The sequence below is a fragment of the Sitophilus oryzae genome, unplaced genomic scaffold (assembly GCF_002938485.1).
Source record: "Sitophilus oryzae breed Bouriz unplaced genomic scaffold, Soryzae_2.0 scaffold_165_pilon_pilon, whole genome shotgun sequence".
NCBI classification, from domain to species: domain Eukaryota; kingdom Metazoa; phylum Arthropoda; class Insecta; order Coleoptera; family Curculionidae; genus Sitophilus; species Sitophilus oryzae.
In genome coordinates, this window is record NW_022146347.1 from 1277596 (window position 1) to 1346754 (window position 69159).

Consider the following 69159-nt stretch of genomic DNA (forward strand, 5'->3'; position numbering starts at 1 on the left):
ACATTTGAATTTGATTTGAAATTTTGTGGATTTGTCAGTCTTTACGGAGCTTATTTTATGTTATTTATTATTTATTCTACTACTGATAGTTGTATAAAGGTAGTAAATCTAGATGAAAATTGTGGCAGAACTTAAATTAACAGTGACACTATCGCGATTTATCGAAAAAGACTCTAAAATAGTTGGTTGTGTAGCGTGCGGTAGATCTCGGCAAAAATCGACTGAAATAATGGAACTTTTCGGTAGTAAGTAACTATATAATATACATACGTGTAGTAAACCGATCATTTATAAAATTCACTTAAATTAACTAATTATATATTTTTTCTTGCATTTTTGCTTTTATTTACTACTTGTCACAGATTAGATGTCAAAGAATTTAGATACGTCAATTTGACTTACCTGTTTCAGTAGCGTATCGGATATTTGTGTTAATAAATAATTATTAAAACTTACCTATTTTTATTATAATAATATGTTTTTATAACAATTTTAATAACTACCAACATTTATTCACAACGTAAAATAAAAAACAAAAATTATTGCGTCTACCCTACGTCTACTCTACATCATAGTTTTACATTTTTTAAATAAAATTAGAACGGCACTGATAAACCGGAATTTAAGTCGGTCATATTTGAGTTCCATCGCGGTGGACCTAAGATTTTTGATATGCTCCTTCCTTAGTCTTCTTATTCAAAGCATTGAACAGATGTACTTTAGTCCATCCAACGAGTTAGAGAATATTTCAACAGACGACATACAAAAACTAACAGACAGCAACTGTCACTGTCATGTGTCCTCTCGTTTGACAGACTGTATACATCCTATTTAATAGGATACAGCAAACTCTAATTGACCTCGTAAGTTGGATAACCCTGTATACTGACTTTTTACCCAGTGAAATATTGCTTTATAAACCTTTAACACTTCTTACATATTCTAAATTTTTAATCTTAAAAATAACAAAAACGAAAACGTTAGACGTTTCGAACTTTCCTAGACAAATAGAATCAATAATCAAACCTGTTTTATGAAAAACTTAACACTGAAACACTGATTCGCTTTAAGTAAAGTTTGTACATTATATTTTTATAAACAACTTGTATTTATTGTTTATACGTGTTACTATTTAAGAAAACTGTATATTTTGTATGGCGTTTATTTATTTTGAACTTGAAAGTTTTGAATTTCATATGAGAGTTTACTGTTTGTTTTTACTTTTTTTCACCCTGTACTTGATGAAACAGTATTTTTTTAATTAATTATAGCGGTTTTGTGTATATGACTTTCAAATCTTTCATTGTCGTTGTTTAATTTGTTTTCTGTAGCATCACAATAAAATTAATGCTTTTAATTTTATCTGTATTTGACGTATTCAAATTTATGAGAAAATTGGTTATAAATTTAGATTACACAGTGTGTACCAAAAAGTTTATAACTGAACAGAATTAATTCAGAATACTCGATGTCAAAAATATATTTCAAAGTAATATGTCAGTGTCAACTGTCATAATAATAATATACACAAATGCCATTTAAATATTTAAAAAGTGGGGTTCGATTTTTTATCCATGTACCTATTTCCATAAATATAAAATTCAGTGATTTTTTTTAAAGTGTTATTTTTTATATGAATGATATAACACACTACAAAGCGCGAATAAAAACAGTTCACAGTAAGTTTCTTTAGTCTCCCAGTAAATTATAAAGACACTAAAAGCGTTATTGTTCAGAATATAGACTTGTTGCAAGGTTCTATAGATTTTTTTTAAATTAAATAATGTATTAGATAAAAGTTTTTCATTTCTATAAATTGATATTTTTAATTTTTCACGAATATTTAGGTGAAAGAAAAAATATTTTATTATGAATAATTTTTATTAGATTTGTTTTTGATAATAATTCCAGTCAAAGAAATGTAATTTTTTGATTTCAGAAAAATTTAAAGAAACTTATTTTTGAAAGTCTATGAAAATTGGTATATACATACAGGGTCTTTCAAAAAACGTGCCATCAATCGTGGGGAGATTCCTCACGTAAAAATAAGATTTATTTTTCATATCAACATAGGTCCGATTCTGCTTTGTTTCGTAGCTACAGGGTGTTAAAGGCTTAATTTTTTTTGATTTATTATAATTTTCTTCCAAGTACTTTTAGCGTTTCTTACTTCCAAGCACATTTTAAAGCTAAAAAAGTGTCAACATATTCACCAGGGACGTGCATATGGGTTATCACTGAAATATTTTTCTAAAAATAGCATGTACGCCACTGACTTTTTTTTCTCTTGTTAGCAAAATAGCGTAAGCAGTTTAAGCCGATTAAAAGTTGTCTCTCGATAGTTTGTCGATTTCTTACTTGGAAGAACATTATAATAAATCGAAAGATCATTAAGACTTTAACACCCTGTAGCTATGAAAGAAAGCAGAATCGGACCTATGTTGATATAAAAAATAAATCTTTCTTTACGTTCTACCCACGAGAGATGGCACATGTTTTTGAAACACCCTGTAGATGAAAAAAAAACAACTTCTTGATATTCTCCGATGTTTTTTCATCTATCCACACTCTTTACTTGTTTGAAGAACATTCTTGTAAATTGCCTCCATGAGAGTTGTCATATATGACAAATGTCAAAACATATATTTTACTGTGGGTGTTCTAAATTGATTCTCCAGAAACTTTTCAACGAAAAAAAATTTTTTTTTTCAGTAACTCAACAACAAACATTTTTTCCATTTGTTGTTAACTTTTTGGTACACTGTATAATATATTTGCGATATTCTTTGTTTTTTTAAATATCTTATACGTACATAATGTTTTTACAAAGTCTTAACTATAAATATAATTAATCTTAAGTAATAAAAAATATAACACTAATAAATTATTATATTATTTGTTTAGGTATAACATAATGCATTTGTAGATAAGTTTGTGGTTGCATTACTTTATATTTTAAAAAAAATTAAACCAGTTTTCTTATTTTATTTTAATTAACGTGTAAAATATTACCAAGCTTTATGTATTTATAATTTATTATGTATATATTTTTATAAGTACCTGTTTCTGTGTCACAGATATAAGTTGTATTCCGGTGTATTTTTATGTGATCAATAGGTTTTGTACTATCGGTCTGATGATGTATATCAAAGTCTGTCAGTTAATTAACTTTTATGTTGTTTTATTGTAATTTCCGTCTCGTCTGAAAGAGTAACAGCGAAGTTAATGCTTAGGTTGTCTATATTAGTTTCTTTTATTTGGAATAACACCAAATAGATTTAGGTATTTAACTAGAAGCGTAGTTTTAAATAGCGATAAACGGAAAATGTAGTTTTTTAATTGTCAGATTTTTTATACAGTTCTTTAATCCAGTGTTAAAGCTACTCGTCACATTATGGAGCGTGTGCAGTAGCTAAAAATATACCTGTTTCTGTAAATATATTTGTAATATTATAATTGGTTGGTATGATGCTATGTTGTGGTCGAACATTCTCCAGCCCAATAAATACTGGATTAGTAAGTTTGTGTTTTATTTTCATTTTGCCCGCCCAAATCCTACCTAAAACATTAAAGTTAGTTAATTTGTATTACCTGAAACAAGATAATAATTCATTTGGTTAAATGTATAGTACCATACGATCGAAAAAAAGACGGCGTCAGAATTGGCTTGTATAATGTAGAGTGGGAGGGGGGTTATTCACCGCAACCTTAAAGACCTATTGTGTCCCTCTTTCTTGAGTTATAACTCATCATACATGGGGATTTGGGTCAAGTTTCGTTTAGCCGAAATCTGTTAAAAATGAAAAATGAAAATTTTTTTGTCATTTAGGTACCTCAGGGAGTATATTACTAAAAAAAAATTGCCGCGGAAATGCGTCACCATTTTTTGAATGCGGTTTAAAAAGCAACGAAATGACATACATGAAAAATTAATGTTATTTCATATTTAAGACGTCTTTGTAAATACTAATACGAAAATGAAATTCCGTGGAAATGCGCTGTTGCCATTTTTTTGAATAGGGTTTAGAAGTAACGAAAAAGAGATATATAAAAAGTTAATATTATTTTATATTGTAGATTTATTTTTAAGCACCGATACAAAAATGAAAATCCGCGGAAATGCCTTGTTTCACCACTATGCAGTGACCTTCTTCCCGACCTTTGACACATATCAATTAATAATATCTATTCTTATCAACTTAATATCGCTATGGTCAATAAATGCGAAAATTTTAAAAAATTGTCAATAAAGCATAAAACGACAACTATACCAAACCAAACCCTAAAAACAACCAAATCAAACTAAACCCGCTACAACCAAACCCAATAAAAACAACCAAACCAAACCAACTAAAACCAAACCGAAAGTATGCAAAAAGTTGAGAATACTATGAAAAACTTCGAAATATTGAAGATTTTCCATTACACCACCCTTATGATAAATTTCCGCGGAAATAGTTATATTAGAAAAGTTATAGCAAATTATTAATCAAACAAACATATGTAGTTTTTATTTTCCAATCACATTGCGGCACTTCTAAACCCGGAAAAATCAATGAAAATTATTGTGATAAAAATATATTTTCGAATAAAAATTAGTTCACATGGTTATATTAAATGTTTTTACGCCATTCTGTAAAAAAAACTATTAAAAACACCGTAACGTTTTAAATTTTAGTTAATAATAGAAAAATTAAAAATTCGAGTTTTCTCAAAACAAAGAATTTCCGCGGCAAAATCAAATTATGTAGTGCTAGTTTTCTTGTATAGAATCATCCTATAAACCGATATTCTATGTAACTGATTTCGGCTAAACGAAACTTGAGCCGGGGATTTTCCTGTCGTAGGTGGGACAGGGTATTTCCCATCACCCTGTGACAACAGATGTTCTTCCTCCGGGGAGTGGATATTTACCTCCTACGAGGGTATACACCTTTCCTGGTTGGGGTTTGGTCCTCCCTGTTCTTCACAGTTGAGGCTCTTGTATCTGGCTGAGGTACACGGTTGGAGTTATAGCCATATTATAAAATATTAGCCTCTACAGATGCCCGAGCAATACATTTATTTATATTAGGCTGTATTTTAATACTATAAATATAAACCAATATATGCCTGAGCAATACATTTATTTATATTAGACTGTATTAAAAAAGTCACTTAATTTTTTGTTCTTTATGATTTTAATAAACTAACATAAGTAAAAACTAAAAACAAATAAAAAATATTTATATACAGAAAGTTTGAGGCTTTTTGGTTTTACCTCATTAATTGTTATCAGGTAATAACTGTTAATTTTGAAGTTTAACTTGATTTAATATCATTTAAACAGAACGTCAACAGTTTTTATAGACGCATCTGCTAAAAAAAAACTAAAGTGTTTTGAATAGCTCTAGTGATACATTTTAAATAGTTTTTTCTTTGTTCTTTGTGTTTTTTGCTTCCGACGAGGGGAAGAGATTTACTTCCCGAAACGTTAAGTATTTTTTTTTGTCCGTTAGGCAAATTTGTTTTATTTGTAAACCACAGCTGACAGGTTGGTCTCCGTTGCGTTGGATTTACGCAGCGGTGTTTACAAAAAAAAATATTTTGTAGATTTTCTTACAGTGCAAGTAGAGAAATTCTATTCACGGTTATCTTTTATGCGACTCACGAGCCGCCACTGCTCTTAAAACCGTCTAGAAATGTTCTAAGCCACTGAAGTTTTACAACCCATTGACCAATAAGTGAAGACTTGTAGTAAATAATGTTTTAAGTGCCAACATTATTATTTCGAGGAAAACAATATTTTTTGTTACTATATTAGTAGAACTCTGTTGCGATTTTTTTCAATACAATTTAATAGCCGTGGCACTTAGCGCTTGATATATGTTGTTGGTTATGGAATTTAGGACATTTTACAAATAAAACATTTTTACAGACAAACCGATTTTTTGGCACTTAAAACATTATTTACTTCAAGTCTTCAAATATATTCATAATTTTTGAATCTATGATTGACATTAATTTGATTTCGATACGCACGTATTTTTAAACATACTATATTGTCCTTTCGGTGCCAATCGAAAAAAATCGCAAAGTTGACTTGAAAATTACGATCGATGACTTCGTAATATAATTTTAAATATAAAATGACAGTGATCGTCATATGGCACCATTGCCAAAGGATAATATAGATATACTTAGAATATATTGTACCATTGCGATAAAAAAAGGTAGTACAACAAAATATGATTTAATCTGCTGGTCTATAATAACCCTAGATAATAACATATTTTCATCATATTTTCTTTCAAATTGATAACTCAGTGTCATCAGAATTTTTATACTTTTATTTCGCCACGTATACTTACCAATTATTACGAAATCCATGGTAACGCCTAAAAAGTTAGGTGGCATAATTATATCATATCATATATCGGTGGCATACCTATATCCTTATAGACCAAGAGTTCTATCTGGGACTACTAATTCTTGTACTACTTTTTTTATCGCAATGGTACATATAGTCTTTGACAAATAGATGGTTGTTTTCTATTATCTATGTATGGTACTTGTTATATGCATCATCAATTTTGTGCTGTTCTATTCAAATGCATACAAGGTTATTTCTCTATACACAGATAGAAATAAAATCTGAGTATATACCTGTACACAGCCTGCACATTTAAATCAACATCCAAATTTTATAAAAGGAGTTTCCGACTATACACTGAACCAAAAGTCGACATAAATATAATGAAAAAGTTCATTAATATAATGAATTAAATCATTAATTTTGAACCGATGAACGATTTCATTGGCCCAATGAAAAGTAATTCATTAACTCTATGAACTTTAAGTTCATTAAATCAATGAACAGTGTTCATTGATTTGAAGTATGCCAGCAGATTTTAAAATAGTGAAATTGTTCTGATATAAATGTTGGACCATTGTCGGTACAAACCTCTATAGGTAATCCAAAACGAGCAAATAGTCCTAAAAACTTTATAGTAGTTTTTATACTGTTATATTATTTACTTCGAAACATTCAAGCTATTTTTGAGTAGCGTCTTGTATAATAAAATTTTTATTTCAACATATAGAAAAGGAAATAATGCAGCGTAACCGCGTCCATGGTTCTTTAGGCCACTTCCAACAGGAAATTGAATTTTTTGTTGGATTTGGAGCGTGTATACAACAAGATTTACAACTGTTTATGTATAATTCAATGTCCTTATCCATATTAGGCCACCACACGTAAGATCGTGCTAATGATTTCATTTTTACTATACCCATATGACTACTGTGTAATTCCTTCAAAATATTTGACTGAAACTTTTTAGGTATTATCAATCTATAACCCCACATGATACATCCCTGTTCAATTGTCAATTCATTTTCCTTACAAAAAATGGTTTAAATTCTTCTGAAGGACTTTTTAAAGGAAAACCATGTTTAACGTAAAAATAAATTTTACTTAATAATATTTCTCTAGCTGTTTCGTTCTTAATTTGTTTATAGTTTATTGGTAAACATTTATCGTCTAAAAATTTTAAATAAGAAATATTAGAAATAGCAGTTAAATTGTAAAATGTACTATTTTTAACATTGCAAGAATCCGGTTTTTCGTCGCTGTCCGGTGCGCGCCAAAAAAAATCAGCAGTGTTTTTTTCCGAATTAACAAAATGAATTTCATAGTTAAATCCAGATAATATATGAGCCCATCGTTGTAGACGATTAGCTGCAAAAATAGGTAATCCTTTTCGATCGCCAAAAATAGTAAGAAGTGGTTTATGATCCGTAAATAATACAAAATGTTGATAATATAAATACTGGAAAAACTTTCTTACACCAAAAATAATTGCGGCAGCTTCTTTTTCAATTTGTGAATATGCTAATTCGTTTTTAAGCAATAATCTCGAAGCAAATGACGAAATTGGTTTTCTATGCAGTATCAAATATGTGAGAATAGCTCCTAAACCCATACTGTGACGTATCTTTGTAAAATTTAATTTGCTTTTTGTGGATCAAAATGAACAAGTACAGAGGAAGATAACAACATTTCTTTAGCTTGTTTAAAAACTACTACTGCATTCTTCACTCCATAACCAGTTAGAATTTTTTAAGAAGATTATACAATGGTTTTAAATCATAGAAATATTTGGAATACACATTTACAATAAAAATTGGTCATTCCAAGAAATGATTTTAATTTGTTACATTGTTTAACTATTTACATTTAATATTGCTTTAACACGTTCATTAAATGTAAGCCTTCTTTATCAATTTTATGTCCTAAAATACTGTACAGAATCTTGAAAAAATGAGCACTTCTCTTTTTTACTTTTAAATTACACAATCCAGTAACTTCTTTAAAACAATTCTAGTCTCTGTTTAAATGTCTTCCGATCATTTTTCCCTGTTATCAAAAATGTCATCTAAGAAACAAACCACACCGGGTATATTAGAAAATAACTGATCCATAATATTTTTGAAAAATTGCTGGAGCGCATGACATTCCACGGGTAATCGCGTATAACTAAAAGACCTTTATGCGTAGAAATTGTAACTAGTTTTTCTTGAATTTCGTCTAACAAAATTTGTTGGATATGTCTCCGACAAATCAGAATTTTCGAAAATTTTTGTCCGCCAACGTAATTCAGAAAATAAATATTCTATCCGTGGCAAAGAAAACTGTTGACTTTTGGAATACGGATTTAACGTAATTTTAAAAATCGCCACATATTCCTAATACCGCCATTTTGTTTCAACACCGGAACGATAAGATTGTTGCCAATTCAGAAAAATCGTGGACACTAAGACTTTATTATCCACCAGCCTTGTAATTAATTTCATTTCTATTTTTGTTTTTTAAGTGCAAAGGCACCGGCCTCGGCTTGCAAAATTTAGGTGTTACGTCTTCTTTTAATTTTAATGTTACCTCAAATTTATTAAATGTTCCAATTTGGTTATCAAAAATATCTGAATATTTTCTAATTAAATTTGAAACCTCAGATTCTGGACTTATATAATTAAAATTTTCAGTTTCATTTTTACAACTAACTTTACTTATACCTAAACCTAACATACTTAAACAATTTCTACCAATTAGTGGAGGACCACCATTGCGTATAACATATGTTTTTAAAGAAATTTTTTTATTTTCAAAAACAATACTTAACAAAATATATCCTAAAGGTTTAAATTGAACTCCTACATAGTCAGAAAAACCTAAATCATTATTTTGTAACTTTTTACCTCTAAAATGTTTTTCAAATAATTTCTCAGAAATTGGAGCATGTGCAAAACCTGTGTCAATCTGAAAATTAATAGGAATATTTTCAACTAATAATTTTACATAACTAGGTTTAACATTTCCATTACATCTATATCAGTATCATCAAAATATTGTAATAAATTTATATCTTTTAACATAAAAATTGATTCTGAATCGCTATTATGAGTTTTATCCTCATATTCTTCGCATAAAAAATTACTTTTATGTAAACGCTTGCACTGCGGTGCTAAATGTCCCTTTTCTCCTCATTTAAAACATGTACAGTTTTTATAAGCACAGTTTTTTGAAAAATGGTTAGTTCTACCACAAACGAAACACTTACTTGTGGACGGTTGATTTCTTTTTTTATTAAAATCACTCTCACCTCTTCTTTGATGAGGGTTGTTGAAGATGAGGTGAATTACTTGTTGGGGTAGTTTTCTTAGAAACCGCACTTTCCGGGTCTCGACTTCTGATTTTGCTGATAAAAATTTAGTGGCTCCGACTTGATGAAAACCAGCCCTAAATTTTCTCGAACTTCATGCTCCCTCAAGACACATTCCTTGGACAAAGCAAGCTTAACCATCTTCTTGAAATCTGCTTTTGAAGCATCCTCTTCAACAGTCGATCCATGATCTTGGTATCGTTTATTCCAACCACAAAAATGTCACGCATCACTATATCTAATTCTTGTTGAAAACCACAATATTTAGCCATACTCTTAACACGGGCTTCCCAGTCTGCGACACTTTCATTTACTTTTCGTTTACTATTGTAAAATTTTAGTCTCCCAGCGAAATATGACTTAACCGGTGATAAATTTGCTATCAACAGATTTATTAAACTTTCGAAATCCAGTTCCTCTGGCAATTTTGGCACACATAAATTCCGAACAAGTACATATGTATTCTCAGAAAGGGCATTTAAAAAAATCGCCCTCATTCGGTCCTTGTCCGTAATTTTATTCGCGATAAAAAACTGCGAAATCCGTTCTTTAAACATCGTTATATTTGAAGAATTATGGTCAAATGTCTGTAAAGAACCAAGAATTCCTATTACTTCGGCCATTTTGTGAATATCAATTTGAATATCACACCAAAAAAAAACGTTAATGTTAATTTAAACACTCTCGATTTTTACTTATTATTATTACTCGATAACACTTTTCACTTATATCACTCGATATAAAAATACTCGATACAAAAATATCCTCGTCGCCAAATGTTCTGTCCAGTAAATTATTAATTTAAATAATTTAGGAAGAATCAAACACGATGTTGCTCTGAACGTTGTTTATTCTACACTGTACAACTATAAGAAATATTTAACATTCCTATCCTATATACAAAAAACATAAAAGTTTATTTGGCGATAATTTAAATATATCACAGGGACTTTCCTGTTGTAGGTGGGACAGGGACAGCAGTATACACCTTCCCACGGTTGGGGCTTGGTCTTCCCTGTTCTTCACAGTTGAGGCTCTTGTCTCCGGCTGAGGTACCCGGTTGGAGTTACAGACATATCATATTACTAGCCTCTACAGATGCCTGTGCAATACATTTATTTATATTAGACTGTATTAAAAAAGTCACTTAATTTTTTGTTCTTTATGATTTTAATAAACTAACATAAGTAAAAACTAAAAACAAATAAAAAATATTTATATACAGAAAGTTTGAGGCTTTTTGGTTTTACCTCATTAATTGTTATCAGGTAGTAACTGTTAATTTTGAAGTTTAACTTGATTTAATGCCATTTAAACAGAACGTCAACAGTTTTTATAGACGCATCTGCTGAAAAAAAACTAGTGTTTTGAATGGCTCTAGTGATACATTTTAAATAGTTTTTTCTTTGTTCTTTGTGTTTTTTGGAAGAGATATACTTCCCGAAACGTTAAGTATTTTTTTTGTCCGTTAGGTAAATTTGTTTTATTTGTAAACCACAGCTGACAGGTTGGTCTCCGTTGCGTTGGATTTACGCAGCGGTGTTTATAAAAAATATTTTGTAGATTTTCTTACAGTGCAAGTACAGAAGTTCTATTCAAGGTTATCTTTTATGCGACTCACGAACCGCCACTGCTCTTAAAACCATCTAGAAATGTTCTAAGCCACTGAAGTTTTACAACCCATTGACCAATAAGTGAAGACTTGTAGTAAATAATGTTTTAAGTGCCAAAATTATTATTTCGAGGAAAAGAATATTTTTTGTTACCATATTAGTAGAGCGGTGTCTCTGTTGGGATTTTTTTCAATACAATTTAATAGCCGTGGCACTTAGCGCTTGATATATGTTGTTGGTTATGGAATTTAGGACATTTTACAAATAAAACATGACAAACCGATTTTTTGGCACTTAAAACATTATTTACTTTAAGTCTTCAAATATATTCATAATTTTTGAATCTATGATTGACATTAATTTGATTTCGATACGCACGTATTTTTAAACATACTATTTTGTCCTTTCGGTGCCAATCGAAAAAAATCGCAAAGTTGACTTGAAAATTACGATCGATGACTTCGTAATATAATTTTAAATATAAAATGACAGTGATCGTCATATGGCACCATTGCCAAAGGATAATATCTTTGAATAAGAAGACTAAGGAAGGAGCATATCAAAAATCTTAGGTACACCGCGATGGGCCTCAAATATGGCCGACTTAAATTTCGGTTTATCAGTGTCGTTCTAATTTTCTTTAAAAAATGTAAAACTATGATGTAGGGTAGACGTGGTGTAGACTCAATAATTTGTTGTTTTATTTTACGTTGTGAATAAATGTTGGTAGTTATTAAAATTGTTATAAAAATATATAATTCTAATAAAAATAGATAAGTTATAATAAGTATTTATTAACACAAACGTCCGATACGCTACTGAAGCAGGTAAGTCAAATTAACGTATCTAAATTCTTTGACAAGTAATAAATACAAGCTAAAATACAAGAAAGATATATAATTTAGTTAATTTAAGTAAATTTCATAAATGATCGGTTTACTACACGTATGCATATTATATAGTCACTTACTAGCGAAAAGTTGTTCCATTATTTCACTCAATTTTTGCCGAGATCTACCGCACGCTACACAACCAACTATTTTAGAGACTTTTTCGATAAATCGCGATAGTGTCACTGTTAATTTAAATTCTGCCACAATTTCCATCTAGATTTACTACCTTTATACTTAGTATAGTAGAATAAATAATAAATAACATAAAATAAGCTCCGTAAAGACTGACAAATCCACAAAATTTCAAATCAAATTCAAATGTGTCAAATGAATCGTCAAACAGAACTGTCAAGGATCCCCACCCTAGAGAGCTTTTATGGTGGCTTTTCCGCCCACCATGCATGAATACATGGATAGCATTATGCTCCTTCCTTAGTCTTCTTATTCAAAGGATAATATAGATATACTTAGAATATATTGTACCATTGCGATCAAAAAAAAAAGTAGTACAACAAAATATGATTTAATCTGCTGGTCTATAATAACCCTAGATCTTTGAATAAGAAGACTAAGGAAGGAGCATAATACTATCCATGTATTCATGCATGGTGGGCGGAAAAGCCACCATAAAAGCTCTCTGGGATCCTTGACAGTTCTGTTTGACGATTCATTTGACACATTTGAACAGAGATAACTACTAAAAGAAATTGTCTCAAACTAAAAGTAGTTGTCTCTGATTTGAATTTGATTTGAAATTTTGTGGATTTGTCAGCCTTTACGGAGCTTATTTTATGTTATTTATTATTTATTCTACTACTGATAGTTAATATAAAGGTAGTAAATCTAGATGGAAATTGTGGCAGACTAACAGTGACACTATCGCGTTTTATCAAAAAGATAGTTGGCCATTACGTGCGTCTCCCTTCAGGTGAAATAATGGAACAACTTTCGCTAGTAAGTGGACTATAATATACATACGTTAGCTTAAAACCGATCATTATGAAATTCCATAAATTAACTAAATTATATATTTTTACTTGCATTTTTAGCTTTTATTTATTACTTGTCAGAGATTAGATGTCAAAGAATTTAGATACGTTAATTTGACTTACCTGCTTCAGTGTAGCGTATCGAATGTTTGTGTTAATAAATACTTGTATTATAACTTATTTTTTATTAGAATCTATGTTTTTAGCCTAACAATTTTAATAATACAGGCCATTATTCCACAACGTAAAATAAAACAACAAATTATTGAGTCTACCCCTCACCCACCCCATCGCTGTTTTACATTTTTTAAATAAAATTAGAACGACACTGATAAACCGGAATTTAAGTCAGCCATATTTGAGGCCCATCGCGGTGTACCTAAAGGTGCGTATTCATTATCCGAACGAACGAACGAACGAATGAAAGTGCGGTATATTTAGACGGGGACCGAACGCATGCGGCCGTTCGTTCGTTCGTTCGCTCGACCATCCGTTTCGAGTCGGTACATCAAAGGCGTTCGCCAACAAATGCCTCCGGTTTTCTCGTGCGATTCTATCGTATGGTCCCCGTCCATACCACTAGCGAACATTCGTTCGTTCGTTCGTTCGTTCGTTCGGATAATGAATACGCTTAGTCTTCTTATTCAAAGCCCTAGATAATAACATATTTTCATCATATTTTCTTTCAAACTGATAACTCAGTGTCATCAGAATTTTTATACTTTTATTTCGCCACGTATACCTACCAATTATTACCAAATCCATGGTAACGCCTAAAAAGTTAGGTGGCATAATTATATCATATCATATATCGATGGCATACCTATTATCCTTATAGACCAAGCGTTCTATCTGGGACTACTAATTCTTGTACTACTTTTTTTTATCGCAATGGTACATATAGTCTTTGACAAATAGATGGTTGTTTTCTATTATATATGTATGGTACTTGTTATCTGCGTCATCAATTTTGTGCTGTTTTATTCAAATGCATACAAGGTTATTTCTCTATACCCGCTGGGCAAATACCCAACGGGTATAGAAATAAAATTGGGTATATATACCTGTACACAGCCTGTATATTTAAATCAACATCCAAATTTTATAAAAGGAGTTTCCAACTATACACTGAACCAAAAGTCGACATAAATATAATGAAAAAGTTGATTAATATAGTGAATTAAATCATTAATTTTGAGCCGATGAACGATTTCATTGGCACAATGAAAAGTAATTCATTAACTCTATGAACTTTAAGTTCATTAAATCAATTAGGAAAAGTTCATTAGGAACAGTGTTCATTGATTTGAAGAACACGTTCATTGGTACAATGAACAGATATCATTAATATAATGTACCTAAATCCTTATCATTAATACAATGAAATAATTTCATACCTGTTTAGTTATACATTTAAAAGTCGACACTATTAGTAACTCTTGTTATACCGTATAATCGATGATGAAGATCGCTGTCATTGATATGAAAGCTTTGTTTCGGTTCTTGTTATTACCGATTCTGAACCGTCCTAGAACTCTGCAGCGCATGCGCAAATGAAATAATGTCTTCATATTTCCTTCTGCGCATACGCATCACAGTTCTAGGACGGTTCAGAATCGGTAATAACAAGAACCCGAACAAAGCTGGAATGTCATTGATAGTCATTTCCCAGCCAACTACCTAAAATAATTCTACTATAAATAGATTTCCATTTGAACAAGCTCTTAGCTACAAAAGTAACAAAATTACCAATAGTGCCGACTTACTTAGGAGCACAGTAAATTTTTCCATTAGAGCAATAAAAAACAAGTGCAATAAACTAATAATAATTTATTCAAACTTGATATAGCATATACAAGTTAAAAATTAAAAAAAAACGAATCGACGAAGAGAATAGTAATGTTTTTTTTATCACCTTTTCTGGGCTTTTGTAGCGTATGATCGGGCAGAATTAGTAATGTTATTATTAATTTTAGGGTAAATTATAATAAGAAAATTAAATTACCAGTCGATATCCTGAGGGATTTCTATAAAAAGACCATTTCTTCATTATATTAGCTGTATCGTTAGACTTGATAACCTCTAGACGAATTTGCACCAGGCCTTCCAAGTCGCATCAAGTGGGTCCGATGTTAAATTGTCGAATTTGAGGGCTTGAAGGCAGGTCTCAGCATCTTGTTCCGGTTCTAAAAGCGACGTATATCAAAATAATTATAATAATAATAGCTCCCGTATATAGCCTTTAACGCCTTGGGAGTAGCAAGGTACAGCTTGCCATACTAGAGCCGTTCGGTATACAAGGAAGGTAATGTGGCTACGCTTCAACCGCCTATTATTACCTCAGGATTGTGAATCCCAAGTACTCATTTAAGGCTGAGTCGACCTAGGTACCCAAACTATTTTTATTTTAATAAAAATAGTCGGCTGATGAAATGCCGGGTGTGGGAATCGAACCCACTACCTTCAAATTGGTAGACGAGAGCCTGTACAAATTCGACGCTTTTAAATGGAAACACCCTTTTCTATAGGAGATAGACGAAAACTAATATCGGTTTCTGGAGCTCAATTTTCATCAAAAACATGATGGTGAAAACCGCACATCAATATCTGTTACCGTTTCGGAATTACGGGGTGTTTTTCAAAAATGTGCATTTTTAACAAATCGCTGTAACTTTTTTCCTATGGAAAATTTTGTATTTCTATGAAAACATTTCCAAAGCACCTTTTTACGTAGAATTTAATGGTTTAAGTATAATTTTTTTAAAATTAATAATTTAAGAGTTATAAACAGAAAAAATGATTTTTTATTTGGGACACCCTCTATATTTTTAACTAACAAAAAAAATTAAAATTACCTTTCCAAAAATATAGCACACTTGATATTTTGTTATAATCCCCTTCGAAATACAGAATTTTTATAAGTTCGTCACTTTTAACTACTAGGCTTTGGACCCCGATATGCCCTTAATGGAATTCGAAAACCTATTTTTCCAGCAAAACAACGCACCGCCTCTGAACGCTGAAGTTATCAGCAAATTTTTGCAGCCAATTTTAAGAATAATTGGATAGCTAACCAAGACCCCAGCCGTTGGCCGTAGAGGCCGCCTGACTTAGTGCCCATGGATCTAATCCTATGGATATATTTGCGGAAAAATAAAGGTTCCTTATTCTTCCGTATAATCTAGACAAGAATTAGAAATACTAAGCAGTTATGAGAGGGTATCTTTCACTCCCACTTAGTTAATGAATTCCGCGAGAAATGTTCAAAAACTGCCCCGTCTGTCCATAACAGAAGACGGTCGATATGTCGAACACCTATAGCAAAATCTCATATCTTGGTTTGCTATTTATTTTTCTTGTTATTAGATATAGTTTAAGTGTGTTGATGTTGATTAAATATATTTTAAATAGTTATAAAATTCTGCATCTCTCATAGCAAATATTATTTTCGTTTTAATTGATGCTCACAGCTAGATTTTTTTTGCATTTTGTTGTTCAAAGTCTACTCATTTAAAGCGGGCGAATTTTATATACTCTATATCTCGAAGAGGAATCGAGCAAAATATCATGTATGTTTATCATTTTTGGAAAGGTAAATTTAAATTATTTTCAATTAATTAAAAATATATAAGATTAATCCCATCCTCATAAATCACATTTTCTGTTGATAATTCTTAAATTATTGGCCACAAAAACCATTAAATTCGTAAAATTAACTGAAATGTTTTCATAAACTTCGACATTTTCCATAACAAAAAGTTGCAAACTTGGACTATTCAAAAATTTTTGCTCGAAACGGTAACAGGTATCGATATAGGTTTTCACCATCATGTTTGGTAAAGTGAGCTCCGTCAGCAATTTTCGTCTATCTCGAAAAAGGGTGTTTTCAAAAAAGCGATCATTACACCCTATTGCCTCTACGCCACCGGGCACCTTATATCAAAATAATTAAAATGCCAAATATAAAAAAGAACACTGGAATTTACCATAATCAGTTTCATGCCTGGTTTCATGCCTTGGCTTGTTACTATGTTTTTCTTCTTTTTGTTTTTTATTTTCTGAAACATATTTGGAAACATATTGGAAAGAATAATTTTAATAGTTAGCACAACATTTTTTTGCCAATTTTATTAACATTATTTCAAATTTTCATAACACAATGTGATACCTAGTTCGGGTTATTTTTCACTTAATTTTTACTACCCGAAACAGCGTTACATCACACAAACCTCGTCTGAGTGTTTTATAGTTTCAATAACTGCACTTTTAAAAACTAAAATACTTAAATATTGACCAAGCCGCGATTTTAATATTATTTCAATGCGATCATCATTTGAGCTGCGTGAAATACAGAGCGATGGCTATGAAATGAAAATCTCTGTCATTTTATATGTACATTTATATGGGAAGTGCCATCGATCGTCATTTCCCAGCCAACTGGACGCCGTTTTTCTTTCGATCATACGGTACAATTCGACATTGACCAAATCATGAGATAACAACATTGCAAAATCAAGGTATGTTGGCATTTGCCTCATTTTACATTGTTACCTGTGCAGTTTTAATTTAAATAGATGCAGTTTTTCTTAAATTAATTAAAACCAACTTGTCCAAAATTGTTCAAAGTTGGCACGTGCATTCAGCATACGCAGAGCTTTAAAAAAACTATTTACAAATTTGCTGTAAAATCAACAGGGAAGCCAATATTTGGACAGACCCGGTATACAAAGTTTTATAACTTAACAATAAATGACAAACAATTAAAGACACTTGTTTATCATTTATTTCTTTTAATCAAAGCTTTATAAAAAAGCACTCTAACTGACAATGACTTGAGTCACATTTGACAACGTCAAAATGTCGACAAGGATTTCCCTCCATTCGAAAATATCCAGAGTACCATCCAATCTCAAATTGCGGCTGACAAAATCATCATTCAATCCAGAGGAGTTTGAGGGTGCCATAGTGGTAATACCTCCAGACGGAGGATGGGGATGGTGTATAGTTTTAGCCGGTTTAGTGTGTTTGTTCTGCGCAGACGGATCGGCGTACTGCTTCGGGATATTTTTGGACGATATCAGTAAAGAGTTCAAGTGCAAAGTCACCGATGTCGCCCTGGTCAGCTCTATATCTGGAGGCTTTTATTATATAACTGGTAAGATCTTTGCAATATTTAGAAAAAAAATCTTGTTATTGTCTAATTATTTATAATATTTTATGTAATTAATTTAATGGTTTTGTCATTCTAAGTGGATTTTATTGCTATTTTAAAAAAATATATTTTTTAAAATTGTATTAGGGCTTTGAAAAAATACCGATAACTATCTACAGAATGGTTCAGTGTTCCGAAAAACGTCCAAATTAGCTTTCTTATAATTTTTTGTAAAATAAACGGGCAACGGGCAATGTCATTGCACATTTTAAACATTCCAGGGGTATACATGTTTATTCAAATATATTTTTACAATTAAGCTGATGTTTTTTTTTTATTTTAAATATGTATTGTATTTTTTTCTCAGTGGATTTGTCATAAAATTTTCATTCCAAAATACTACAATTAATATGTGTCTACAGGGTGTTTCTCAAAAGTGGTTCACCCTTATAACTTTTTTATTTTTTTACGCAAAAACGAGATTTGCTGTGTTAGTATAAAGGGTGTTTCAAAAAACATGTACCGAGATTCCTCACGTAAATAAGATTTATTTTTTATATCATCATTGCCCCGATTCTGCTTTGTTTTGTATCTACAAGAGGTTAAACATAGTTAATTTTTAAAGATCTCAATAACATCATTAGCTTCGTTAAAATGTATTCCTTATAGAGAAAATGCGTCTCATAAGTTAGCAAATTATAAATCCTTAGACTTTGTTGTCTACAAGGAACAGCATTAGAAAAAGCGTGACTTTAACGATAGTATTATATTTTTATACCTAGCAATCTAGCAATAATAACATCTTTAGCCATCCAAGTTTTGAAATTTCTACAATATAGCAACCACATAAAGAAAGTTTCAATGCAGGTATTCTCAGTGGACAACTTCACGCTTGACTGCACCAAACTTTTAGACAAGTTTTGTTTTCAATGCTTTGCTCTAGGATAGGTACCATGCGATCGAAAAAAAAACGCCGTCGAAGACGGCTGGAAACGACAATTGATGACAGTTTTGACGAGGTCAAGCTCTAGACGTCATCAACCAGGAAGGTGGTAATAATTTATTTTTATATTGGGTAAAAATGAGTTTTAAATAGTAGTGGGAACTATCGAATGAATACTATCGAAACATTCGATAGTTGCAATTCATTCGAATAATTCGATAGTAAGAAAACATTCGTTGAAAACTATTCGAATAAAAATTATCGAATAGATCCGTCATCTGCCTTGAAATATTGTATTCTAGTAATTCGGCAGCAAAACCCATTCATTTATAAAATTCATTCATTTATGAAATTCATTTATTCGTCAGGATCGATTATAATAAAATATTAACTGAATTTTAGTTGTCGCCCGGCGACGTAGGTTTCTTTCCGAGAAACCCGACAGCGGTCGGTGGCAATGCTATAAAAGAAGCCGGCATCTTTGATTTTTTGCGGAGTCAGATATAGATAAGGACACATTATTTTTTTTTATTGAGGTGCTAGTATTTACACAGAAAATACATTATGAAGGGCGCTGTTGCCATATTTTGGTATTAGTTGATATTAGCAAAGAATATTATTGTTTGGCTTTAGTTAGTTAGGGATAGTAGTCTATATATTCTGCATTTTATTAATATTCTGTTGTTACACTGCAATAATACTTGTTATTTTGGATGTAAGAAAATGATTTTTAATGTTTTTAAGCAAAGACTGGTTTAATAAATAATAATAACAGCAATAATTTGTTATACCTATTAACAACAAAATTTAAAATGATTTAATATAAATATTTTTTTTTAGTAGTAGCAAAATATAAACAACAAATTAGATGTCAAAATTATTTATATTAGATCCTATTTAAAAATAATATAGTCTCTAAATTTTTGGCAACGTTGGTTTATTAAATAATAATAATTACAAAACTAATTTGTTATATTAACAACAAATTTTAAAATCATGAAATATAAACATTTATTAATTTTCTAAGCATGCAGTGTAATGGAACGAAAATATAAATAAAAAAATTAGAAATCAAAATTATTTATATTAGGTGCTTTATATTACTATTTAAAAATTATATTTACTTTTACTGGCATTTACTTTAAAAATAAATGAAATATTTCTTCGCAAAATACTACATGTAAGAGAATTAGCATAAACAAAATACAAACATCGTTAATTTTTTTAAATTGACACGTGTAAAACTTTCATTTTAATTTTCTCACCCCATAGTTTGAGTTCGATAACCATTTACTTAACCACATTACTTAAATATGATTATTAAGTTCAACTAAGTCATATTATTAAAACATCTAAAATACAAATATGTATTTTTATTCATTTTTAATTCAAAGTTCATATCATCTCTCTTAAAAATTGCTACTTCTCAAAATTTCCCATTAAAAAATAGACCATATACCATATAAAATTAAATAATTGAAAGATCGGACTACGGAAAACCATACAAATTTTCGGAAAAATTTTGACCACCTGCACATGCACACAATCGTCAATAAATAAAATTAAAAATAACTACTATTTTAGTATTTTAACTATTTTAATAAACGCAAAAATAGCACAGTATTTATACGGCGAAGTTATAAAAATTTGGAAGAACTAATAATGCACTGACGCATACAAAAATCAAACGAATACTAAATTTCATTTTTCATTTATCAAAAGCATTCGATAGTCGTGGCGCAACGATAACCATTTGGTCGCACGGCGAGGTTGTCACATATGCTTTAGTATACAAATGAATGAATGATTTTATTCGAATAAAACCATTCGATAGTTGAAATCATTCATTCATTAACCATTCGATAGTCTAATTCATTCGATAGTTCCCATCGCTAGTTTTAAATGATGTAGTTTAAAATTCGAGAAAAAATATTTTTTTGGAAATAGATTTGTGTGCCTGGAACTTTTGACAGTTTTATGTCAATTTTTAGTAAATGACTTCGTCAAAATCGTCAATGATTGTCATTCTTCAGCCGTCTTTAACTTATTTTTTTTGATCGTACGTTATGACAGTAGTTTTAGGATTTAGAATAGTTCACACTTGAATCAAATATGAACTACTCTAAATCCTAAACAATCAAAATGCAAAAACAATCAAATAAACCTATACCTATTGTTTAACAGGGGAAGAACAGCCGTACGCTGCGGTTTTTTAATTTTTTTTCATCTTTTTATAATTCTTGATTACCCTTTAAAAAGTCGCCGCAAGGGTAGTTTTACATCTCCGGTAGCAGTTGCACCAAAGTTCATGGCACGAATGGTTGTCATCTCGGCGCACTCAGTGATAAGGTGTTTTGTTGTTTCCCCAGTTTCTTCACAGAATCTGCATTCGTCGTTCCTTCTTAGCTCCAATCTACTGAGGAGATCTATTAGACGCGTACTAACCTGACGTGATAATCTTGAATGTAGGAAAGTGTCAGTTTATGCCTAGCTAATACCATATGATCGAGTAAAAACGGCGTCAGCAATGGCTATGAAATGAAGATCGCTGTCATTTTATATGTAAAATTATATGGGAAATGTCATCGATTGTCATTTCATAGCCATCTCTGACGCCGCTTTTATTCGATCATACGGTACTACCCTAGGGAAATGTATTAACATAATTTGCAAACTTATGAGACGCATTTCCTCTATAAGGAATATATTTTCTTTAAAACCAGCTTTAACAAAGGGATAATAATGTTATTAAGATCTTTAAAACTGCATCTATTTTTTAATTATTTTTGCCATTCATTTGCTATTCTCAATTATTAATATTAGTCTCGTGGTAGAATAAAATTGTTTAACCAAATTTTTATAAAAAATTGTAGGGTAAATCCGGTAGAGATGCCCCACTTTTCTTTTGGGGCTAATAATACATATTGGTAATTAATTGTAAATGAAACTAATGATGCAATCCTAAACTATCTTTAATAATAATTCATATTAGGACTAAGATAGTAATATAATAAGTAAGTATATATAATAGTAAGAGATGGCCTTCCAACATCGGAGAAATGCCCCGCAAAAAAATAGATCTACATATTGGTTAAATATCTAAGGTTATTTTTTATTTTTTTAACTAATATCCAAAAGTTGAGGATGGCCCTATGCTTGCTTTTTCTGTGTTGTTGTTTGCCTTCCTAAGTCTCAAAGTCCTTGCAGGGATTCGGAAAGCATGCATTATGCTTTTATGCCCATTTGGTCGGTATTAATGGCTTGCAAAGCAGCAGCCAATGATTTTTCAAACCACTGAGCGCTTTCGGGACATTTTATTTTATATTTAGTAGGCATGATTAAAAAAAGTTACTTTTTAGTAAATGAATTAGTAGGGCATCTTTACCAGCTTTCTATGTGGCATCTCTCCCAATACGATGGGAGAGATGCCCCATCGCAAGGTTTTAAAATGCAGCGACATATGATTAATTTTTTGAAGTTATGATACTTCACGAAGCATGTATTTTAATATAAAATGGCATGAAATACCAAAAATTTACATAATATTACGTTATTCCCACGCGACCTCTGACAGTAAAAAATATGTACTTATATAAAAACGGTTCTTTGTAAAAACTAGCCTATTTTTTTATTGACATTCAAATTATATCAGACCATAATAGCAGCAGGTAAACTACTGCCGTATCTAGCAGGAAGCGACTGATAAGTCACATGATTAGAAATTTACACGGTGTGGCCATCTCACCCGGTGGGGCATCTGTGTACCGGACTTACCCTAAGTATACACTTGATAATAAATTAATGAAATTGTTGATCTTTAAAGAACCTTTATATGTTTTTAGGTCCAATAACGTGTGCTGCAGTAAATAGATACGGATTTCGTGTTATAGGTGTGCTAGGAGGATTTTTGACGGCCATATCATTTTTTTCAGCCTCTTTTACAAACGACATCAAACCGTTCCTAGTACTGATTGGCATTGGCGCTGGAACTGGTTACAATTTCATTTACAGCGCATCCGTAATTGCGGTTAGTTTTTATTTTGAAAGGTGGAGAGCCATGGCTATGGCCGCTACGTGTTGCGGATCTTCTTTAGGTAAATATAGAAAGGGTTCGTTCAATAATATAAAACGTGATAATTTATAAAGGAGCAATCAGGCACATTTTTTAGACTAAAGAGTCATTCAGAACGTCGCAATTTGTGGAATAAATTAGTAGTTTCAATTAGCGTAGAAGTTTGTTCCTTTAATTATTATGTATGTGAACAGTCGATTATTAGGTAAAATATACATGGTACCGCAAAAAAATAAATACAAAAGTTAGAGGAGTTTTAAATATCTATTAGCTAGTAATATATTTAAGTATACAGGGTCGGTCATAAAGTTGTGACACATCAAAATTATTTTTTTTAACGCAATCCCCTATATGTTATTGCAGATTTCCTTCCTTTAATTTTAAGTAATAATCGTAATACACATAATGTACTTAAATTCAACCATTTCCGAATTATAAAGTTTTGATTTTGAAATGTCAAACGAATATTTTGTAATTTTCAGACCTGCTATAATCTCATTTTATACATCTACTAGCGTGTACCAGCGACTTCGTTCGCATCCAAATTAATCATTTGTAATGGTGATGATAAAGCAAAGCAAGAATTTCCATGAACATACAAACTGGATAACATTTTCTCACATTTATGTCAGTATGAGGAAAAACAATATGGCGATATTATTATATAACTTGGTAATATTGGAGGGGTAGTTTCATCTCGTTGGAATTTGACTTTCGAAAAACCCGTTTGCCAAAAATAAGCTTTATACGTCAAGCAGTTTAAGCAGAATCGTGGTTAAGAAATTACCCAACTTTTTGGAACACACTGTATGATTTTTAAAAATTCAAAATACTAAAAACCCAAATAAAATTATGCTTGTCAAGCGTTTTCCCAGACTAACCGTTTTCTAAACCTAACAAATATTGTAATATTTGAGAGGCGTTTTCACCCCCTTGGAGATTTGAGATTAGAGAAACCCCTCTTATCAACCTCTACACCCCAGTCCAATCTGTTTTGCCAATAATCAGCTTTAAACGTCAAGCAGTTTTAAGCAGAATCGTGATTACTCAAAGGTCATATTGTATAAATTTATAAAAGCCAAAATATATAAAAACAACAAAAATACAATATACGTGTTTAAGAGTTTTCCGAAAAACTCACCAGTTTTTAAATAAAATTATTTTTAATATTTGAGGGATAGTTTTACCCCCTTAGAATTCCAGTTTCGAAAAATCCTTTCTTATCGAACGTCTACACTCTAAAGTCAATCTGTTTCAGAAATCAGCTCTTTACGTCAAGCGCTAGCTTAGGATCGTGATTAATCAGCCAGATTTTTCAAAAACACCCTGTATATTTTAAAAATCTTAAAATATGTAAAAAAAAACAAAATAAAATATAAATTTTTCGGAAACTTGACCAATTTTTAAATAAAAAATATTGTAATATTTGAGGGGTGGTTTCACCCTCTTGGAACTGGAGATTTCGATAAATCCCTTCTTATCGAACCTCTACACCCCTAGAATCAACCTATTTGCCAAAATTGACCATTTCCGAATTAAAAAGTTTTGATTTTGAAATGTCAAACGAATATTTTGTAATTTTCAGACCTGCTATAATCTCATTTTATATATCTATAAATACTAACTTGAAAACTAATGTCAAATATTATTAAGTATCATAGTTTCCGCAGAATGGCACCGTTAAATGAAGCCGAACACATCGAAATGAATTAAATCGAATTGTTTAAAGCTTGATTTTCATGCATCAGTTGTCCGACGATACGTTGATACGATATTAATATTATTGGTTGAAGTTAAAGACTTCGATTGGTTAACCGTTTCTAACCAATTGAAGTCTTTAAAGTCAACCAATAAAATTAATATCGTATCATCGTATCGTCGGATAACGGATGCACTAATTAATTAATTAGGATATTTTCAAAAGTTAATAACTCGGAAACGGTTGGTTTGAGGTACACTGTGTGTATCTCGATTTTTGCTTATAATTGAAGAAAAAATTCAAATATGCAATAATATACACGGGATTCCATTTAAAAAAATTGAAACTTTGATGTGCTACGATTTTATGACCTACCCTGTATACTTAAATTTATTACTCGCTAATGTATATTTAAAACCCCTATAACTTTTATATTTAATCTTTTGCGGTACTTTTACTTAATATTTCCATACATATCAGCGACCTTGTATATACATGATGTATATGTTACGGTTAAAGTCCGATGTCGGGTTAATGTCGACATTAACAGGTTAATGTTTGGGTTAGGTTATGTTTTTGGTTGTTTTGTTGTGTGTTATTCTCCAGATTAACCGGGTAATGTCGACATTAACCGGACATCGCATAATTAGGGAATAGTATATTGGGAATAGCTAATAATACCTTAACCGTAACATATTCACCTCAGATGAAAAGTTAAGCATTTTAATGTTTACCTCCAATCTCCGATAATTATTTTATATTTTCCTGAGTATTTTTTTTGAAAAATATTTTCCATCTCTACTTTTTTATTTTTGAAATAAAGTAAACCGCTATACGCCGACATTTTGAAAAATAATATCAACAACGTATTTAGCGAAAAGATATTTTTAAGGTCTATATATGCAAAAATATACAATAGTGGAGTGCCCAGAGACTTTTACCTCGGAATTCAATTACTGTGAATATATTAATGTGAAACCTCCTGTATTGTGTTTTATAGATAAAATACTAAAATGTTTACACATTTTTTTTCGTTGCTTTTAATTTTTTATTTTAGTAATTTTAGTAAATTCTTAATTATTATTTCCTTCTTAATTTTTTTATTTCTTTAATTCTTTTTCTAAGTAAATTTATTGAAATAAATGAATCTAATGCATAAGCTATACCTATTCTACTTATACTCTAATCATTGAAATTTTGATTGAAATCGAATTATACAGGGTGACGCGTTCTATACGACGCGGTTTTTGCAAGGAGAATAAAAGTTTATATTGAAGTGAAATTTTGTGAGCTTATGTAAGTCAATTTAACGCATTTTCTAAAATTATGTAGATTTTTACAGGGTGTCCCCAAAAAAAGTTACACATCAAAGTTATGTTTTTTTGTAATAGAACACCCTACACCATATATATTAATTGATTTTTGGATTCTAGTAAAAAAATGAAGGTTTGTTTCTTTAGAAAAGTAAATGACTAAAATGTATAGTTTTTGAAATACTATCACCGGCACGAAAAATGGGCACCTTAAAACTTTGATGTATCTTAATGGTTAATGTATTTTGTTTTAATGGGCCGATTTTGATGATTTTTAGGCAGTGTGTAGCCAAATTATTTGACTTTTTAGTGGCTTCGTCTAAATTAAAAATGAAACTCCCCATCCGTTAATTATACGAGGCGTTGAAAATGTTTTGGCGAAAGTTCGAAACAGACAGAGTGTTTCAAACAATGTGAATGAAATTAAAATGGAATGTGTGGAATGTGTTAAAACAGCAAGAAATATAAAAACCATTTTATCATCCTTACTTTAATACATCCTTTTTCGATGGTTTGTTTTTTGGTTCATCTTATTCGCTTTATTTTTGTTGGGTGTTTTTTTTTGCTTGGGTGCTTTTTTGTGCTTTTTTTTGCTTGCCTAGCCAACAAATCAAATAAGTTCTGGCCCCGAAGCAGGCCTTTTTGATATAAGATTTGCTTCATTTAGTCTTCTTCGTATAGTTCGTTAGTTAATATGTACGTGCCTTAAGTGCAATTCATTATCAATTTGAAAAGTTGGCAAACGGCGGTTTCTTAGGAATAAACTTTTAATAAGTCGATCGTCTCGATTAGAAGTTCTCATACGAAGGTTTCTGGACGTCTAGATTGACGTCCTCATGAAGGTGGTCATAATTCAAAAACCACTTAGCATATTCTATGTTACTAAGGTATTTTTAGAACCGGAATTTTATAGCAAATTCACTAAACTAAACAAATATAGATATATATTTGACTCACCCTGTATATCTATAAAAATATTTTTGAAATGGGAACTACCATTGAACACATATTTTGTAAAAGGTTTGGAGTGAAAATCTCAAACAGGAATCCTGAAACAGAGCTTTTCCTGAATATGGAGCCATCTTGTATGTATGCATTTGTAATATGTGTACTTATATAAATACTACAGCGAAAGCAACGTATTTAAAGGGGCGAACTTTGTAATATATCTTATTGATAATACAATGCAAAAAGTTTTATAAAAATTCATTCACAGTAAATGAATTCCGAGTTTTGTATCCCATAAGGGCCTAAAGCACTCCACTAGTAGCAGATAACTATTTAAAATACTTTGATTAAAAAGTAAAACGAAACATTTTTGTCGTTAAATATAGTGTTTTTAGGGCTAGTTGGTTTTCCTCCAATAATGACTCTACTGCTCAAGCAATACAGCTGGAGGTTAAAATTTCAAGTTATATCGGCGAGTTTTGTAGTTTGCGGTGTACTCAGCTTCCTTTACAGGCCGATAAAATCAACTAGATATGAAACTGACTCTACCAGAGTGCCTTCCGTGGGTAAGTACATCAGATTTAATTTTGTATACCGGGTGCGTCTCAAAAGTGGCTCACCCCTATAACTTTTTTTATTTTTTCAGATAAACAAAAACGAGATTTGGTACATATGACATAAATTTCGGTCACTTCCTGTATCACCGGAAATTACTACAACTTTTGGTTTATAAATGGCACACTCGGTATTTTTTTACTTTATTCAATTGAAAATGACACTCTGAATCGAATGACATATCATATGTCAACTTTTCACGTATTCGCTCAAAAACAAATTGTATTTTAAATTTCAATCTAGAGTGCAATGACTGTGTTAAAAACACTAATTTTTAATCAAGGAGCCTTGGAAAAATAGATTTGAGCGTCTAATGTTTTTACTATCTTGTCCTGGCCGGTTAAAAGATTCCCAAATCGTATTTTTAATCATATCTATTTTTTTTTCAAATGGAACGAGGGTAGCATTTTTCATTAGCATATTTTGAAAAATAATTTTTTTACGAATAATTTGATACCACACACTTGGTATTTCGAGTCAAATTGTCTTTATGAACCGCATGTTACAATTTGAAATAAACCATATGCGAAAATGTCAAAAGTTGACATATGATATGTCATTCTATTCAGAGTGTCATTTTCTATCGAAAAAAAAAATAAGTTTCTTTTATCGAGATCTACCAGCTCTGAAAATATTTGCACTTATTCAAGATTCACCCTGTAGAGTGATATCGCGCTTTTTATAACTGTCTACCGCTGATTGAGTCACGGTTTTTTTGTCTGTTCTTTTGCATACGGCTTTTTAAATAAATAAACATGATATTCCACCAATCGACATACATGTATGCGATGATTTTTTTGTCAAATTCCATTCAGAGTGTCATTTTCTATCGAAAAAAGTAAAAAATATCGAGGGTGCCATTTAAAAATCAAAAGTTGTAGTCATTTCCGGTAAAACCGGAAGTCCAATCCCAATTTATGTCATATTCTAACATACCAAATCTCCTTGTTTTATCTAAAAAAATAAAAAAGTTATAGCGGTGAACCACTTTTGAGACGCATCCGGTATAGGCCTGGTGCATTTCAGTTGATTTCCAAAAATTCCGATCGTAGCGCTCGAACGGCAGAAATCAGAAGTTATCGCTCTGTATTTCACGCCATCCCTGTTGCAGTTCATGATTAAAATAATATTGAAATCGTGATAATATTTGAGTATAATATTTTAGTTTTTTACTAGTTTGCTAGATAATAATAATAATAATACATTTATTGAAGTTTGTATATATACAATGCAATAAAATTTATACAGATGAGTTTACAAACAAACATTATCATACAAAAAACAACAATATAATCTTACAAACTACAAAAAGGCTGGAAAAACAACGGTTGCCGATCAAGTTCCAGCCTCAAAGTTTAAAAAAAAAGTAATATAAAATAATAATTCAAATATAATAAAAAACAAAACAACCAAAGGCAATCTAAAATTTGCCACAAAAATCAGACAGAAAACAGCACCTACACGCAACATGCCACCTAATCAATATTCAGAAAGTATTTTTCTTGCTTTTGTCTTAAATTCACCCAAAGAGCAGTTCTTAAACATCTAGATTGTTGTACGTACTATAAATATTAAATGTAAAGGATCGTTCAAACAATGCAGATCGGTGCGGAGTGGGTGAAATGAGACCCCTGTGCCTCAAATTCAAATTGTGAATATCAGTACAAAACTGTATTTTTTCATAAAGGTAAGGTGGACTTTTATTTATTAAAATTGAATGGAACAGAGTCAGAGAGTGCAGTCTACGCCTAGTTGCCATATTTATCCACTTTGCCTCCTTAAGTTTATGAGATATTCATCATATCATATTTCCGAATACCATATATATAACGCAAACAAGATTTCTGAACTTTTTCTATTCTGGCGGTATCCCTAACGTCTAAACAAGGCCCATACAATACATCACAATAATTAAAATGACTAAAAATTAATGTATCGGTAATTTTTATTTTAGTTGGTATATCAAGTATTTTACGATGGGGGTAAAGCATATGCCCTCTGAAGTAGCTTTGCAGTATGTTTTTTAAATCTAAGATCCACATCCAGTTCAACTCCCAGATTCTTAGCATACGACACAGCACTTAATTCTTTATTGTCAACCATTATCTTTAATTTACTTTGTACTTCTTGGCGTTTATAACCAAAAATTAACACTGAAGATTTATTAGGATTAATAATTAAGTCATGTTTACTGGAAGCTTTAACCAATTTATCTATATCATTATTTAAAACTTTATTAGCATTATCTATGTCATTAGGATAGAATGAATAACTTAACTGTGTGTCGTCCGCGTAAAAGTATGTTTTAGATGTAACTACTTCCGAAGAAACTTGTGCTGCATAAATATTAAAAAGTAATGGGCCCAATATGGTTCCTTGAGGCACACCTCTCAGAATTTTATTTTTAGTAGATTGACTCTTTTCCGTATGAACAATTTGATATCTATTAGACAAATAGCTATGAATCATTGCAACCACATCCGCGGAAAAACCTGTATAGGATAATAAGACTGTGCTCTTTCCAATATCTGTCATTCTAAGAACATCATCCACAACATCAAGTAAAGAAGTTGTGCAACTATATCCCTGTCTGAAACCAGATTGCCTCTTCGGAAGTAAAACATTTCTATCTAGATATACTTTAATTTGGGCATTCATTATTTTTTCCAAGCACTTAGAAAGCGTTGGTAAAATGCTTATCGGACGCAAATCGCTAAGCTCTAAGGGAGGTGACTTCTTTGGCATTGGTAGAACTATACTTATTTTCCATTCATCTGGAAATGTGTTAGATAAAAGACAGCTATTGATAATATTTGTTATTATTGGCAATATATGCGGAAAACAAAGCAAAATCATTTTTATGGACACGTCGTCAGTGCCAATTGCTTCCGATTTAATATCCAGTAAATACTTATATATAATGTCTTTGTCCATCAAACTAAACTCAAAAAGTGCATTGAAATTTTTAACTGTGTGGTTTTTATAAAAATGTATTAATTCCAAGTTTGACGACGTCTCTATTCCACTATGCTGCAAAAAATAATCATTGATAAGTTGAGCATTATTCATTGACTTTGGTATTATAGTTTTTTTATTCCTCGAATATATCTCTAAGTCGCGAAATTTTTGCCATAATTCTTTTTGAGATCTATTATTATTTATGGTTTCCTGGAGATATGCCCTCTTTTCGTTTCTAATTGCTATATTTATCTGATTTCTAAGTGTTTTATAGTAATTCCAGTCTTGTAAATTTTTTGAGTTTTTATATTTCTTAAAAGATTTGTCTCGTAAGGTTATCATTAGAATTATTGTGTCTGTAATCCAAGGTGGTTTTTTCTTCTTAAATGTAATAGTTTTATATGGACAAACAGTATCAAATAAATCAATCAGCAAACCGCTGAATGCCGCAACTTTCTCATCTATGTTCTCAATATACAGAATTAGGTCAAAAGGTGTTACCAAAAGCAATTCCATTAACCAATCCTTATCGAGTCTTTTAAAATTCCGAAAAGTAAATTTTAAACTATTAGCATCACTTTTTGGTTGCTTAAATCTACAAAAAACTAATAAATGATCCGTAACATCAGGATATTTTACACCAAAATCAATTGGTTCCAAGTCCGATGATATTATCAAAGCATCCAGCAGTGTTGCAGACTGACGATCAACACGTGTCGCAGAATTTATAATTTGCTTTAAACCGAAGGAATCTAATGCATCTAAAAACTGAATAGTATATTTATTTTCCGTATTTAACAAATCTATGTTTATATCTCCACCACATATAAATTTATTACAAGATATTACGAAATTAGATACACTATCTTCAAAAAAGTTAAAAAAATTTGAATAATTTTCTTTTAGGGTACGCGGAGGTCTATAAAGGGTACCAATTATACAAGTACATTTTGAGAGGTATACTTTTAGCCATAATTGTTCAAGATCATCAGCACAAGAACCGCCCAAATTTATATACTTTAACTTATTACTTACGTAAGCTGCAACACCTCCTCCTCGACAGTTACGATCCATTCTTACAAGATCATAACCTGATATATTCAAATTAACAGAAAGCATTCGAGCATCCAGTCTAGTTTCAACCACACCGACCACATCATAACGCTCTGCATCTAATATGTCCTTAAATTTTATAAAGTTGCTGGTAAGCGATCTCACATTAAAAAAGCCAACAGAAATATTTAACATATTAATTTGGTAGAGAAAAAAAGTAAACAAAAAATTAGGTATAAAATAAAAAAACAAAAGAACAATAAACAGTAATTAAATAAATTTAATGGGATTGAAGACTTTAATCTAAACTTGATATAAAAGAGATATTTACTAGGAGAGTCAATAAAAAGTTGTACTTGCTAGATCCTATCTGGCTTTGGGCCAAGTCTCGTTAAAGCATCTGTATATGCTGAACATTTGATTTTTTCCCATATAGCATGATCCACAGGCACATTTTCATCATTAAGTTTTAAGCAATTCGAAGTTCGAATTGCTTAAAACTTAAAACGAATTTCGAACATTTTTTAGTATTTGACTTGCAGTCTCCTTTAGCTCGTGATTTTCAGCACAGATAGGACATGACCGCTTGTTAGTACACTTATTAGCAGAATGACCAAACCTATTACATTTGAAACACCTGAAAATGTCAAATGCATCATACACACTACAGCTATCATATGCGACAAACAGGTTGCCAGTTTCCAATGCCCGCCTGTATACTGATCTGTCTATACTTGAATTATGGTTTGAAATATATTTGGATTTTTCTTGGTCGGATCTTGGTTTTTAATATTTTACATTGAGATTCTTCATGAAATATATTTGTGTTACAGGCAAAGAGATAATTATAGAGATCATCTGACGAGTAGCTGGCAGATAAACCAACTATTCGTATTCTTTGGAGAATACCACCAATTTCTTTCACGTTATACCCGCCTGACATTTTCCTTCTTTCAAGGGCTTTCAGTTTCTCATTATCATCCTTATTTTTACATGCGATAATTACTCCACCATCCTTAGCATCCAAGCTGAACATTTTCTTCGCAAGGATTAATATTAGTCAATATATCAGCTTTCATTTGACTGTGTAGTTGTTTGTTGTCCTTTGGAATCAGAATAACTGGTTGTGACTTGTCGTTTAACACGTCAGAATATTTTAGAGGGTGTGTAGGTCCCTCCAATTCAGTAGATCGACCTACATCCAACTTTATCAAACTTATTTCGGTTTTTAAAGAAGACACCGCATCGTTCAACTTAGACTCCATCATATTTTGGAGATTGGCTGAATTAAGCGAAATACAGTTCTTCGTACAATCCGAGTACTTCCGAGATAGCCCCGGTATAGTGTTTAATAGCTGAATAATATCGGCAGTTTTTGTGATACACACAGCGTGGAATCCGTTTTTGCAGCCATCGCAAAAAACGCCAGGCCTGCTCCGGCTTATCTGATTTACACATAGCGTACAATTAACCATTGTAACCACTTATTAGAATATCCACTCTAAATAGTCACATTTCGATGTAAAACACCTTATTTAGATACACATTAATCACAGGAAGCACTAGTGAAATTTTCTGATTTTTCCGTACCAACGTATCACACAAAAACATCGAAAAACTGCGACCCGATGTTTAACGTGGCAGAGCGACGATAAAATATGATGCATCACATGAAAACACATTTATTCTAACATGTTTTTGACTAAATCTGTTTAGCTCTTTCTGTCTGCTTCGGGGCTTAATTTATAAATTAACAACTTCGGAGGCAACGATTCACTCAACGACATGTGGTGGTAATTTTGGTTCTTTACCCAATACCCTGGTGTGACCCTGGTATATCGGGTGCCCCTCAAAAGTGGCTCAGGCGTATAACTTTTTTATTTTTTCAGATAAAATATGAGATTTGGTATGTTAGTATATAACGTAAATTAGGATTGATTGACGTATTCAATTGTTTTTTGTCACTCCCTATTTCACCGGAAATCACTACAACTTTTGATTTTTAAATGGCACCATTATTCGATAGAAAATGACGCTCTGAATAGAATGACATATCATATGTCAACTTTTGACATTTTTGCTTAAAATTGTATTTTAAATTTTAATCTAGAGTGCCATGTCTGTGTTAAAAACACTAATTTTTAATCAAGGAGCCGTGGAAAAATAAATTTGATTGTCTAATGTTTTTAGTGTCTTATCCTGGCCGGTTAAAAGATGCCCAAATCGTATTTTAATCATATTTTAATTTTTTCAAATGTAATAAGGGTGGGTCATTAGCATATTTGGAAAAAGCATTTTTTTACGAATAATTTGGTATCACACACTTGGAATTTCGAGTCAAATTGTCGTTATGAACCGCATGTCACAATTTCAAATAAACCCTTTGAATAAGAAGACTAAGGAAGGAGCATAATGCTATCCATGTATTCATGCATGGTGGGCGGAAAAGCCACCATAAAAGCTCTCTAGGGTGGGGATCCTTGACAGTTCTGTTTGACGATTCATTTGACACATTTGAATTTGATTTGAAATTTTGTGGATTTGTCAGTCTTTACGGAGCTTATTTTATGTTATTTATTATTTATTCTACTACTGATAGTTGTATAAAGGTAGTAAATCTAGATGGAAATTGTGGCAGAACTTAAATTAACAGTGACACTATCGCGATTTATCGAAAAAGTCTCTAAAATAGTTGGTTGTGTAGCGTGCGGTAGATCTCGGCAAAAGTTGAGTGAAATAATGGAACAACTTTTCGCTAGTAAGTGACTATATAATATACATACGTGTAGTAAACCGATCATTTATGAAATTCACTTAAATTAACTAAATTATATATTTTTCTTGCATTTTAGCTTTTATTTATTACTTGTCAAAGATTAGATGTCAAAGAATTTAGATACGTTAATTTGACTTACCTGCTTCAGTAGCGTATCGGATGTTTGTGTTAATAAATACTTATTATAACTTATCTATTTTTATTAGAATTATATATTTTTACAATTTTAATAACTACCAATTTTAATAACTACCAACATTTATTCACAACGTAAAATAAAACAACAAATTATTGAGTCTACCCCACGTCTATCCTACATCATAGTTTTACATTTTTTAAATAATATTAGAACGACACTGATAAACTAAAAATAAGATTTTTGATATGCTCCTTCCTTAGTCTTCTTATTCAAAGAATAAACCATATCCGAAAATGTCAAAAGTTGACATATGAGATGTTATCGTATTCAGAGTGTTATTTTCTATGAATAAAGTAAAAAAATACCGATGGTGCCATTTAAAAATCAAAAGTTGTAGTCATTTCCGGTGAAACAGGAAGTGACAAAAAACCTCGCGAAAAACAATTGAGTATGTCAATCAATTCTAATTTATGTCATATACTAACATACCAAATCTCGTTTTTTTATCTGAAAAAATAAAAAAAACTTATAGGGGTGAGCCACTTTTAAGACGCACCCGGTATAACATTCCGGTTTATAACAAATCGTCCCATTGCTGCCAAAAGTCACTAACTTACTTTTTATTACTTCCGAGAAAAATGCGTCTAAAAATGAATTGCATTGCATAAAGATGTTATAGTTAGTAACTATGCGGTATTAAAATAAAACATAAATAGCCAGAAATCGTAGTTAATGACTTTTGCAATCGATTCTCCGCTTCAAAACATAGTTAGTGATTGAATTTGGTTGTTAGGAAAAATGTTAGTTAGTGACTTTTGGCAGCAATAGCAGAGGATGAAATAAACTTTTAGTCACGTGATTAAGCTTGACCGGCACAGCGTTGCCCACATTTATATATTTTCTTTTAATCAACATATTTTAGGAAACAAAATTAAATTAATTATAAATATATAAACAATTATTATTTACATCAACAATACTCACCTTCTTAACAACACTTAAGGGACATAAATGGCAATTACTACCGCTTTCCTGTTTAAAATATTGTAATAAAGTTGAGATGAGTTTTTAATGCTATTAAGCTATTTTGTACCACTTCGCACTAAAAGAAGTTCTAAAAAGAACAATGTTCGACTGCAAGGTCTGCTAGTAAAAAACGTTTAAGCTTAAAATCTCACAACACAATTCATTTAAAATAAAAACTCGTAATAGAAAACTAAAGTGTCAAAACGAATGACAATGTCAGGAAATAAGTAAATAAATGTAGCAACTTGACATTTCTTACAGCAGAGCTACCAGCTGAATCAGCGGGAAATTTAAATTCCAGTTAGTCAGCCTGGTGCCAAATATATCCATGGTTGGTAACAATGAATTTAAAAATTGCGCTCTCGAGTGCGTAACTGAAACTTTAATTTGTATCAAATATATTTGATATTCCTGATAGTATCTCAAATTGTCATTCTGTATTATTTTAGCTACTCTGGAACGCATGGGCGATCTGAAAAGTAAAGGTTTCGCTGGCTTCTTTCAACGATTCAAAAACACATACTTCCCAGCTATATCAGAGACAGATACCAGTATGCAATCAAATTATGAAGGATATCTAGTTCCACAGTAAGTTCTTGGTATATTTATATATATATATAAATTGTTGAAGGTTTAAGAAATTCTTTCAATTTACTAAAAGTAACTTGCTTTTAGTAAATTAAAATTTTTGTGGAAAGAAAAATATTGAAATTTTAAACATGGATTTGCTCTAACTTATTCGATCAATTTTGAATAGCTTATTATTGCCTTTGACTAAAAATATTAAGGAAGGAGTATATAAAAAATTTTAGATCGAACTTCACGGGGTCCTAGAATGGCCGACTTAAATTTCGGTTAAACAGTGCCGTTCTAATTTTATTCAAAACGTGTAAAAATATGACTCAGTAATTTGTTGTTTTATTTTACGTTGTCAATAAATGTTGGTAGTTATTAAATTTGTCATAAAAATATATAATTCTAATAAAAATAGATTGTTATAATAATTTATTAACACAAACATCCGATACGCTGCTGAAGCAGGTAAGTCAAATTGACGTATATTTATATTCTTTGACATCTAATCTTTGACAAGTAAATCATAGATAAAGGAAATAAATTTAGATTGGAATGCCCGTCAAAATTTTGGGTCGCGAAATTGTTTTGGGTCACGACCGTTGTACGCGATCTAGCGCTGCTATAGCGGTTGCTAAGAACAACCGCAAACAAAAACATAAATAATTTTCTCTTATCCATATCTCTTGTCAAAATCAGAATCTTCAAAAATTTTTAAATCTTTCAAAATCTAAACCGCTCTTATTGAAAAAATTCCGAAAAATGTTTAAAGCCTCAACGACGGCATTTTCAAAGTAATTATTGCTATTTTGTGAGTTTAATTTAAGTTTTATTTACCCAAAAGCTTCATTCAGAACCTTGCAATTAGTGGAATAAATTAGTGGTTTCAATTACACTTTATACTTTTTAGTTTACGATCATTCACAATGTTTAAAAAACACAATTAAAATTAGTAGAATATCCTAGCAACAGCTTGCGTTAGTCAGTTGTGTCCATATAGAAACCTTAATATTTAGCTTAAAAAACAATCAACTTTTGATTTCTAACCACAGTTTCACTTGACGGAAAATAATCAAAGGCCAAAATTACATTTCTCGCAAAATTTGAAGTAATTAGTGGAAAAGTTAAAGTTTGGTATCTTTTTCTACTAATTGAAGATGCACTAATTTTGACGTTCTGAATACTTACATTGAAATTAAAGGAACAAACTTCTATTCTAATTGAAACCACTAATTTATTCCACTAATTGCGAGGTTCTGAATGAAGCTAAACCCGTGATAATTGTGAAAAAGTGGCATTAATAACTTAAAAAGCTGTGTGAACTATGAACTGCAAAAACCATCGTGGATAGTGGCATAACGTTTGTTTCCAATGTTTCATAGTTATTTCATAAATGTCCTTATATAAAATAAGGTTTCTTATACAGGTTGTTAACTGAACAGTTACTTATAGGGGAACAGAATGGCAACACTGCCTATTGAGAATGCATGCACTTATAGGGTTTTCTGCCGACTCGTCCCGTCGCGTCGCGTCGTCTATCGACGAGTGGGCCGAGGTTGCCACATTTCAACCATAAAGTTCTTGCCGCGAGTAATAAACAAATTAACAACCTATATACAACACACTGTATTTTATTTAAAAAATTAAAAGAAAACAATAATACATTTTAATAAATAATATTTGGCGACATAATTCGGGAAAAAGCCGAACCGCTCCGAAATTATCAAAAGTTTTGGAGAGCGAGCGTTGTAAGAATAGCTCCAAATAGTATTTACATTGTCCTTATGGGCACTTTCCAATCTAAACTTATTTCTTCTATCTATGTAATCAACGTTCAAACTCAATAAATTCACTGAATTCTCTATGCCATCCGTTACCCGTTACACAATTATTATTCTCGTATACCCTCCAAAACTCATCAGAATTATTTTCCCACTACCAGAAAAATTTTCTGTTTATTCCTCAGAGTTTCAAATACTCGTTTAAATAATATTTCTGCTAATGAACTATAAAATTATTTAAACTAAAATAGTTTTGTCCATGCGTCCAACGACTCAGGGTCAAGATTTCGACAGACAACATCAAAAGAATGACAGAAAATAAAATTTGCCTGTGAATTAAAATGACAGACACAACTGTCACTACCACCATTAGAGATCCCCGCCTCCCCTTGGACAGATTACACACATATAATATTGTTATAAGTTAAAAATACCTTTTTTTGTATGTTAAAGAAATGAAGAAATATTATCAACGTATTTAAGTGTAGGACCTGGAAGAGGAGAAGAAACTGATAATGATTCTGTTAGACATAAGAAACGAAAATGTTGCGGGTAAGACGTAATTTTTGTTACTAAAAATATATACTGTATGATCGAAAAAAAAACAGTCTCAACTTGGGGTTGGTAGAGCTCGATAAAAGAAACATATTTTAATATAAATAAATTAATAAAAATAACCGACTTTGCTTTGAAATTTAAAAAAAATATTTTTTTTTGAGAACCACTGGACATTTTTCTAGGTTTTCGCACTTCTAAATTTAGTTTACTACTTACGAAGCGATATTATCAAGATATTATGATTATAACGAAAAATTCAAAAAAAATCGCGAAAAAACCTTCTTTTTTTTTAAGACATATTTCTGGGGTAGAAATATACCACCCCTAAAATTCATCATCATCATTTTCAGCTTATTCAACTATTTCCAATTATGGTGTAGCCTCCCTCACATATTTAGATCCTCTAATATCATAGTCCCATCTCAGGTTTGGTCTTCTTCTAGGTCTTTTATTTCCTCGTGGGTACCATGTTGTAATTTTTGTGGTCTATCTGTTGTTCGTCCTTCTTGCCAGGTGTCCTGCCCATTCCCACTTGAGAGAATTGATTCTGTGAATCACATCTATTATCTGGGTCTTTTTTTGTATATACTCTAATTTTTACGGTCTTTTTTGGTTATTCCCAGTATAATTTCGTTCCATTGAGTGTTGTGCGACCTGCAGTTTCCTTATAATGTAAATGTAAGTGTCCAGGTTTCGCATGCCTAGATCATACAGGTAGTACACATTGTTCGAATATTTTTTTCTTTAAATAAAGTGGCATTCATTTCATTTGTAATCGCAAAACATTTTCTGATGCACGTCATCAATCATATCGACATTTACATTAAAGTCTATAAACCTGAAATTTTGGCAAAAATGTTTAAATTTGTTGTATAATTTAAGATACCGAGCAGCTCCTCATTTTACTTTATAAAGCAAATGATTGTAACAGATATTTTATTTAGATTAAAGCTGCAAACATTAGTTGAAACCGAATTTTATTATCGCTATGTTGGCCAAATTGCGCAGTGTTCAGCAATATTGTCCTTTATTATTTGACAATTATCCTAATGTCAGTCATTATTTTGTATAATATCGTGTTGTTGTTGAATCTTTGTGAGCAATTCTCGTTTTTTTGCCTATTTTGTAGTCTTTTTTTAAAAATTGCACTTTTAAGCACAAACAGTTCTTTTAAGAACTAAATTTTCGAGTTGTTGACAAACTATTTTCAACGAGAACCTGACATTAAAGGCTGGCGCTCACTAGAGAGGAGCGCGCCGGAGCGCAAGGCAGCGCGGCGAAAAGGAATTTTTATAATATATATAGTAAATTCAACCCCAAGGTGCACCTAATATAAACAGGGGCATGAGGCAAGCACGTGAACAGGAACGCTGTAGTAATATAACCAGGACCGCACTAAGGTCGGATATTTCAAATCATAAAATTATTATGTATATTTTTATGATTTTTTTTACTATTGCTTATGTTTTATGATGGAAATTTATATTATTTAATTGGGTAATTATTGGGAAAACTGGAAATCGTCCGATTTTCACCAAAATTGGTATATACTCTATTTTGATGTCGTAGATTGTTTGTTGTCGAATCTGAATGAACCAACCAGCGATCTCTTACCCTTTTTCAGAAAAACGGAAAATAATTTCAACATTGAATTCTTCTTTATTTAGCTCTATAAAGTAATAATTTCATTATATTTTCATTATATCATAGTTTATCTAAAAGCCACACTTGATTGAGGATAGAAAAATGTCCAAAATTTTATTGAAAAACACTTTTCTTAACAAAATAACAAAGAAAAAAATTGAGACCAGATGGAAGTTTGACATTTCATATATTCTTCTTTCTCTCTCGTATGTAATGAGAGAGACAAATATATTGTAGACCTAATCTAGAAATTTGAAAATTTACAACGTTGCCATATCTTGTATTTTTTCGGGTGATTAGAGATTTTAAATAAATTACCTATTATGAGATCTGACACTAGTTAAATATACCTATATCCACAAAGTTACGCGAAAGAGTTTTGATTGCATTGCTTTCAACTTCTATGCGGAGCATATAATATATCTATGATGCATAGAATTGGTTAAAAAAGTAACAGAAAATAGCAAAAACCTCATTGTTTATGGAATACCTAACAAAATATGTGCTAGAAAACCTTAAAAATATGAGAAATTAAGAAAAATTCTATGTAGAGACTATTTTCCGTTTTTCTGAAAAACGGTAAGAGACCGCCAGGAAAAAAGTTCAAATTCGTAATCTACGACTTCAAAATAGGGTATATACCAATTTTGGTGAAAATCGGACGATTTACAGTTTTCCCAATAATTACCTTTAATTGTTATCAAACTACATAAAATTTGTGAAATAAAGTGAGGGGAAGGGGGCGAGGATATTAAAATATTACATTATTCTTTGGCACGACCGATTTTAACAAATTTGGTGTTTTTTAAAAGGGCTTAATTTGTCCTTTAAAATAATTATCTTTTTATTTGGTACTACTGATTTTTTTTATTGCCATTATTGACAGCAATATCTGAATATCGGTATAAATAGGTATCTGTTTCTATAATACTATTTAGCAACGGCTTAACTACGTTGAAACACCGGTTCCCATTAGAACACCGAAGTTAAGCGACGTAAGGCGATACCGGTGGATGGACGGGTAACCGGTTCGAAACTCTGTATCGTGTTGTTGTTCAAGGGAAAAGTGTAAAATCTATTGATATACACTGCTCATTCACGCCGGTTCGATGCCGGATGAGATCGGATATCTCGTGAGTAAGAGTTGATTTAGACACTTCCTAAGTCGGTAGGCCATTGACCATGATATGACCGAGGACCGCGGTTCGGATTCCGCGTAAACAAAGTAGGCCCCGTCCAGATTAGCCCTGGCAGCAAAAAGGAGACGTTAACTGAAAGCTCTACTTTACTTTATAATACTATTTGCAAAAAAATGCAATGATGTAAACGTTTTACATAATTTAATACATTTTTGTTTACTAAAAAAGCACTTAGATCTAACTTACTTTCGTAGCCTGCTGTATTATCCGTTTTAAAGTCTAACGACATATTTTTTTGAAAAGAAAAATATTTTATCAAATTTTTATTTTATCAAAGAGTATTCCTTAACGCGCTATGCAAGCCGACCCTGTAATAAATCTCAACCGCCTACCTCAACGGCTCTATGGCTGGCCGGCCAATCAGGGTAGATTTCGCCGCTGACCTGACACGTGCTGATCACGCACTGTGCATTTGTTTATACTGGTGCATTTTGAATTTGAATACGGTTTAGTTTTAAATCGTTTTGCTGTCGACCGCTTCGTTTCCGCCAAGTGAGCGCGCTCCCATTTAAAACTATGTATTCCTTTTCGCCGCGCTTCCTTCTAGTGAGCGTCAGCCTTAAGCGCGGCAAAAAGGAATTTTTATAATACATAGTTTTAAATGGGAGCGCGCTCACTTGGCGGAAAAGCAGCGGTCGGCAGCGAGACGATTTAAAACTATGTATTATAAAAATTCCTTTTCGCCGCGCTACCGTGCGCTCCGGCGCGCTTCCGTCTAATGAGCGTCAGCCTTTAAAGGTCCTTATTACCCTTGACTGCAGTCAGAGAAGTAAGTTTGATTGATAAGCACATTACACCACTTTGAAAGTTAGTTTATATTAAATTCTGTGATTATTAGTTTGTGTATTAATAGCACCTTCTTACTTGTTATTACCACTTATGGCGTTGTAAGATGTACAGGGTGGTCGAAATTGGTCTGTTTTAACAGAGAAAACCTATTTCCTGACTAGATAGAGCAAAACCGACATAGATGTCATGGGCTCGATTTCTGAGAAACATTTAATGGCGTAAACCGCCTGTTGATATTTTCAATGCCAACTGAGATACGGGGTGTTTTTGAATTTTTGACCATTTTGAAAATTAGATACCCATAACTTTTTTATTTTGCGGAATAATAAAATTCTGTAAAAACGGTACTAAGGCACTTTGTTAGGCACAATCCAGTGGCGTAATCAGTTTTTTTCTATGCTTGCTCTTTTTGTCAGAAATAATAAAAAATATAATTTTTTAAATGGAAATCATAGTTGGCTATGAACTTAAAAAAATGCTGGCGTTTTACCCTTTCCAATGATCTAAAGTTATGGACATCTATTTCTAAGAATGAGAGAAATATTAGGTTTTTGATCTTTATATCGAAGCGGGCTTTGATTTTGTGTTGACCTATTTGCCTAATTATTTTTTATCACAATTTAATATTCTATATTATTATTTATCTGCATAATTAAAGACTTTTGAAAAGGTAAATTAACATTATATATTAGTATTAGTAATTACAATTGAAATCGATACAATAAACAAAGCATAAAACTAAAAAAAAGTATTTTTTGAGTGACGAATATAGTTTTCTAAAAAAATAATCATCAAAGATGTTCAAACTGAGCACCCCCTTGTTGAATACACAATAAACATCTTTTGCGCACAGAGTTACAACAATTTATTAGGCGAACTGTTGTAATAAGTCCAAAACCTTGCCTAGTAGCCTTCTGTAATTCTTCTCTCGTCCCAATGGTTCTTCCCTTATATATAATGCCTTTTAATTTCCCCCATAAAAAAAGTCGAAAGGAGTTACATCACAGGACCCAAGCAGGCGAAGATTTGGGATCCCTTGTTCCAATCCAATTCTCGCTAAATTCCCCATTTAATAGATGCAGTTGTAACCCTGGCCAAAGAAATTTTCCAATGTAAAAAATTCAAAAAATTTCGTATCTCGGTTGGCAGTAAATATGAACGACGGTTTAGGCTTATTAACGTTTCTCAGAAATTGTAAATGGTAATACTAATATAGAATGTTGATTTACCTTTTCAAAAGTCTTTAATTATGCAGATAAATAATGATATAGAATATTAAATTGTGATAAAAAGTAATTAGGCAACTATATGTCAACACAAAATCAAGGCCCGCTTCGATACAAAGATAAAAAACGTAATATTTCTCTCATTCTTAGAAATAAATACACATAACTTTATATCGTTGGAAAGGGTTAAACATAAAATAATTAACTAGAAAGAAGTGTCAACTCTGTGTTAAATCGTGGAAACACGATACGCCACCGAAAGCCTTCGTTGTCGTCTGGAGAACTAACTTTCCAATTGACATTGAATAAAACCAAAAAATAATTTATTCACATATATTTATTTGAAATATGGAACAACGTGACTAAATAAATATAAAAATATAGAGGATTGTATTGTTTCAATACCAATTAGTTAATTATATGCACTTTTAACGTAAATTAGTTAAGGTATAAGCATGACTTAATAATTTGTAAATACTGTAATTCTTCTCTCGTCCCAATGGTTCTTCCCTTATATATAATGCCTTTTAATTTCCCCCATAAAAAAAGTCGAAAGGAGTTACATCACAGGACCCAGCAGGCAGAAAAACAATTTTTTTATACTAAAATTAACAATGTAAAAATATCAATAGGTATAAAATATAAATATACTGTTTAAAAAAAGCGTCCATTATTCCCAAAGAACCTGGCTTATAAATCAAAAAGATGCAAAAAGAGACTTTTAGTCGGATAACATAATCAGATTATCAGTAAGATTTATTGCATTATTGACAATAAATCGCACATATTGGAGATAACTAATGTTGGCTATAGTTAAAAAATGATCTTACCTTGCTGTAATTGTTTCCATTTTCAAAAAAATCGCCGATCAAAGAGATTATAACACCATTTTCTTGCATCTAAAAATGTAAAAACAGTGTTTATTTACTACCTATTTTTTCATATACATGGGACATACCTACTACTGCAGAAACGTCATTTTCTCCAGGATTCTTCATGTAATATATATTTTATATATTTATAAATTTCAGCCGAAATATTAAATTGAACTTCCAAAACAGAAACTAAACGGAATGAATTAAAATGGCGTCCAATATTTTCGAATTTGTTCTAGAACAAATCTGAAGTTGTCTCTGAAACTGAAATCTGTCAATTCTAAACTGTGAAGTTAGATAATAGTTAGACAAAAACAATGCTGTCCTTGTCTAGGCGGCCATACTTGTCGTGAGGAGAATGACAGGAATGACACTAATGACTGTTTCCAATTTTCCTATTTCACTGTCACCCCCCTGGGGTTAAACGCCAGCATTTTTTTAAGTTCATAGCCAACTATGATTTCCATTTAAAAAATTATATTTTTTATTATTTCTGACAAAAAAAGCAAGTATAGAAAAAAACTGACTACGCCACTGGATTGTGCTTAAAAAAGTGCCTTAAGAACGTTTTTACAGAATTTTATTATTCCGGGTAAATACAAAAGTTATAGGCAATTTTCCAAATGGTAAAAAATTCAAAAAGACTCCGTATCTCGGTTGGCCATGAAAATATGGAGAGGCGGTTTAGGCAATTAAACGTTTCTCAGAAATCGAGCCCATGACATCTATGTCGGTTTTGCTCTATCTAGTCAGGAAATAGGTTTTCTCTGTTAAAAGAGACCAATTCCGACCACCCTGTACATCAATAAATAAATAACCCATAATAACAGACGACACTAAAACCATAGATAAAAGAAAATAATCTTCTATTAAGATAGATATGAAACTTAGTAAAATTTTGGGTCAAAGCGCCCCTCCGTGTTCTTAGTAGAGACTACGTTTAACCCAGCGCCTTCGCCTTTTCTGCTGTAAATATTTTTTATGTTTATATTTGATTTCAGAGGATTTAGTTTTAAAGTTACACTGATATATTAGTATATCAGAGTAACTTTAATAAAACATAAGAATATATATATTTTACAGTTTATTAAATATAAATTTTGACTACAAGGTAGAAAGTAAATCACAATATTTGATAAAACTTATAAGTATACTATTTTTACAGTTAATAAATAATAAAACTATTTCTGACTATGATATTTAAAATTTAGATAGATAAAATATTAAAAAACATACCAGTATTTGCAGACGCAGGCCCAAATTAAATAAAAACCAAAATTTTTCCTGCGAAAATCAGGCTTCTTTCACAGAAAAGGTATTTTTTGATTTATCAACAATCATTGTCAAGTTGACAATATACAGGGTGTTTTTTAATTAGTCTAAAAAATTGTGGTGTGATTCCTCATGTGTTCTTAAAACAATTTTTATATAACCATTGGGTCTAAAGTACTTCCTTTCTGATCTACAGTTGCCGAGAAAAAAATAAATATACTTATTAAGAGCCCGCCTTAAGCCGTTTTCTAACGTTTTTTTATTTTTTAGATTAATTAGGAAACACCCTGTATATGCATATCACAGGCAACCAAATAAACTATTAACCTCTCAAAATTATTTTTCCTATCACTAACGACATACCGTGTTTTTAGTGAGTACTAAATTATTTTATCAAAATTTCACCATATAAGTTTCCAGGCAATGACTAAAACTCACCAAAACCTCGGAAGCATTCGGATCCTACACGGAGAGTTCGGTTGTGTTCGGCGAAAAGCGCTTTGCGGGAATTTTGAACATAATGAATAATAATAAATTGCTAACAGTAGTTGACTGTTTTGGTTGTTCATTTTGTTTTTTTATAGTTTTTAGACTATTTTTAGAAATACGGCTATATTTAAAAACTGATCTGCATTCATATATTTTTAAAACATACAAATATCATTAAAGTTACGAAATGTAATTTGTTATTATTTGCTCATTTTAAAGAAGGAAGGTGGTTAATGTATCTGGCTGATATTTGGTAATATGCCTATATTGCCTACATCAAGTGATTTTAGTCAAAGTTGCATTGATTATTGGTGTAGGTAAATTAAAAATTGTTTCATTTGCAGATTGCATGATCACTATCTAATTTGATGTATAAGTGAGAACCATAGCTTTACTTGGAGAGAGCTCATTATTCTCGAATTCTACTCTAGTTATTATCATTATGTCCTATATATGAATGAAGACCGGTTAGAAAAATTTGTAATACAGTACAGGGCAGAGAAATATTATGTTCCGAATCAAGTTGGAAGTCTTTTAAAATATCAGTTCTTGAATTAAATCACATTTTCATGGGGGAAATAAACGTTTTATTTGAAAATTTGTTGGCTTAATTACTGTAATATATTAGAAATAAAAAAAACAAATTTATAGAGTTCTAATTTTATTAGAATGTTGCAGTTTCGATTATGGCCTATAAGAAGAAACTGCAAGAAACTCATGGGTGTTCTATGTCAGAAAATATAATAATTACAACAATAAAATACAATAATTTTAACAATAAACAATACCACATTGTACAGGTAGTATGTAGTACAAAATAAATATAAAACCCTTAACCAACAGTCAATACATATTTACTTAACTAAGACCAAAAACAAAATAAATAAAGCCTTAAACCAATAACCTCTTTCACTTTGTTCGGAATAATTCTTGCTTATCCATTTTCCTTTTATGGCTCATTATATGGTCTTTTTATTGAACCACTGGCCTTCTCTGTTTATTTAGAACAATTGCTGATGTATCCTAAAAATAAAAAGAGACTATTTGGCATAGTGCTTTTTTTTTCATTTATATTTTACCTACCTGGCTGATTTACTATGATTACAATAATAATTGTAAGTTTTTTTTTCACATAGACATTATATTTTCTTGACTTGGCGAATGCATAATAATTTATCTTACCTAATCTTCTGTTTTTCGTACAACAGTTTATAACTTTCCTTTGTAGGCTTTGTAGCAAAGTCATAGGCAAAGTTATGCGTTTGCATTACCAATTTTACTTAATGGTGTTTACGTTCAAATGTTGTTGCAATATACTGCAACTTCCAGAAACTATACAGACTACCATATTTAGACTAAACAGAGGGCAAATAATACGTTTCTTCTTATTATAGTGTTTTTCACAAGATTAAGTGAAACAACACAAATTAAAAATAATCCAGTCTGTAATATTAATTATCAAAGTTCTACGAATCGCTGGATCCCCAAAACACATTCACAAATTGTAAATCTTCTTTAAAGTGCTTTTAGTATTTTTTGTATTATTTAAAAATACAGGAATGCTGATGAATTTTTAACTTTGTTTTTAAATAGGGCCATATTTACTCTGATATTTATAAAAGTGCCGTTGTTTACAAAGTCCATTCTAAAATTCACGAGTTTGACTTAAACCGCGGTTGCGCGTTTCAGCTTCCGAGTATTTTGTCCTTAGAGAAGGAAAGAGAGACTCTTTCCTTGTCTAGGGTATTGTGAGTTTTAGTGTCGTCTCATAATAACGCTTAGAATAATCTTCATAATGGACTAGTTTTTGCCAATATGTAATAAGTAAAATAAGCTATAAAACAAATAAATCAATTAATTACTAAAATATTAGTTATTAACTTAAAAATAAAACGTAAAACTCTTTAAAAAATTATATAATAAATATATTGTTTGTCAATTTTAAATTAAGATTCATCTCATAAATCCATCACAATCTGGCAGCGCTGTCGCCATCGCTGATTGAGGTTCTTCAATAAATATTTCATGCTAACTTAATTCTTTTGTTGATTTCTGGCAGTAGAGATCGCGAGCTGTGTTTATTAGTTGTTCCAAATATATATTTTCTTCTATTATTTCCAGAGTAGTGTTATACTAGAATGCCTTTTTTGTCTACTAATTCGTTGTACATTACTTTAGTTTTTGCTAAACTAATTTTGAGACCTACTTTATTGCAGTTTGTATTTAGTTCTTTAATTTGTGCTTTGGCTTCTTGGTATATATTGGCGAATGTTTCTATTATAGGCCTATCAATACCTTGTTTCGCCAGGGCTTATTACCCTTAAAATTATTTGCATATATTTTACTCTGTATAATGACAGCGTCCAGCGTCCATTTGCAAGCCAATTCCGACGACTTTTTTCGATCTTTATTGTAATTAGATAATCAACCAATTATTGCAGACAAGAATATAGAAAAAAATTGTTTTTCGTTGAAAAATTCAAAAACATTTATTATTGAGTAGTAGTATATAATAGTAGATAGGTATTCAAAATTAAATACTTTTTATTTTTATAGTAAGCCTTGCTCTACTTGTTGTAACTGGAATAAATGGAAAAAATTGAACTGTAATTTATATTGCTGCCACGATCAATATGATTCAAAAGAATCTTACCTCACTATAAACAGGCCGATGTACAGAGAAGATATTTTTTATCAGGGCTCTCTCTATCCGTTGTCCCAGTATTCGAGAAGAGGAAGTCAAATATCTGGAGCCACACAAAGGGTAATTCATTTCGTTTTTTTTTCTGTAGTTCTTCTCGTGTAACACGGCATGCCATCATGGCGGCTTTCGCATCACTTGCTACGAAATGAAGCTAATATGCTACACACAGATTTGTCCTATCCCTATTGGTTTCTGAAATACAGGGCGAAATTGAAAATAATGTTTTTCTTGACCTTCTTTGTATCTTGGTTATCTTATAACCGATCTTATAACTTATCGAAAAGGTAAAAACTGAGTCCCGTAGAGTAGTTTACGTAGAAACCAGTGGCGTAACTAGTTTTTTTGCTGGGAGCTGTCATTTTTGAAATATGACTCAAAGTTATGTTTTTGAATGGGACACCCTGTATATTATTTCTTAAATCAATTTTCCTTTGTCAGCAGCGTCTTATTCGACTGTTTTGACTACTTATTTTAAACTGGCCGTCTATGTTAAAAAGTTACAATGCAATAAATATGACCCAAACTTATATTTTTTAAATGGGATGCATTTAAAAAAGTTTGGATCATTTTTTTTTCGTTTCGAGCATCAATCAGTCCGGTCAATTTAGCTATAAAAATAAATTTTCAATGAAAATTGCTGAATTTTGGTAGAGACCTTGGTTTTACCATTATAAAGAAGAAGAAATAAGTCCATATAGATCCCACGTCTGCTAAGTAAGTTATTCAAGGTCAAATGCCAAAATAAAAAAAAAATTATTTTGAAGGTCGGATCTTTTACAATATGTTTAAATAAGAAAAATTCGACAAGGTTGCTCTATTCCATTCAAAAATTTTAAATAACCCATCATTTACAACTATTTACTTTTAGTGCATAGCAATTTTCAGCAATCGCGAACTTTTTTACTTATAAAGATTTTCACGTACTGTCTGCGAAGAAAATATAGCAGAAATATTAAGAACTGCAATCAATTATTACCAATAGATTTCAAGATATTGATTTTTGAATTCAGAGTTCTAATAGCGCAATTACTGTCGAACACTAACTCAATTCCACTTATTTTTACCAAAAATGTAAGTGTTTCTAACATGCACTTAAACATTTTTAAGCTATAGGGAAAATTAAACGACTCGTTAATAAATAAACAAGTAAAATATCACGAGACGTAATTAAATCATGAAGCTGAACGCATGATGTGCACCTTTTACTAGAACTTTAAGTACTCACAGAGGTACTGATTAGGACTAGTTGCAGCCTGACAGGTCACAGTTGTACCTGTTTTCAAAACTGTCAAAGAAAATTTAAGGTTAGGGTTATAATAGTGACCAATAGTGACAAAAACAAAAACACACACCCAGGCACTATGTCACCTGTCAGGCTGTAGCCGCAAAACTGATTGGGTCGACCCATGGTATAAAGAATACAAGGTATGATCGATAGCGGCTCCAATTTCGTTCAGTTCGCGCATACCACCTGTGACGTCACTAGGAAAATAATGAATAAATAAAAAACAAAGAAAGTTGACAGGAGATCTGCATTTTTGGGGTTATGGTTAAGCATTGTTTATTTTTAAGACTTTTTAGTTCCTTTAATTTAATAATTACTAAAACCAGCAGTTCCAAAAATATATTTAAAAATAATAATTATCTATTTACATGGATTTGGACGATAATAGGTAAAAATACTAAATTTATTTCTATATTCGGTATAAAATTGTTTATTAGGTTTTTAGTTTGCGATGTTTATGGTAAATAATTTTCATTTTTATTGCCTCTGAATTCACATGAGGACAGAGATGAGGATATCTATGGAAAAGTAACCACAAGAGGAATTGTTACATCATTTAAAAAATGTTGGGAAGTTTATTGTTTCCCATCGAAAAGTAGAAAATGCCAATACAGATGAACGTATTGTAATTGTGATAGAAGTAATTCCAAGGGTGAAGTTTATTATAATTAGTGGAAGTAATACCAAGGGTGAAGTTTATTATAATTAGTGACCTGTGCTTCTTTTTATATGTAGATGTTTCTGGTTTTGAGAATAAATCAGTTGAACGACACCCAAAATTTAAAGGAAGTATTTGCATACCCAGAATATGCCCATCAAGGGTTATATAGCTCAAATTTCCTTTAATGGTAGGCAATTATTCAATGCAAATTAACTTTTTAAGTGACTGAAATATTAAATAGTTTACAATATGGTATATCACTAAAAATATATTACTTTTAGGTACAATTAGGGCCCGATACATTTCAAAAAGTAGAATATTATTTTATATTAAATGAGGTATTGTACTAACAATCAATTTATATTAATAACGGAGATTAAAAAATAACAGAATAAATAGTTCTTTTTTTTATACTACAAAAATAAACTATAGAATACAACACAACAGTATTTAAAAAAATAAATAAAAAGTGATGTTCCGGCCGAGATTCGAACTCCGGTCTCTCGCTTCCTAGCCCGACTCCTTATGCACTGCTCCACAGTAACTTGCTTAGCGATAATTCAATGACGGTATATAAAAAAAAAAAACAGGTTTATAATAATATCTTGACGATTTGAACTGGCGCGCGGAGCGTGCTGACCAATAGCGCCTGTTATCACCTGTGACGTAGCGACCAACCTGCGCAATATCATACCTTGTATTCTTTGTACCATGGGGTCGACCCATGGTCGACCGGTCAACTGCGACAAATCTGCTATATCCCTTTCCACGTCTCTTAGCAATGTGTACAGTTTCTCGGTTTATTTCATACGTTTGGCAACGTGTTTACTGTTCTCTCTTTGTTCAGTACATTATAAACGCATTGTACTCTTCTTACATACGGAAATCTCGACCCAAGACTAACCTTTGCCAGTCCTTATTATTAATGTCCGATTATGTATATCTCTGACGGATGCATGCTTTGAATAAGAAGACTAAGGAAGGAGCATATCAAAAATCTTAGGTCCACCGCGATGGGCCTCAAATATAGCCGACTTAAATTCCGGTTTATCAGTGCCTTCTAATTTTATTTAAAAAATGTAAAACTATGATGTATGGTAGGCGTGGGGTAGACTCAATAATATGTTGTTTTATTTGACGTTGTGAATAAATGTTGGCAGTTATTAAAATTGTTACGAAAATATATAATTCTAATAAAAATAGATAAGTTATAATAATTATTTATTAACACAAACATCCGATACGCTACTGAAGCAGGTAAATCTGGCAAATCAAATTGACGGATCTAAATTCTTTGACATCTAATCTTTGACAAGTAGTAAATAAAAGCAAAAATGCAAGAAAAAATATATAATTAGTTAATTTAAGTGAATTTCATAAATGATCGGTTTACTACACGTATGTATATTATATAGTCACTTACTAGCGAAAAGTTGTTCCATTATTTCACTCGATTTTTGCCGAGATCTACCGCACGCTACACAACCAACTATCTTAGAGTCTTTTTCGATAAATCGCGATAGTGTCACTGTTAATTTAAGTTCTGCCACAATTTCCATCTAGAATTACTACCTTTATACAACTATCAGTAGTAGAATAAATAATAAATAACATAAAATAAGCTCCGTAAAGACTGACAAATCCATAAAATTTCAAATCAAATTCAAATGTGTCAAATGAATCGTCAAACAGAACTGTCAAGGATCCCCACCCTAGAGTGCTTTTTCCGCCCACCATGCATGAATACATGGATAGCTTTATGCTCCTTCCTTAGTCTTCTTATTCAAAGACCCAAACTTATAGGTATTTTTTAAATAGAATACCTGTTTATTTACAGGGTATCTTGTTTAAAAAAGTTTCAAGAATGACAGCTCAATTACTAGTTCGGCCAATTTAGCTATAAAAATAGTGATTAAATTACCAAAATTCCAGCAAAGCTGAATTTTGGTAGAGGCCTTGGTTTTACCATTATAAAGAAGAAATACACACAAAGCCAAAATTATTGCATATAACGATATTTTTATTTTATTTTGGACCTAATATGATTCTTTTTATATTTTTGGGCATATTGGCTTACTACACGACTAACTAATATAAAATTAAAAATCTAAATGCAACTATTATAATCAAAAAGTAACGAATTGAAAAACCTTTTCACTAGTGAAATAAAAAAAGTGGGTTTCCATTTGAAAAAAATGATTTATGACAATTTTTTAATCGCTCAATTCCATGACAGCTACGGCCAATATTATATTATCATATAATATTGGCCGACAATTTAATTTTTGAAATAGATAGCCACATGTCTTCTCTTTATACCACAGTGACTGTGGTAAGGCAGTTCTTTTTCTCCACAAATTTTTAATATTTTTTTCTCAAAAACGGTTAATGTTAGGTATAGAGTGTTTGATATCAAAATTCATAAAATTTTACAGAGAATTTAAGTAAGTAATAAAAAATGGGGATACCCATTAAAATAAGAAAGTTGCTTTCAACTTCCGGTGTTTCCGGAAGTGCCGCCATATTGAAAATATTTTTAATCGATAGATCTCGTTGTGAAACAGTGATGCGCAGAAAATCTCCGATCTAAATATTGTAGTCCTCTAGAAATTTCTAATGCACGCTCAGTCTGGGACACCCTGTATATCTGTGACGTATGCATGCATTTTTTATAGATCATAACTCGATCGACATTTTGAATCGCATCTCAGAAGTGGTAATTCTTGGGAAAAAAGTGTAAGGACTGTTACAGATAATTTTATAATCTACAATTTTGGTTTGAGCTATTTTTTGAAAAAACTTACCGTTTACCAGAAAAATCCAAAAAACCAAAAATTTAGACGTTTGACGTTGAATAACTTTTTTAGCAGACGTGGGGTCGATGGCGACTTTTTTCTTCCTTTTTTTCTTCCTCATTATGGATTTCTTCCATATTAAGAGAAGAAGGGGGTAGAAAAATGCAACATCTTCATTTTTGTCCTGTATTTCAGGAACTAAGAGGGCTAGGACAAATATATGTATTTTTTTAGTTTCATAAAAAGTAGTAAAGTGAGGTGAAAACTCCATCTTGGTAACTCTACTTATAAACGAAAAACAATACAAAACACACGAAAATGGGACATTCTGTACAGGTACTACCAGTAGATATAAACTGGTTCTATGTCGATCCTCGACTATCTACTGCGCATCATTCTACATTATTTGTCGAATTGTATATCAATTTGTCCTGCAAATGTGGAACTGGATCATTTAAGTGAACCGTCCGAATAACCGGATTTTCATCTATTTTTATAGGTTTTGCCACAAAACTTGCCTTCATTGGCCTATACGCTTTCAGTTTCAAGATTGGCGACTCGCAGTGACATGGCACAACAGAATCGGTGCCTGTGGTGTCCCGATGCCGTCCTCAGGACTTTGGCTACACTACTAAACTACGAAATGTTGAAGTCGCCAGCGTTCTTGATACTGATGGTGAGCGGCTCCTTAACTCTTATGGGTATATATGGATGTTTGATATACGCCCAAGGAAGAGGGGTGGAAATAGGAATTGAACAGGGAACGGCCGCCATGTTGTTGTCCGTGATAGGCATTGCTAATACGGTTGGCAGGATAGCGTGTGGAGTTGTAAGTATTGTAATCGCAAAAAAAGTAATCGCATTTTCCGATGCATGTCATCAATCATATCGACATTGACACTAAAGTCTATAAACCTGACTAAATGAAATTTTGGCAAAAATGTTTAAATTTGTTGTGTAATTTAAGATACCGAGCAATTAAAAGCAAAAAAATTAAGATCTTCATTTGACTTTATAGGGCAAATGATTGTAACAGATATTTTATTTAGATTAAAGCTGCAAAAATTAGTTTAAACCGAATTTTATTATCGCTATGTTGGCACATTGCGCCGTTTTCAGCAAGGTTGTCGTTTATTATTTCACAATTATCCTAATGTCAGTCATTATTTTGTATAATATCGTGTTGAATCTTTGTGAGTAATTCTCGTTTTTTTTTGCTCATAGTCTTTTTTTAAAAATTCCACCTTTAAGCACAAACAGTTCTTTTAAGAACTAAATTTTCGAGTTTTTGTATTGCATTTCTTGAAATTGTGTGTTGAAAACATGCCAAAGCATTTAAACAATCGAAGCAAAGGACTTGTAACCACCCTGATAAACTATTTTGAACGAGAACGTGACAATAAAGGTCATTTATTGCCCTTGACTACAGTCAGAGAAGTAAGTTTGATTGATAAACACATTACACCACTCTGATTATTAGTTTGTGTATTAATAGCACCCTCTTACTTGTACTTACTTGTACTTATTACCACTTATGGCGTTGTAAGATGTACATCAATAAATAAAAAAATTACCCATAATAACGCTTAGAATAATCTTCATAATGGACTAGTTTTTGCCAATATGTAATAAGTAAAATAAGCTATAAAACAAATAAATAAATATAAATAAATCAATTAATTACTAAAATATTAGTTATTAAATTAAAAATAAGACCTAAAAATCTTTAAAAAATGATATAATAAATATATTGTTTGTCACTTTTAAATTAAGATTCATCTTATAAATCCATCACAACTTGGCAGCGCTGTCGCCTTCGCTTGTCACTCAAAGTTGATCACGTGCATCGGAAATTGTTTTGCGACTACCATAGATTGTAGTGGCATCTTGTATGTTTACAAATTAACTTAGATTAAATACAGTAAAAAATACCATATATCGTCACAACAACCTATTGCATATACTATTCCAATATACATTGGAAGTTTTGAAAGCAACCAACCAAACCAAACCAAACCAAACAGCTTGTTTTCGATTACCATCGGTATAAATTTGTCACTCGGTGTTAATAGGGTAATAAATTTGTTACCAGGTGTGATAGCTTTTTTTACCAGCTGTGATAGATTTGTATACCAAGCTAGAGCAATGTACAGCAAGGCAAAACGTGTGCCAAAAAGCGCTAGTCCATCTACGAGCCGTGATATAACGCATGATTTACCAAGACCGAAACTTCCGGAAATAAAATTGTCTGTTTTTTCTGGTGACTTAAAATCGTTTACGTCTTTTTTAGAAGTATTCAATGCAATAATATATAATAATTTTGATATATCACTTAATAAAATTTACCTAAAAACTTAATAAAAAATAAAATATTTTATTTCACTTCCTATAAGAAAAGTAATAAATGTCATAAATAAATCTATTTTAAAAAGTATTGTTTACGGAATACATTAGTGTACTTTGCACAGGTTTTGCCTTGCTGTACATTGCTCTAGCTTGGTATACAAATCTAGACCAACGTACAGCAAGGCAAAACATGTGCGAAGTACAGAGACTGGCATGCATCTGAAGAACCTCATGGACCATCAACAGATCTGGAGAACCTCATGGATCCTCACAATAACCTATTATACATTGGAAGTTTTGTATGTGAAATATCACAGCTTTGGCAACAAAAAAACAGCTTGTTTTCGATTAATCACCGCGACCCTACAGATCTATTGTGTGTTCCCCTTTCTTAAGTTATAACGAGTTATAACTCATCATACAGTCTAAGGGCTTTGACAAAAGCGAGTATCTGAGACGGCTTCACAGAGGCTAGTTCTCCATCTCTGATCTCAGTCGTACCAAAGCTTATGACATCAATGGTTGTCGTCTCAGCGCATTCAGTACTGAGGTGTTCTGGTGTTTCCCTATTGTCCCCACAGAATCTGCATTCGGCGTTATTTTTTAGCTTCAATCTAGTGAGGTGTTTGTTAAGGAGACAGTGTCCTGGTAAAAACGTGATAATCCGAAGATTGTTCTTACTTAAATCAAGGAAAATCGATTTTTCTCGGTCGTAAGTTTTTGGGAGAAAATTCTTTCGAGAAATTTCTTCGAGTGTGTTAGATCTTTGGAGGATTCCCATTCCAGCTTACAGATGGAGTCTTCCAGGTTCTTGAGTTCCGCTTTATGTTGGTTTCCGCTTGGGAAGCAGAACGGTTCTGGTCCAGTTAGTGGGAGTGTTTGCTCCTTTTCTAGATGGAGCGTTTGCTTTTTCATTGCCTTCTATCCCTTGGTATGCTGGCACCCAGAGTAGGAGGACTTTATTTTGCCTAATTTGTTCAGCTTTTCTAGAGCTCTTCTTTGGCCAACTTTGAATTGCTGGTTACAGAGTTGATCGCTTTTAGTTCTGCTTGATGATCGGATAAGATGGTTGTTTTGGTGTTTGCAATAGTTCCTATCTAAGATAAGTTGTACGCATCTTTCGATAACGTAGATTTCTGCCTGAAGGCTGCTGAGGTAGGTGCCTATTGGTTCGCAGTATTTAGTTTTCGGCCTAAATACTCCTATCCCTATCCCTGCTTTGGTTTTGGAAGCATCATTATACCACGTTCTGGTATGGTCTTTTTCCTGCTAAGCAAACTTTTTTCTTACAATACTTTTTTATTGCTCAATGCTACAGTGAGGTGTTCCTCATTGTAGATTCAATGTTTCAAGTTGTACATTCTTCGTATGTCATCCACTGGGATTTGGAGGAGGGGAATTTTCCTTTTGAGGGTGTTCAAAGCCCCTGAGCTGACAGTACTGTTTCCGTCAATGGCCATTCTAATCATTGCCGTATTGGGATATCTACCGACGACAATGTGCACTGGTGTTAGGTGTAAAATAACCTCCATTGCTGCTGTTGATAGTCCATGAGGTTTTCCAGATGCATACCAGTCGCATTGCCTGCAAATTTTATTAAGTGATATATCAAAAATATCTATGGTAATTTTAAAAGCCTGATGTTGAAATGACGTCGCTTTTTTCAATCAGATCTTATGTGGAAGTATATATAAATAATTATTGTTTTTAGGTTTCTTGTTTTCCAGTTTTAGATATAAACCTTATAACGTGGACGACGCTTATTGTCGGTGGAGGGGGTACAATAGTATCTATATACTTCACGACTAGTTTAGGCCAAATATTATACTGTTCAGTATTTGGTGTAACAATAGGTAGGTAACAAAAAATAAAATTAAAACAAAATTAATTAAATAACAAAAGAGCTACAGAGTTAACCAAAAATAACAAGTAACTAACGTACTAATAACTTTATAAACTTAATGAATCTAAAATAGTAATAAGTAATAATATCCTGTTTATTTTTATTTTTCAGCTGCTTTTATTTTACCCTATACAAAGGCATTCCGAACTTTTATAAACTTAATATTTTTTATAATGCCTAATTAAAAGAGCTACATGCAGAGTTTCTGTTCTTTTTTAGCTTCCTTTGTTGTGTTCAGAACGATTATGTTTGTGGAATTTTTTGGACTGGAAAATCTCACCAATTGCTTCGGTTTGCACATGATATTCCAAGGAATAGCCGCCTTTGCCGCTCTTCCCGTTATCAATGCGATCTACAGCTCGTTTAATACTTTCAATGCGGCGTTTGTTTTTTCTGGAATTAGCATTTTATTAAGCGGATTAATTCTGATTCCATTACGACGTATAATAAAGTGGGAACATAAAGACGAGGTTCCTTCGTAGTAAATGTTTTGGTAGTTAAAAATATCTACCGTTTGCTTCATTATTTAAAGACGAATCTCAAAACATGTTTGTGACTGGTTGCACATTATTAGAACCAATGACTAAAGAATATAAGGACATGTAACGCCCCTATACGGACTGCAGCAGAATTTGTGACCTTTTTTTTTGTTTTGGTGGCAAACAATGAGTCATCATTTGGTCACCAGCGATAATTTTAGCGATTTTTAATAGTTTGTGTGTTGTAAACTTTGTATAAACTTTATTACAATGGTGATTAGTTGTTCAGCTTTCAAGTGTAAGCAGCAGCGATAAGAAAGAGCCAGGAGTTACGTTTCATAGGTAAATAAACAGTCCACTCCAACTTTTTAGCGTTTTCTTATTGAATTCGATAATTATTCTTCAATTTCAATTAACATCTATATGTACTTGATATGTGCTATACGTCGATACTAGTTTTGTACCTTTTGTTAACATTTTAATACGTTTTTTTCGTAATTAATTAGGATGATACACCATAGGCGTAGTCAAAACAATGATCAAAAAATATAAATATTGCTTCAAACAGCTAGGTTAAGAAAAATATGTGCCACGGCACTGTTTGGTGTCATCGTCACAATTTGCTCTCGGGTGTTATTTGTCCTTGGATTCTTTAGTCATTGATTAGAACATATAGGTGAAAACATATGGTTGCCTGAAAAACAGGGGCTAGTCAGATATCAAAATATCAGTATGGAAACCTTCTAACAATTTGATTATTTCTGACTGCTTACATCGCAAACAAAAATAATTATCTTAAATACTAAAAAGCCGAACATTTCATAATCGATGGTACATGTATATTAGGGTGCACCAAAAAAAATAAATATTTTTTTTTCTTTTTAGTTATCGTGAAAATATATCGTTCAAGATAATGAAAAAAAAAGCTGGTAAAGTTTGAGTTTTTAATATTAATATTAAGAGACTAAAAGTAGCAAAATAAGCGTTTGGCATTTAACGTTTTATATCAAACTAAGGTGCTCGGTGGCGTAGAGGCACAGGCTCTCGTCTACCAATCTCAAGTAACCAACTATTTTTATTAAAATTAAGTTTGGGTACCTAGGTCGACTCAGCCTTAAATGAGTACTTGGGATTCATAATCCTGAGGTAATAATAGGCAGTTGAAGCGTAGTGCTAGCCACATTACCTTGTATCACAGAACACAAACATTTAGATTGGCAACTCTCGTCATTTATCAAGAACGCGTTTTACAGCGCTCGGTGAGTTGAAAACGTACTAAATCTTCATTTTTCCCGCCAGGTGCTGGGAATTTAAAATTGAGTTGCATTATTGCTTTTTTACCAAACGTGAAAGAATTAATACTGTGTTTTTTTAGATTTCTGTAAAATATAACTTTTATTTTACAGAAAACTAAAAAAAAACAGTATTAATTCTTTCACGTTTACAAAAAAAACAATATGTATATAATATTTCTAATATTAAGACTGATACGGAACAATAATACAAAAACCAATATGAAACACAAAAATTTTATTAAAAATCATCAAATAATACTATAATATTATCCATTCAACATTTGAATAAAAAATAATTCGTTATATAGATTAGTACCTTACGTTATAGACATACACATTATACAGACATTTTACATTATAATATAAACAATATTTATCAACAAAAGCAATAAAAACATTAAACTTTATAAAGGGATAACTTGTTTAATTTTATTTAAGGCTTTTATGTTTTACTTTATTTTTTAAAATACTTCAAATGCAAGTTTTTTTAGAGGATTTCCTGGACTGGCATAACCCTAAAAGAATATAATAGTACATATACGAATTTTTAAACGGGTCAAAAACAACATAAGTACACTTACCACTTTATCCATTGGCATACCATGCAAAATCGACGATCTACTAGAGGATTTACAGCCCAACACACAGCAATATAACACCATTTTTAAAAAGTCAACACAATAACACTTCGTAACAATTACAAAAATTTAGATCGAACCACGAACAAGGACGACGGGAATAGACTGAAGAATTTTAAAATTCAGCCGGTGGCCCCTCTTTTGAGCAGGTACCAATCATAAAACAGAAAAATTCTTATTGGCTGTCGCTTTCTCCCGCCAGGCGACACTAGCGCACGGTGTCTTGAAGTCGTACTAATTTCGTGGTTTGACGTTTCGCGGAGAGTGCGCAGGGCCTGCCTTGTATACCGAACGGCTCTAGTATGGCAAGCTGTACCTTGCTACCTAAGCTTGCTACTCCCAAGGCGTTAAACGCTATATACGGGAGCTATTATTATTATTATTATATCAAACTGACTATGTATTTTTACACAAATGAAGAAGGAAGTTACATTATACTATATTCGTATTGTAGCACATTTTTAGACAACTTCTTTATTTTTATGATTTTGATGGTCAAACATCAACAAAATATTCTTTATGTTTAAACTATGGAGGACTTTAAAAAGGAGATTTATCGACAATGGGCATATTTAAAATTTCTGTCTCTACTTTAAAGCAAGTTTCTCGGTTTGACACCAGAGGCACTGTAAGCGTGTGAGATTGATTATTTTCATTGTTAGTATACGATTTAACTGTGTTTTTACTAGTTTTTTTTTTAAATTTAGAGTTAATTTATTGAACTATTAGCAATGTACCAATGAGTATGATTAAAAAAATCCTAAACGATAGATCTTGCTTCGTACCTGGTTGTATAAGTGGAACTTACAGTGGAAAAAAGGCATATAAAGAACGGGGTGAAAGAAACCCAAGCCTTTTCAAAGGTCCTAATGTAAGTGGTATAACTAATTAATTAAAAAAATATGGATAGATGTTAAGAAAAACATTCAAATTATATACTGTCAGTGCACAGATTAATTTTAACTTAACTCTTTTGAAATAAATTGAGTTCATTATTTATTCATTAATATTTTATTTACGAAAATTTACCTTTACAATTATTAGATGACATTGAATATAATACATCTTGAATTTAATTGTCCACGAAACCTGACGAAACAGTGACAATTTGCAAAACTTTGCTAATGATATTAAAACCTAAATTCAGAAAATCTAAAGAAAAAACACTATTGGACACAGGAAACATTTCAGCTTAATGTACCTATTCTCTGGTTTCAGCTATAAAAAGTTATGGGATAGATAAACTGATCAAAGGGTGCAACAGTAGTGTTCATCTTCACTTTCCATTGAAGTTATTCCTGATAAAATACTTTTAATTTTCGTGATTCAGTTTCTGTCAATTGCCGTAAAACCACTACTAGTTTGTTACGAAAGTTTTTAATGTTTTTAAAATGGTATCACACTGAACTGCATGTAAACATATCAATTTTAAATGTTTTTATGAAAAACTATTAATAAATCACTAACACAAACACACCATAAACTATTTAATTCGCATTTGTCATCAAGAAACAAAAATGGGCGCGTTCAGGGACGGTCAGCGGCTGAGTGGCTGAGTAAGCGATTTCCCTAAACGGTCTATCCTGACGAACAGCAACAGGTCAGCCGCTGTGCAAAATTGTCAGCGGTAAATATTTAGGCTGAGACAAGTCAGCCTTCATCTATTTTCTTATCTGTGGTCAACTAATGTAAAATAACTAAAAATAACTTTAATTTTCTCAGTTTATTGTTTACTTTTTATGGTTTGTTGAAGTTTGTAGTCAATCGTATTTAATCGAATCTTTAAAAAATAGGAGACATTTTTTGCCAAAAAAGTTACAAAGCAGTAGGTTAATCTAAAACGTTCGAAAAAGACTTGTAAATTATAGAGATCGAAGAAGTTAAAGAAATAAAGAAAATTCAACTTGATTTTCATCTCATGTCGAACTTTCTAAATACAATGAAATTAAGAAAAAATACTATTTTCTGAAAAAATCTGAATCAGCATAAATAACATTTGATTGTAATTTTATTTATATTTCTCTCAAATTTTTATAGTAGACAGAGAGCGCATGAGACAGCTACTGTTTCTTGTTCTTTCTGCTGCTTTGTGCCGTTTAGCGAAATTCTACGCTGAATGTCAGCGGCTGTGTTCCCTAAACGCGCCTAATTACTGTTTACATCAAATCAAAGGTTGAACTGGTGATATTTGTGACTGGAACTATCTTTTTTGTACAACAGTTCTCGGGAAGATTTATATTAGCAGCTTATATTTTTCTTCGGCCGTGTGTGCACTAAAAAGAACCATATAATGAAACAATTTTAAAATAACAACTTAGAAAAAGAATATCTAAAACCGACATCTGATATAACCTAACTTCTAACTTACTTTTCAAACTCAAATTTAAGGTTTTGTATTCACAATTTTAGCCACGCACAATTTTCAATTAGAAAAAAACACGTTTCTAAAAGCTAAATCTGGCAAAAATATGCCCAAATATTAACTGAACTCTATAATTTATAACAAAATAGTAATTCTTGCCATAAGAAGCTGTGTATTTTTCAATCTCTTTGATCACATGCGCCCCTAACGGCGATTTTCGAACTTCATTTAGATCATGAAATCTGGGCCCAAAATTTTTGCGTTCGATTCGCCTCCTCCTTTTAGACTCTATAGTTTAAACTAACGATGTACTTAAACAGCCGTTAAACGGTAGCCTACTAAAATGCCGTTAATAGATATTGTGACGTCATTCATGTCGGCGGAAAGTAATGCCTGAGCTATAAGCATTTTGCAAGAGCGCCAGTGGCTCCGTGGCTGAGGCTATCGCTTCGTGAGCCAATGGTCCGTGGTTCATATCTCACGCCGACCAAGACTTTTTTATATTTTTTTTGCTTATAGCGTGATATTATTGTATTGGTTTCATACTTTTTGGTTGGATTGGTTTAGTTATTTGGGGGGTTGGTTAGCGTGATTATTTGGACTGTGTTAATTCATTGGTTAGTTGGTTATTTGGTGAGGTTGGTTTGTTTTTACTAATTTATATTTGTTTTTTATATTTTTTTATCAGTGTCGAGGTTAGTTGCGTTGGTCAAGTTGGTTATTTGGTGGGTGGATAGCGTTGGTTAGTCCTTATAAAATTCCTATATTTCATAAAGCCGTCAAGTGCGTCACATCAACGACGTCATACCTATTAACGGCATTTTAGTAAGCTACCGTTTAACGGCAGTTTAAGTACAGCCTTAAACTAAATGTTCTCGAAAATAAAGACATAATTTAAAATTCCGTTACAATACGGAAATAGATTGAAGTTTTGTGATTCCAGTGATATATAATTTATATGTTTTTGTAACAAATTGCTCGTTTATTTATTTTATAGCAAATGTTGAAGCTCTGCAAATCTTAATCAAACCTTAATCAAAGCACGTGTATTTGGAATTTTGGGTTGCAGGGTTCTATTTCCCATGTTAACACGGGGAAACATTTTTTTCTTTGGAATTTTATTGCGTTCTAACAAATCAGCGTTTTGTAAAAATCAATACATATTCTTGTAGGAAATTGAACGGTCTTCGAAAAAGGTCTGATATGAATTTTTACTTAATCGACTCGTTTGAAAGTTATTGAAGGTAAAAATTCAACTTCAAATCGTATATGTATTATGATACCTTTCACAATTGTTTATTTTTTATCACGAATTAATGTTTCAAAAATATAAAATATGATATTTTATGTTATTGAGCCATTATTTTGTGATAAAATATAAAAAAAATGTGGAAGTTGTCATATAAGATTTGAAGTTGTACTTAATAACCTTCAAAACTTTCAAACGAGTCGATTAAGTAAAAATTGATATAGACCTTTTTTGAAGGTCGTACAATTTTCTACAATAATATGTATCGATTTTTACAATACAAAACGCTGATTTATTAGAACGCAATAAATTAAATGGGAAATAAAAAATCACGATTAGGCACTTCTTAATATTAATACGAGTATTAATATTAAAAACTCAAACTTTACCAGACTTTTTTTATTATCCTGAACGATATTTTTGACGGTAACTAAAAAGAAAAAACATTTTTTTTTTGGTGTATATCATATATGGTTTAACTTCATACCTTTAGATTTAGACAAGAATAAAGTAGCTAGACTATTGTAGAACTTCTTTCACATATTCTTGACATCTATACTTGGTTCACATTTCATTTACACCCTAGCATGTGCTAACAAAAACTGGTGTGCAAAAACCTCTCGCCTCTATTGGTCAGTAAGCCATAAATCTTTGTGAAGACTTTTAATATGGTTGAACACGGTTTTCAATCGATTATCTCGTTACTTTTGTCTTTTTTAAGCTTAATTACAAGCGTTTTTTGTGATAATTTTATAAGAAATTTTTAAGGAAATTAGCTATTTTTAATGTAAAATAATAATAATAAAAAGTTTTTCGAAAAATAATTTAAAGTGCTTTTATTTATAGCATGCGTAAATTAAATGTGAACGAATTATAGGATCGAAATAAATTTATGTTCCAAAAGGACAATGTTAATTTAAGTTGCTAGCCGAGTATATCTATTAAAAATATATTTTATTTTGTATATTAAGTTTTTACTAGGAAAGAATCTATTTTGTTAGATTTAGATTACACTTGGTACTTTCAATAATTTTCTAACTTTAATGTGTATTCATTTTTAATTATTAATATTTGATACTATGTTAATTTTAAATAAGTGTATGCACAAAATCTATTAAATATAGAGTTTTGCTGGATTTGTTTTGTTTAATTATTACCTACATAAATAGAATTGTGTCAACTCGCAACTAAAGAAAAGGCCAGAAGTGTCATCTATTATATAATATTTTGGCGAACGCCTCCTGGGCGTAGAAAGTAAGGTCCAATCGCAAGTAAGGTTCGCTATGGAGCCGCGTCATTTATGATGCTCCTAGCCTTTTCTTTAGTTGCGAGCATTCTACCACAGAATATATAGCTACGCAGCTATATTATTCTGTGATTCTATCTACTAAATTTTCTTGAGACAATTACTGTCCTCCATTCACGCAGTTGTGCAGCTTTGAACTGTTCAAGAACGCGGTACTCTCACACCATTCAATTGAGTCATAAAGTTTAGAACTGTTCCGCGCCATATGGAGACACGAGGCTATCGCGCACAACTCTTTTCAGAACCGTTCTGAGTAGCCTAGGGCGTAAAGCTCTGGAACTTGAAATTCGCTAATGGAGGACAGCAAATATTATCTGAAAGTTAAATGGTCAAGCATCAACCGTGGGAACAAAATTAACCATTACGTATATTTCACTTGATCATAATATTTAACACAAACTAACTTATAAGTTAGTCTGTGTATTTAATAATCATACTCAATAAATATATTTAAGGGTCTGTCAAAATCTCCTCTGGACAGACTTTAATCAAGAGATAAAGTTAGTTAATTTATATAATTTTGAATTTCGCTACTTCGTTGCCTCATTTTGTTTTTAATTATTATAAAAACCCAGAAATAGGGAACTTATTTGATAACAATTATTGTTATTTTGAAATCATCTCCAACGCATCAGGATACAGAAAGAATATATTAGTAGACAGATTTACAATTCTATTACCTATTTATCGGTTTTTCCCATTTATCTTTTGTACTAATTACTTCTATCTGTGGTAATTTTTAGACCGTATATAAAATCTCGTCCATAAATTTATTACAATTACGTTGTTATATTTCTTCTTACCGACATAATAATTTATCGACATAATAAGTGTTATATTGGGTGGTGACAATCAAATATGATATTATACAGGGTGAGTCTTAAATAAGTGTAAATATTTTCTGCTACTAGTAGATCTCGATAAAAGAAACATATTTCTTTCTTTACCGTTTGTCAAATAAGTCCAAAATTATCGAGTTATTTTACTTGGAAAGTTGATGAATAATAAATAATAATTAAAAATTATTTTAAATATTGAGGACCTCTCTATCTTTCCGGGTTTTCTTTATTGTTAATTTAATCTACTACCTATGTTGCCATATTATCAAGATATGTTCATGATAAATGGTTATAATGTTTTTTAACTAAAAATTAAAAAAGTTTTCAAAATTTTTTTCAAAAAAATCAAAAATTTAAAAATTAACTTATACATATACGGGTCTCCTGGAGTCTAAATACAGGGTTGTTCACCACATACGACACGGAGTATTGTAGCTAAACGATTAGATTTTTACAAATTGTAGGTTTTGGGTTCGTTGAAGAACTATTAGAGCTACAATTTAAAAATATTTTTACAAGATACAGAGCGTCCCAAATAAATAAAAAATAACAAAATTGTATTTTTTTAAATAGAACACCCTGTATATTATTACATTTTTAGTTTCTACGATTAAAATAAAGGTAAATTTGATAAAGGTTTATTACACTTAAACTTTACCGTTTTTGAAATATTATCAATTTTGTGAAATTGCAGTCAAAATTTTAAAGCTTCATTTCTCCAAGTGTATCAAAGTTTTTAATACTAAATATTTACTGAAGTTTATTTATTGATCAGTTATTGTGTTGCAATAATAAAAATTATACTACCTTATACAGAGTGTCTAAAATTGTATTTTAAATAATTACTAGCTTTAAACGGCAATAACTTTGTTTATTTAAATGCAACACCCTGTATATTTTATCAGAATCAGATGCACAATTTAATTGTCTATGAAATTGTATTACACCATTTTTTCTTATCTCTTCAAGTTTCCGTAGAAAATGCATTTTATTGTAATTTAGAACTCATTTATTCATATACCCATGGAATACTGACATTTTAGATAATTTTTAAAAATGTACCAAATTTTTAAAGAGTACAAATACTAATATTGTCGATATAGTTTGTTCATTTCATTAAAAAAATTAAAAAAAAGCTGTTTAATTATTTGTTAAAGAGGACCAATTAATATGATTCCAATATTCAAACTACATTAATTGACTGTTTGCGTTGATTAATATTAATTGCTCCAAATACTAAAAAACTGAATTTTGTATGTGTATTACACAGTGTGGTAAAAAGTATCACCTTAAAAATTATATTTCATTTTTTGACATAGGGTTATTTATAACAACAGAAACATTCATTTTCATAACTTATTATTATATTGATTTCTGATTCAAATCCACATTTATTTAGAATAGTTATTTAACGAACATAATTCAGTATGTAATTAATTAGTATTTGGGCGGAAATAATGGTGGTATTTTTAGTTAATGGTATACTCTTTTATAAAGATTTAAATAGTTTTCTTTTTGCATACAAATGGGCTAGTAATATTATCATTTTGCTAAAAACGATAATATTACTAGCCTGTACACTTTGTACATTTGTTGCTTTAAAAACAATATAAAATGTCAATATTTCATGGGTATATTGATAAATGAGGTCTAAATTATAAGAAAATGCATTTTCTACGAAAACTTGAAGGGATAGGTGAAAAGTGGTATAATACAATTTGATAGACAATTAAATTGTGCATCTGATTCTCCTAAAATATCGTAGAAACTAAAAATGTAATAATATACAGGTAGTAATATATTCCATTTAAAAAAATACAACTTTGATATTTTTTATTTATTTGGGACACCCTGTATCTTGTAAAAATATTTTTAAATTGTAGCTCTAATAGTCCTTCAACGAACCCAAAACTTGCAATTTGTAAAAATCTAATAATTTAGCTACAATACTCCGTGTCGTATCAACAATCCTGTATACTACCCCTAAAATATTTGCACTTATTTAAGTCACCCTGTATATGCCTATAGTCTGTTCAACGATTGTTCAGCGTTACGTCATCTTTGTTTGTCAAAGAGATATACGTTTTAGGGAGTGTTTGAGATCAGAATCTACATACTGTTGACAAGTCCGTTTAAAATAGATAAAGATTTTAAATTTTTATTTGCGATTAGTCGATTCCCGTCAATAAGCCATAATTCGTCAATAAGATTATAACCTCAAACAAATCACAATTACTACAATGTGCATTCATTTAAGAAATGCTGTAATGACGTCGATAATATCTTTCATCTAGTTTTCAAGTTCAAATGAAAGGGAGAGGACGATACTACGTAACGTTGAACGATCATTGAACAAACTATACATTTTTATTCATAATACCCTTGTTTATATACAAAGATAATACGTAGCTCAATGAAACACTACCGGAATGTTCTTTTCTATGATAATAAATCGGCGTATAAAACCATAATAAATATTATTTGCATGTTGTGCAAATGTAGATATAAAAATCTAAATCAATATAATTATTATAAGAATGCAAACTGAATGAATTTATCAAATTAAAGTCTTGCTTATGATATGGCTATTTAAAAACATAAATACCAAAGTTATAAGGGTTTTAAATACCTAACATCTTGTAATAAATTTAAGTATACAGGGTCGGTCATAAAGTCGTAGCACCTCAAAGATTCATTTTTTAAAATCGAACCCCTTGTATATTATTGGATATTTCAATTCTTCGTTCAATTTTAAGCAAAAATTGTAATACACATAATGTACCTAAATCCAACCGTTTCCGAGAGATCGAGTTTTGGTTTTGAAATGTTTAACCAAAATTTTGTAATTTCCAGACTTGATATAATCTCATTTTATACATCTATAAAGGCTAACTTGAAAACTAATATCAAATATTATTAAGTATCATAGTTTCCGCAGAATGTCATCGTTAAATGAAACACGATCGAAATTAAATTAATTAAAACGAATTGTTTAAGTGAT

General features: G+C 31.3%; 2 protein-coding genes across 3 annotated transcripts; both read left to right on the forward strand.

The window, feature by feature from the left end:
- Positions 1-18053: 18053 nt before the first annotated feature.
- Positions 18054-32811, forward strand: LOC115880814 (monocarboxylate transporter 2-like). The gene is made up of 4 exons (XM_030898108.1): positions 18054-18351; positions 23134-23385; positions 27719-27889; positions 32783-32811. The coding sequence occupies exons 1-4, from the start codon at positions 18054-18056 to the stop codon at positions 32809-32811; spliced, it is 750 nt and encodes a 249-aa protein (XP_030753968.1).
- A 3539-nt stretch (positions 32812-36350) lies between these two features.
- Positions 36351-58594, forward strand: LOC115880861 (monocarboxylate transporter 3-like). 2 transcript variants are annotated; one of them, XM_030898178.1, is made up of 6 exons: positions 36351-36478; positions 38698-38796; positions 48853-49060; positions 54241-54570; positions 57799-57940; positions 58210-58594. In XM_030898178.1, exons 1-6 carry the CDS (start codon positions 36354-36356, stop codon positions 58470-58472), a joined length of 1167 nt encoding a protein of 388 aa, XP_030754038.1. In that variant the 5' UTR covers positions 36351-36353; the 3' UTR covers positions 58473-58594. The 2 variants fall into 2 exon arrangements, with proteins under 2 accessions (XP_030754038.1, XP_030754039.1); XM_030898179.1 differs by lacking the exon at positions 38698-38796.
- The last annotated feature ends 10565 nt before the right edge of the window (positions 58595-69159 follow it).

Bases quoted from the DNA above. Each gene is read 5' to 3' on its own strand.
- LOC115880814 (XM_030898108.1), top strand. From the start codon at position 18,054: ATGTCGACAAGGATTTCCCTCCATTCGAAAATATCCAGAGTACCATCC. The intron at 23,386-27,718 runs GTAAATATAGAA...TAGTGTTTTTAG, and splicing joins GTGTTGCGGATCTTCTTTAG to GGCTAGTTGGTTTTCCTCCA. The intron at 27,890-32,782 runs GTAAGTACATCA...TTTGTGTTACAG, and splicing joins TACCAGAGTGCCTTCCGTGG to GCAAAGAGATAATTATAGAG.
- LOC115880861 (XM_030898178.1), top strand. From the start codon at position 36,354: ATGGGCGATCTGAAAAGTAAAGGTTTCGCTGGCTTCTTTCAACGATTC. The intron at 49,061-54,240 runs GTAATTCATTTC...CTATTTTTATAG, and splicing joins TATCTGGAGCCACACAAAGG to GTTTTGCCACAAAACTTGCC. The intron at 54,571-57,798 runs GTAAGTATTGTA...TATTGTTTTTAG, and splicing joins GCAGGATAGCGTGTGGAGTT to GTTTCTTGTTTTCCAGTTTT.